The sequence below is a fragment of the Rattus rattus genome, chromosome 3 (genome assembly GCF_011064425.1).
Source record: "Rattus rattus isolate New Zealand chromosome 3, Rrattus_CSIRO_v1, whole genome shotgun sequence".
In the NCBI taxonomy this organism is placed as follows: Eukaryota; Metazoa; Chordata; class Mammalia; order Rodentia; family Muridae; genus Rattus; species Rattus rattus.
The window spans coordinates 162,088,870-162,160,958 of NC_046156.1; the positions used below are offsets into that span (position 1 = coordinate 162,088,870).

The 72,089-nt window shown below is 36.4% G+C and overlaps 1 pseudogene; it reads right to left on the reverse strand.

Annotated features, from left to right (window-relative positions):
- Nucleotides 1–44,054: 44,054 nt before the first annotated feature.
- LOC116895609 lies at nt 44,055–45,268 on the reverse strand (annotated as a pseudogene).
- Between the last annotated feature and the right edge of the window lie 26,821 nt (nt 45,269–72,089).

Consider the following 72,089-nt stretch of genomic DNA (forward strand, 5'->3'; position numbering starts at 1 on the left):
ACAATACCAACCAAAGCCCCAAAGCGTCTACAGACTAAATCACCAACTACAGAGTACACATGGGGGGACCCATGGCTCCAGCTGAATCTGTAGCAGAGGATTGCCTTATCCTACATCACTGGGAGGGGAGCCCCTTGCTTCTGTGGATGTTAGATGATCCAGCATAGAACAATGCTAGGACACTGAAGCATAAGTGGGTGGGCATGTGGAGGAGCACCCTCATTGAAGCAGGGTGTAGGGGTGGGGATAAGGAATTTGTGGAGGGGAAAATGGGAAGGGCTATAATATTTAAAAGGTGAGTAGGTGAATAAACAAAATAACCAGTGAAATATGGAAAAATAAATAAATTAGACTAAAACAATGGATACATATATTAAAATCATATGACATTCCATTAATATTTTCATTGTTAAGTTTGTGTGCATCAATTAACTAGAACAAACTTTGAACTATAAGAGATGACAGGTGAGTGTGACTATCATGCAATGAAGATATTGACTCTTATATTGTTGCTGAGTCGGCCCTGATAAAAAGCACACACATATCCTGTTGAAGTATAAACATCTTAAGGTTCAATTGTGAAGTGATAAGACATTGAGTGCAGAGAAGCTGTCTCTTTTTGTAAGCCATATGCTGCTTCAAGGTGCAATACCCATCACTAGCAAGTTGAACATTATTTTAGACAGTCACTTTTAGGGTTAGCCAATGAAATCTCCTAGCACATTTTTTAAAACCAAATGGGTACCTTAAGAAATAAGTGACTGTATCTCAAATAATCAATTTGATGGCTTTCTGTTTTTCTACGCTTATCTGTGCAAATATGATAGCCTGCAGAAATTGCTTAAGTAAAGAAATGCAGCAGAATCTTAAACTAATGGGTATGGTGTGCTATGTTTTAACTTAATGAGGTGGCACTTCTTGGACTATCCCACTTTATATGTAAATTTCTCTAACCCTTGCAAATGGAAAATTTCATCTATACTATGCAGCATCGTTGTGCAGCATAAAAATTATATCAAAATGGCTTTTCCTGATGACATGCATCCATTAGGAGAAGCCCATGAAATGTTATAAACATACTTGAATCTGCTAGGTGATGATTTTTCCTGACAAGCTAATGTGCTGTGCTGAGTGGAAATGGAGTAATACTGTTCAAAGGAGCAAAATGATCTCGGTGCATTTGTGCCAAGAAGAACTGTCAACAAGCACAGCGAACTGTCTAAGAAATGTAGCCCCTTGAGAATCACTGGGTGCACAAGATCATTCTAACCTGTATTTACGTATGGATGGGAAATATATTGATACATTTAGAATTTTTGAAACATTATATGACTATCTGAAGATGGCGAGTGATTACAAAGTTGACATTATCCTTTGAGCTATTTTTTTATTTTAAGTGATAACAGATTTTGGATTGATATGCCATTATTTTAATATTTAGAATGTCAATATTCAATTATATTTTCCTGTTATTGAAAAAAATGTTCACATATATTCATATACAATACATAAATGTAATTAGTCCTTTTAGATTTTTAAATAAACTGTTTCAATACTTGAAATTTATTAATCACTTCTTAGTTAAATGCTTGACAAAAATCTAGAATTTAAAGCAAATATAAGTTGAAAATATTCTACATCAACAAGTACATGCTCCAGAATTGTGATCGTACCTCATCCATCAGTACTAATGTTTTAATAGGCACAGACTTAAAGTTTTATAAGGGAATAAAATAGAAAGATAATATATGTTTGTAAGTACAGACTCAGAGGAGTTTTAGAACACATTACTTTTGAAATATTATGAAAACTTAGTAAACAGGTTCATATAAATGTATACATATATATTTATATCAACCCTCTAGAAAATTCCAGAGACCTGGGAGGTGAGAGGCTCTCAGGACTTAAGAGGAGAGATTCAGGACTGAGTTTGGAAAAGAGGTCCAGTGACTGACCCAACTTGGGATCCTACTCAAGGGAAGGCCCTAGGCCTGACAATATTACTGATGCTGTGGTGTGCTTACAAATAGGGGCCTATCATGGCTGCTCTCTGAGAGACCCAACAAGCAGCTGAGACAGAAAGAGATACTTTCACACATCCATTGGACTGAAGTTAGTGACACGTGTGGCTGAATTAGGGAAAGGCTGGAAAAAAACTGAGGAAGGCAACCCCATAGGAAGACCAGCTGTTTCAAATAATCCAGATCCCTGAGATCTCTGAGACACTGAGCTACCATCCAGGCAGCATACAAGAGCCTATCCACGGCCAATGACACATATATAGCAGAGGACTACTGGGTCTGGCCTCAATGGAAGAAGACTTGCCTAACTTTTGAGAGACTTTAGGCTCCCAGAGAATGGGGAGACCTGGAAGGGTGGGAGATATCCTCCTGAAGATAGGGAAGATGAGGACGGAGAAGAGGAACTGTGAGAGGGCAGAACAGGAGGGGGTTAATGACTGGACTGTAAGATATAAAAGTAAAAAACAAGAAGTAGTATATGTCTATGTATCATTTATAAAATTGATACACCTGAATATTCATTTACAAACCAGTCTTATTCGCAGATATCAGGGACAAGATAAAAATAGAAGAATGAAGTATGTCTCTAAACTGTTTTCTGAATAGTATTTAAACTACAGCTTTTTAATATTATAAAAAAGTAATCTGAAACCAAATTAATTATTATAAAGATGATTATACACAAAAATATAAAAATATAAATAATTCAAATATATACAAGTCATAAATACAAAACAAAAGGTTTGGATATAAAAATACAAATTTTTAAAATTGCTAATTTTCTACTTCTAAGTGAATAAATACCATGTTGATCTTTCTGAGTCTAGGTTATCTTATTCAGGATGATTTTTTTTTAGTTCCATTCATTGAGCCTACAGATGTAATGTTTTTCACAGCTAAGTAGTCCTCCATTGTCTAAGTTTACTACATCTATTTTTCCATTCTTTGATGGATCTACGGAAGAGGGCACAGACACAGAAACTGCAGTCAGAATGCATCGACAAAAAAAAGAAAGTAAAATTTAAAATGCTAAGTATATATTTTATAATATGAATGAATAATTTATTATTGTAAAAAATGCTCTGTAGACAATTTAAAAATTAAATTTGATGCAGTTAGAAAAATGTGATTGACTCTGTGGGTGAAAATTTATTACAAACTATCAATCAATGTAACACACAAAAATATACAATGTTTAAAAAGGGGAATTGAAGCATACTTTGAAAATTTTGAAGGACTGCAATAGTAGCTTATGTCAGTGTTACATTTCCATATATTTAGATCATTTTCAAAAAAATTCAGAATGAGAAACCAGGAAGAATGAAAACAAAGTGATACTTAAGTTGACAGAGGCCAGTTGAAAGTTTGCCGTCATGGTCCAGCTGAAATTGATCTTTGAGTAAATCAACAAAAATTCATAGGATCATGCACAGAATATAATGTTGAATATACAATAACAAAAGGACTGAGAGAGAAATGAGCGACAAAATACCTTCAATAACTTCCGCCAAATAATATAAAATATCTTGAAGCAATGCTAACCAAGGAAGTGAAAGATGTGTATGATAAATACTTTTCATTAATTTTGGCTGTTGTGAAGGGTGAAAGAAAGATCTGGATGGAGATATTGGGGGGAAAAAGGAAGGATCAGGTATGAGGAGGATGGGGGAAAAGTATACTAATTGGGACAACTGGAATCAGGTGGCATCTCTGGAATGAGTTACAAGCCTAGCACAGTGGAAACTCCCAGGTTTCTATGAGGGTGACACTATTGAAGTCCTGCAACATAGAGGAATACACGGTCCAGACCAATCATCTCCTATTACCAGGCAAGACTCTCAGTAGAGTCATTGGGACACCAATCCAAAGAGAAAACCTTTGACCTACCATTTGTCCTGTTACAAAATGAGCTTGAATAAAGGCAATGCAGAAATTGTGGTAGTGGCCAATCAGCAACTGGTGAACCATATCTAATGATGCTCTGCTATACTCAGAGTTTGGTGTACATTTCAGTTGTCACCAGAGAGGCTCCACCGAGCAATTAACAGAGCAGATGCAGAGAAACACAGCCCAATATTAGAAAGAACTTGGGAATCCCAAGGAAGAGAAGGAAGAAGGATTGTAGGACACAGCATGGTCAAGGGCATCACAAAATAAACAAACAAATGAAAATATAGAATCAGCTAACCTGTGCTCATAGGGGCTCAAAGAGACTGAACTGCGAACAAGGGACCTAGGTCCTCTGCACATATTTTATTGTGGTTTTTCTTATCTTTTTTTGGGGGGGTCTTGGTTTCTTTGTGGGACTCCTAAAGGAGCACGGGCTTTCCCTAACTATGCTGCCTGCTTTGGGGACCCTTTTCTTATACTGAGCTGTTCCCCCCAACCTTTATAGAGCAGTATATGCCTGGTCTTACTGCAACTTAATAGGACAATTGAGGAAGAATGGATGGACATAGAGGCAGAGGAGGGATTGGGAAGAGAGAAGCAGAGGAACCAGAACTGAGGTCAGGAAGCAAAAAAGAGAAAAATAAAACAAAAAACAGAAAACAAAAACTTCCAGTCTTTGAAGAAAGAAACTGAAGATGATATAAATAGATAAAAAGATCTTGCATGTTTATGCATCAACTAAATTAATATAGTAATGGTGGACATCACACAAATAGCAACCTACAGGCTAAATGCAATTCCCATCAAAATTCTAACACAATCCTTCACAGATCTTGAGAGGGCAATGTTCTGCTTCATATGAAAACATGCACATACATAAAACAAACAATACATCTACTTGGGAGCTCTAAGGAATAAAAATAACATGTCTTTGGCACATTTATAGACATGTTAGTCATTGGAATCAAACTGAAATCCACACAAATATGGACATCTTATTTTTCATAAAGAATCATTAAATAGGCAGTGGAAACAAGCCAGCATCTTTTACACATGGCGCTGGTCAATTTGAACAGCTGAAATAAAACAGATGCAAATAGTGTAAGTACCACCCTGCACAAAACCCAACTGCAAATTGGTAAAAAGACCTCAATATAAAACCAGGTAGACTGACGTGGAAGGAAGAAAAGGTGAGAATAGCCTTGAAATCGTTGGCACAAGTAAAGAGTTTCTGAACAGAACAGCATCAGTACAGACACTAATATCAACATTTACTAAAGGGGAACTCATGAAATTGGAAATCTTCTGCATTGCAAAGGACAATGTAGTTTAGACAAAGAACCATCCTACAAAATGATAAAAGATGTTTTACCAAGAACACTACTTTTAAAAAGCTATTTTTCAAAACACATTTTTAAAAAGTCAGATTGAATATTAACAAAAAATAGTACATTTAAAATTACGGTACTCATATTTACAAGGAAATGCTCAACATCTTTTGTCATCACAGAATACAAATCAGAATTATTTCGAGATTCCACCTTATGTCAGTCAGAATGCCTAAGATCAATAAAATAGGCGACAGTTCATGCTGGTGAGAATGTAGAGTGAAAGGAACAATATTCAAATGAGTGTGTGAATTCCAATGTTTACAGCTTCTATGAAAATCAGTATGTCAGTTCATCAGGATGATGAAAATTGATCCATATATATAATTCTCGGGCAAATTCTCAAATGGCATCCATCCTACTGCAGACATAACTTGCACAGCTACAATTGTTGCTGCTGCATTCATATTATGGAAATAACATAGAAATCCTTCAACAGAATAAAGGGGAAAAGTTGTAAATTTTAAATAGTAGAATATTACTAATCCATTAAAAGAAAATCATTAAATTCACAGGTAAATGAAATGAACTACTAATGATCACACTGAGTAAGAATGTCCAGTTCCAGTGATACAAGGGTGGTATGTATTTGTTTATATTTAGGCACTAGCTGTTAAGTCAATGATAACCACTTATCAGAGAATGCATACCATTAATGCTCAGAATACCCGTTACAATTCATAGACCACATGAAGCTCAAGAAGAAGGAAGAGCAAAGTGTGGATGCTTCAGTCCATCTTAGAAGAGGGAACAAAATATAGGAAGAAATACAAAGACAAAGAGTGCAGCAGAGACTGAAGGAAAGGCCATCCAGAGATGGCCCCACCTGGGAATCCAGCCCATATTTAGTCACTGAACACAGTCACTTTTGGGGATGCCATGAAGTGCAAGCTGATAGGAGTTTGATATAGTTTTCTCCTGAGAGACTCTGCCAGAGACTGACAAACACAGAGGCAGATGCTCACAGCCAACATTTGGAATGAGCAAGGGGTCCACAATGGAAGAATTAGAGAAAGGACTGAAGGAGCTAAAGGCCTTTGCAACCCTATAGGAAGAAAAACAATATCAACCAAACAGACACTCCAGAGCTCTGTTGATTCTCTGTATAGTCCTTTTTGTTTCTACTTGGTTGATTTCAGTCCAGAGTTTGATTATTTTCTGGCCTCTACTCCTCTAGGGTGTATTTGCTTCTTTTTGATCTAGAAGCTCTAGATCAAAAAGTGTGATCAAAAAGTGTGACAGTGTGCTGTCAGGCTGCTAATATATGCTCTCTCCTATTTGTTTTTTTTTTGGAGGCACTCAGAGCTATGAATTTTTCCTCTTAGCACTGCTTTCATTGTGTCCCATAAGTTTGGGTATATTTTACCTTCATTTTTATTAAATTGTAAAAAGTCTTTAATTTCTTTCTTTCTTTCTTTCTTTCTTTCTTTCTTTCTTTCTTTCTTTCTTAAACAAGTAAACTTTGAGTAAAGCATTGTTCAACTTCCAAGTATATGTGGGCTTTCTGTCATTATTGTTGTTATTGAAAACCAGCCTTAGTCTGTGGTGACCTGATAGGATGTATAGGATTATGTCTATCTTCCTGTATCTGGTAAGGCCTGCTTTGTGACTGATTATGAAAGAATAAAGATTTTAAACTATCCCCCACTGACCCTGCTGTGAGGACAAGTGCACTTCACAGCAAAGAATAACATAACATGTTTTGGGGATGTAGCCTGGCTATAGCCACCACAAACCATCTGGCCTCAATAAGGCCTGACTCAACAGTTCTGAGAAAAACAAGAACTAGGATCAGCTTGCTCCAGAAGCAGGGTGGCCTAGAGTTGAACTCCAGATCACATGTGCCAAGTTACCAAACAATGAAATTGCTTTGTGTAACTGTTGCCAACTACCTATGTAATTTTCCCTATAAATACCTTCCCCTAATTGGGCTTAGGGTTGACTCCTCTGTCTCCTGTGTAAGATACACATGGTCCCCAGAGCTCTGGTTCCTCAAATACACCTCTTGTTTATTACATCAAGACTGGTTTCTCGTGAGTTCTTGGGGGTTGCGTCATCTCAATATTTGAGTGGGGGGTTTTCCCCACGCTGGTGGTCTTTCAATTACCTGTTCAATTTTGGAGAAGGTGAGATGCTGAGAAGAAGGTGTACACTTTTGTTTTATGATGAGTTGTTCTATAAATATCTCTTAAGTCCACTAGGTTCATAACTTCTGTTAGTTTCTCTATGTCTCTGTTTAATTGGTTTCCATGATCTGTCCATTGATGACAGTGGGGTGTTGAAATCTCCTACTATTATCGTGTGAGGTACAATGTGTGATTTGAGCTTTAGAAAGGTTTCTTTTATGAATGTATGTATCCTTGCATTTGGGTACCCTAGATATTTAGGACCGAGAGTTCATGAAATGTCCTTCCTTTTTCATTGATGTTTGGTTGAAAGTGAATTTTATTTGATATTAGAATGGCTACTCCAGCTTGTTTCTAAAGACCGTTTGCTTAGAAACTTGTTTTCCAGGCTTTTACTCTGAGGTAGTGTCTGTCTTTGTCTCTGGGGTGTGTTTCCTGTAGGCATCAAAATGCTAGGTCCTCTTTATGTATCCAGTCTGTTAGTCTATGTCTTTTTATTGGGGAATTGAGTCCATTGAATTTGAGAGATATTAAGGAATAGTGATTGTTGCTTCTTGTTATTTTTGTTGTGAGAGGCATTACATTTGTGTGTATCTCTTCTTTTGGTTTCGTTGCCAAGAAGATTATTTTCTTGCCTTTTCTGAGGTGTAGTTTCCCTTCTTGTGTTTTTTTCCATCTATTATCATTTACAGGGCTGCATTTGTAGAAAAATATTGTGTAAATTTGGTTTTGTCATGAAATATCTTGGTTTCTTCATCTATGTTTAATTGAGAGCTTTGCTGGATATAGTAGTCTGGGTTGACATTTGCGTTCTCTTAGGGTCTGCCCAGGGTCTTCTGGCTTTCATAGTCTCTGGTGAGAATTCTGGTGTATTTCTTATAGTTCTGTCTTTATATGTTACTTGATATTTTTTCTTACTGCTTTTAATATTCTTTCTCTGTTTTGTGCATTTGGTGTTTTGACTATTATATGACAGGGAGATTTCTTTTCTGGTCCAATCTATTTGGAGTTTTGTATGCTTCTCGTATGTTTATGGGCCTCTCTTTAGGTTAGGGATATTTTCTTCTATAATTTTGTTGGAGATATGTACTGGCCCTTTAAGTTGAGAGTCTTTACTCTTTTCTTTACTTATTATCCTTAGGTTTGATCTTCTCATTGTGTCCTCGATTTCCTGGATGTGTTTGGTCTAGGTGCTTTTTGTGTTTTACATCATCTTTGACGGTTGTGTCAATGTATTCTATGTTATCTTCTTCTCCTGACATTCTCTCTTCTATTTCTTGTATTCTGTTGGTGATGCTTGATCTATGACTGCTGATCTCTTCCCTAGGTTTTGTATCTCCAGGGTTGTCTCATTTTGTGCCCTTTTTATTTTTTTCTATTTCCAAATTTAAATCCTGGATGGTTTTGTTCAATTCCTTAACCTGTTTAGTTGTGTTTTCCTGTTAATCTTTCAGGGACTTTTGTGTTTATTCTTTAAGGGCTTCTATTTGTTTCCTTGTTTTGTCCTGTATTTCTTTAAGGGAGTTATTTATATCTTTCCTAAAGTCCTCCATCATCTTCATAAAATGTGATTTTAAATCTCAATCTTGATGTTTCTGGTGTGTTTGGATATCCAGTATTTACTTGTTGGGAGAACTGGGCTCTGGTGATGACAAGTAGAATTAATTTTTTCTGCTAAGTTTCCTATACTTTCCTCCCACCATGCGGTTGTCTCTGGTGTTAGCTTGTCTTGCTGTTTCTGACAGTGGCCTGATCCTCCTGTAGGCCTGTGTGCCAGCACTCCTGTAGACCTGTTTTCTTTCATCTGCATCTGGGAAGAGAGAGCTCTGCTCTCAGGTGTGTAGGCGCTCCTGGTGACTGACTGGCTTTCAGCTCTTAGTGAAGGCAGTAGCCTGAACAGTCTTGCCCCTGACTGCTCCTAGGTCTCTTGTCCAGGGGGCACATATGGCACAAGGCAATTTTCTCTTGGGTCGGGAATGTGGGCAGAGATTAGTCTCCTTTAGGTTATCAGGAGTGTCCGCACTTCTGAGAGTCCAACTCTCTCCACCATGGGATTTGTGTTCAGGGAGCTGTGTGACAGGTTCAGTTCAGGTTCCTGTTGCTGATTGCTCCTATATTCCTGTATCCAGAGGCACTATGCAGTTTCCTCTTGGGCCAGAGATGGGTGCAGAGATAAGCAAAACTGGCGGTCTGTCCTGCAGTCTCAGGATTGTCAGCACTTCTGGATGTTCAGCTCTTTCCCCTACGGGATTTGGGTGCAGGGAGCTGTGGGATTGGTTCCTTTCAGTTCAGGACACAGTCAGAAACCAGAAGTGCCCTGTCCCAGAAGACTTCTGCCTTTGTGTGTCCTGAGTCCACCAGGAAGGACGCTTGGGGCAGAAAAGTTGGTCTTACCTCTAATCTCATGTGTGTAGGCACTCCTGGTGACTGACTTTCAGCTCTTGGCTCAGGTAGGAGAAAGTCTTTCTAATAGGTTAGATAAGATTCAGTTTTTCATTTGATAGATTCATATCAGTTTGTTGTCTGTTTTGGATAACTCACATGCTCATAATTCAATTCTTACCATTATAAAAATTTAAATACTGTTATTCTGCAATGGGCCTTAAGCCATGAAAAACATGGCTTATATTTCATCTCTTCTGTACACAACATCTTAGTGTAGATATGCAATAATTTCAACACATTGCTTGATGAGGAAATTCAAAATTGGGAGCATGTAGGTAGTAATATATAAGTCAAATATGTTTGATAACAAAATGAATAAAAACCTCTAATTAAATGACATTTTTATTATGGTGTAGAGCTATCCGTTTCAGAGCAATGCACCCATTCTGTTCTGCCTTGAGGCTGAATGACTGAAAGCCTCAGAGTAGTAAGGAGTATATAGAAACCTTTTGAAAAATTGAATTATTAATATAAGTGACTCCATGATATAGAGGAACAAACCTTGCATTTTGAAGTAAAAGGCTGTAATCATAAATTAGGCCTATGATGTTGAAAAAGCACTTCTACCTTCTTTGCCTCAGTACACACATTTACATGATGAAAAGTGTCTACTCTTACTCTGTTTATAAAATCTGTTGCGAAAGGCTTTGCAGCGAATGAATAAATCAGCTTAAAGCAATGTATCTAAGCATTGGTGCTGGGTTCCCTCAATGATAAGGAGGCACAATAATTTCCGTGTAGGGCACTTATGTGTGATTAGAGGAATAAGCTATTATTATTTCTGGTTTCTGCTCAGTAAAATAGATATCTAGAAAAGACAGATCGCTTCCCTTACACCAAGAAAATCTGCAGTGTAAATTCTTTGCATGAACTCATCAGGTCACTTTTCATGGCATAGGAAGGCATGAGGAAACCTGGACCAGCAACTAAATAACTAAATGCCATATAAATCTCAAAGATACCATGGAAGTTTAAAAGATTGCAGATAGGAAATTTCCTCTTTCTACGTTTTTCTTTTCCTACAAAGGCCCATGCTCTGAAAAACAGATTCATGGCTTTCCCTTCATTTGACTGAACTTCAGCCTTCAACAAATATCTGCCCTTGACACCCTCGTTCTGAAGATATTTAATTTATTCAGCCAACAGCATTATTGTTTTGTCTTTTTTTCCAGTTGTAAATCTTTGAAAAATCCATGAACACCCTTGTAAAGGGCCTGGAAGCCAATTATCTGAATTGCAGACATCAAGGGAAATTGGACATGTGTTTTCTATTTCGTTAGGAGTGTACCAGCCTCCACACAGATTTCCTTTGATACACTGATGAGTTATTCTGTTAATGTCTTCAAGTACATCCCCACCAGTTCAACTCAGTGTTTCCAATCCTTCTACCATTCCTTAGGGAAGACACAAAACTCAGATAAGACTAACATCTAATATCTGTGAGGACCAGCAGCACTTCCACCTCCCACTCTGATATCTCTCAGACATTGAACCACCCACCAGGCAGCATACACCAGCTGATATGAGGCCTCTGACACATATACAGTAGAAGCCTACCTGGTCTGACTCAGTCAGAGAAGCTGCAAATAACCCTGGAAGGCCTTGAGTACCCAGGGTGTAGGGAGGTCTGGTGTGAGGGATGGTGGGGACATTCTCATGGAGACAGGGGCGTGTGGTGGAGGGGTGGGGAGGGAGATCAAAGAATAAATTTTAAAGAAGAAGGAAAATGAAAGAAAACAAATTACCTTGCAGTATTGTGAATTCTGAGGTTTGCTTATAGAATAATTGTGTTACAAATAAATATGGAAAAATAATTTATATAACTGAATAAATAAAAATATTGCCTATTAATTACAAATATAGCCTTCAAATTAGCATTATTTTATATTACATGTATATGAATGTTAGGTATAAAACTAAATTGTACACTAATCTGTCATGAATTCATGAATAAAGTACAGATGAGATCTGTCATGTTTCTTAATTAGAAATAAATTCTAGAGTAAATTTTACTGAACATCTCATATTAAACAGTGGTGGGGCAAAGCATCAATAATTATTGTTTAAATTAATGTAAATTCATATAGATAGCAAAAATTCATATAGAGAAGAACTTTTAAATCCAATTATTAATACATAAGAATAGAATATGGATGAAATAAATTTATTACTCTGTATTATGGCAAAATTGGCATGTATATAAATCTATGCAAACAACAATGGGCACTGTATTAATTTAGGTTACTTACTAAGACCACTGAGAATTAACAATCACTCAATTTCCAAATGCAAATACATCCAGAGAAATTTGTTCCTTGTACCTGTTTTTTCTAAATAAAAGAATTATAATTCCTTCTGTTAACAGCTAAGTTAAGTACAGAGATGGAGAATTCAAATTAGCTGGAATCAACAGGGAGTGCAAGAAAGTCAGTAGGTATGCCAAGATTACACAGGCCTCCTGATGGACAAAGCTGGAAAAGATTTAACTGAATAAGTAATATGACTGATTACAATACAAGCAACATAAATATTCATAGCTCTATTTTGACAGAAATAAATGATTTAATACCTCTGTGAATACTGAGGAAGTTACAAACTACTCTTAAAGAACTCTAGATATTAGGGCTAGAAGCAAAAAAAAACAAAAAAAAACAAAAAAAAAACAAAAACAAAAACAAAACAAAACAAAACAAAACAAAAAAAAAACCTTCATAAACCAATCTAAGTAAAATCCATAAAATCCATACATAAATATGGAATGTAAGAGTCATAATTTCCAGAAGAGGAATCACTATAAAGCCTATATTGTGTCTTTCAAAGTATCCACTCTACAGCTCTTAATAACTTTCTATCATCATGACTAGTAAGGTTATTTTATAATGTATAAAAATTTTTCTTGGTAGAATATTATTCATCATATTCATTACCAAATATGTAGCCATGCTTAATCATGAATAGGGAAAAATGAAATGCATAATGAAAAGGAGTATTCCACAAAAATCTTCACCAAAATATTCTAAATTTTAACACTATTAACTGTTGAAAGTGAAGACATGCGAAAACTTTAAGTTGCTAGGGAAACAAGATGTCTGAAGATACTTGGCATCTTTAATTGTAGTCCTCAAATGAATAATTAAATAACTAGAAGACTTATTAGGGAGAAATTTTATAATCTGAGTAAGTTCAGATATTGATTAATATATTATACCTACATTATTATTTAAATTTCACAAATGTGTGATTATTAACTAAGAAATCAACTTAAGGGTAATTTGATACATTAGCATTTGTATAGTATTTGTATTACACTTGAAAGTTAGCTGTTTATTTTATTTTATGTATGTGAGTACACTGTCGCTTTCTTCAGACACACCTGAGGAGGGCATTGGATCCCATTGCAGATGGTTGTGAGCCACTATGTGGTTGCTGAGAATTTGAACTCAACACCTCTGAAAGAGTGGCCAGTGCCTTTAACTGCTGAGCCATAACCAGGAAAGGAGATAACATTTGAAGTGTAAATTAAGAAAGTATCCAATTATAAAAAGAGATTAGAGAAAAGAAAGTTAGCTTTTAACTTATTTTCCAAACAAAAATTAAAATAAATATATTTCATATAAAATGTTAATGAATGTTTATAATGTAGAATTGTAGCAAAAATATCTTAGAAATACCTGAGTTACTACTTTGAAACTATTCTTTTGGTCAAAGGGGTCCCAAGGAAAGGATGTTGGTTGCTCTATATAAATTGACTAAAAGACTCTATTTTTGAAGACAAACAGCTACATTACTTACTGCTAGTAGGTAAGTCAAGGTGGTGCCTCTCTAGAGCCTTTAATTTTACAGAACAATAAGTTCATGGTATTTGAAGTGATCTGCATGTTTCTAATTAAGATTGATAAAAATGAACCCATCCTCGAAGACTTACATTTAAAATAGTAACCTGCCTGTAAGATAATGTGGTTCAATAGTAGCAAAAAAAAAAAATTGGTTGGGAGTAACCAATCAATATCTGATTTTATTGAAGACCTACTGCATGAGATGCAGTGTATACCTCATTCTGCATGATCTCTTAAGAACCTGGGAATAGATAGCTCAAGGACCTAGGGAAAAAGCTATTGCTACAGTTCTAATAAAGGAGTACAGATTTAAAAGGACTCCGAATAACATTCTCCTAAACCCAGAGATCAATTCCTTGCTCAGTCATAATCTTAGAAGCTTCCACCTGCAGCAGATGAGAACAGAAATGCACAACCAGATAATACAGAATTAGAAGACTTAGATTGTCAGTCCTATATTGGAAGTTTTCAACAAATCATTCCCATTGGGGTTCAACGATCTCTGAGAAAAAGGAGGACAAAAAGAGTTCAAATTCAGTGGAGGATAACATTAAGTTAACGTACATATAAGATCACATAAGTGATGGATGCAAACACAAGTTGTACATGGGTCTGGAGTAGATAGCGACCTAGAACAGAAACAAGAAATGAACACATGCCCCTATCTCCAACCTACAAGCGTCTCCAGTTGATAACCTCTGTAAGGGAGTCTTAGTAGGAACTGAACCACTGCTAAGGTTAGGCCTGAAAACTAGTGGTAAGTGGCTAACAAACGAACAACAAAAGGAAAGCGAAACAAAACAAAATACCTCATGCTCTCTGGCATATTTGGACGTTCTTAACCTTATAACATGGTTTATTTTTTGCTCCCCTCCTGGTCTGCCCTCCCAGAGTTCTTCACTCCATCTCTCCTCCTCTTCTCCTCTGAGAGGGTGTTCCCTCTTCCCCTGTCATCCACTTTCCTGGGGCATCAAGTCTTTACAGGATTAAGAGCATCCTCTCCTACTGCACCTAGACATGGCAGTCCTTGGCTACTTATGCCAGGAACCTTAGACCAGCCTATGTAGTATGTTCTTTGACTGTTGGTTTAGTTTCTGTGACACAGTTCTAGGTGTCCAGGTTTCTTTACACTGTTTGTCTTCCTTGGTCCTTGTCATCCCCTCTAGCTCCTTCAATCCTTCCCCTAACACTTCCATAGGAGTCCCTGAGCTCAGTCCAGTGCTTGGCTGTTAAGTCATCTGCATCTGTCTCAGTCAGCTGCTGGTAGGGACTCTCAGAGAACAGCCATGCTAGATTCCTGACTGCAAGCAGAACATAGCATCAGTAGTAGTGTCAGGGTTTGGTCTCTGCCAATGGGATGATTCCCACGTTGATCCAGTCATTGGTCAGCCATACCTTCAACTCTACTCCAAATATGTCCCCAAATTTCTTTTAAACAGTAACAATTAAGGGTCAGAAATTTTGAAGGTACATTTTTGTCCCCATCCCTTGAATGGGGACCCTGTCTTTAGGAGGTAGCCTCTTCAGGTTCCATCTTCTCACGGTTGGGCATTTTGGCTAACACAACCCCTATTGAGTCTTGGGAGCCTCTCACTTCCAAAATCTCTGGAACTTTCAAGAGCTTCCTCAACCTCATATTCCTCACCCCTGGCAGCCATGTAATTCCATTCATTCTCCTGGCTCCCTGGGCTTCTCTACCCTCTAGCCCCATAACTGATCTTGCCTCCTTTTTCACCTCCCCTTTTCCTACCTAGGTCCCTCCCTCCATCTACCTCTTGTGGTTATTTTGTTCCTCCCTATAAGTGGGATTGAAGCATCTTCACTTGGGCCTTCCTTCTTTAACTTCTTAAGGTCTGTGGGTATATCATAGGTAATCTATACATTTTGGGTAATATCAACTTATCAGTGAGTATATACTATGTCTGTTCTTTGGGTTATCAGTTACCTCACTCAGAATGATATTCTCAAGTTGTATCTATTTGCCTGCAAAGTTCATGATGCCCTTGTTTTTAATGTCTGAATAGTATGTCGTTGTGTAAATGTACAACATTGTGTGCATTCTCCAGTTGAGGGACATCTGGGTTGCTTCAAGTTTCTGGCTATTATGAATAAGACTACTATGAAAACAGTGGAGCACATATCCTTGTGGTATAGTGGAGCATCTTTTGGGCATCATTAAAGGATAAAATTCCACCAAGATGTTCTCAATTCTGAACACCTATGCCCGAAATATTAGGGCACCCACACTTGTAAAAGGAACTTTGCTCAAGCTCAAAATACACATTGAACCTCATCCACTAATAGTGGAAGATCTCAAAAACCAACTCTCACAAATGGAAAGGTCACTAAAACTGAAACCAGACACACACACACACACACACACACACACACACACACACACACATTTATCACTCCAAAATAAAAGAGTATACTTTCTTCTCAGCACCTAATGATACCTTCTCCAAACTTCAAAACTGACCATATAATCAGACAGAAAACAGGCCTCAAGAGATACAAAAAGTTTGAAATAACTCCATGCATTTTATCAGAACACCACAGACGAAGGCTGTACTTTTTTCTTTTTTTTTGAGGTTACAGAGATTTTATTTGATATTTAGGTAATAAAAACCATAGAAAAATGAAAATGGTCAATACATGGAATTTTCCTCATGCAATGAAAGAAAGAATCCTGTATCTTTATGACTGGACTTTAATAAAAATAAAACATAAAAAGCCCACATACACATGGAATCTGAAGAACTCTATTCAATGATAATTTGGTCAGGGAAGAAATAGGAAAAGAAATTAATGACCTTCTAGAATTCAATGAAAATGAAAGTACAGTCTACCCATACTTATAGGACACAATGAAAGTGGGGTTAAGAGGCAAATTCATAGCTCTATGTGCTTCATAAAGAAATAGGGGAGAATATTACACTGACAGCTTAACAGCAGAACCAAAAACTCTAGAACAAAAATAAAGAAACACATCCAAGAGGGATAGATGGCAGAAAATAGCCAGACATGGTGCTGAAGTCAACCAATTATAATAACATAAGCAATCAACCAAAAACGTGGAAGTTATCTTTTTAAATGTTATATGTCCTTTGCATATAAATAATGGCTTCTATGTTTTTATGGAACTCGTGCATGCACCCACGTGTGCATGTGTATATCTCTATATCTATATTTTACTATTACGTTAATTTTGGCTATTTTCTTTTTTCTTTATTTTGTCCTATTTTAAGGTTGTTGGTTCTGCTTCTTATCTTATCTTATTATTATTATTATTATTATTATTATTATTTGATAGATGTAGATTTGTGTTTTAAAGAGAAACTGGATGTGGATAGAAGAGAAAATGGGAAAGAACTAGAAGAATTAGAGAGAGAAAATCTCCAACCAATATATATTTTATGAAAAAATACATTTTTAACAGAAGAGGGAAATAACTTTCTGTGGATTGCTTTGCTTTGATTTCTTCACTTATAATTACTATATGTGTTTGTATGTGATGTATGTGTGTCAGTATGCATACCACAGTGAGTTTGTGAGAAGGTGAAGACCAATGTTGTGAATTTGGTTTTCTCTTTATATGGTTATGTGTGTTCTGGGATTAAACCTAATTTTCCAGGTTCATAATCCAAGGCCTTTTTTCAAGTTGCCATCTAACAGACCCCTGAAAAAATGTTGTTTACATACCTTTGGACAATTAACAATGTGCTAGGAGATGAGAGCTAGAAAATGCATGCATGGAATTGTTTCAAGAGTAACTGTTAGAACAGTTTGACTTCATTGATTTTATTAGTATAATGTTCAAAATTAAATGCAGGATCCATGACTTTATTTTACAGACAGTTTCATGTTTTAGATGTAAAAATAAATATACTTTTATCTTATTTGTGAATGCAGAATATTAGAAGTGTTAACTTGTTAATGTTAAAAAAATATAAAAATAAAAGTAAAACATATGAGGTCTATAAGTAAGTCCCGAAAAATCAAACCTATTAAGGTAACTAGATGATATAAAATATATCTTCATTGTTCAACTGTCCATTCCTATAAGATTTGTAATCAGATATGAGGAGAATAAGAGCTGTCTTCAGCCATTCCAAATCATAGTCAAAGGTTTTATTAAGCTTATATTCCATTTATTTCACTTCTTCAATTCTCATAAACATGGCTGTATATAGTAGTTCATTCAGGGTTTTCCACAAGCATTCTTTATGTTTGTAAAAAAAAAAAGAAAGAAACCCATATTTCAGTATACTTTTGACTTAGGTTGGAATTTACTGAACCTTGTAATTGTTAAAAGTTTAAACCTAGATTTATATTATATCACTATAATACATTTAAAGGTCTCAGTAATATTCTTCTAGGCCATGAACTGAGCGGTTCTATCTTAACTCTGCACTGTTAATTTCATTGCAGTGATTAATAAACCTTGTCACTGCACATTTATAAACCTGCTATTTCAGGATTGCATTTATTGCCTGCATTTTTTCAAACTGCCATTTCATATGAGCAGTTTAACAAATGTTAAATTTCAGAGACAGATAATAGATAATTACAAACATTTAAATGATGGATGTTAATTTGATTCTAATAAATGTCAGGTAAATTAAGGTCATGTCTATAGAAGACAGTGATTCTAAAGCAAATTTCATCATTAGATAATAAATATGTCTCTACTCTTACAACCTACCACTATAACAGTTTCCACAGAATTTAATATGGCATTTAAATAAGTGTAAATATACAGACCAAATTACCAACTAACATAGGTTTAAGAACCAAAAGATGACATATTCTACAAAATATTGGCATAATATGTGTTCATTAATAATATTAAATTAATTGAAAAATGTTACAATAGTAGACATATGTGAAGAAATATTGATTGTCCCACTTTACAAAGTAGAATTTGGGTACAAGATCAATAGTATATGGTTCATGTGCAATGACTGATTTACAACTAATTTCAATTTAACGGCTTTATCTCTCTTTAGAATTAGATAAAGTAAACAGAATTTGTACACATCATCATGCATTCAGAAAACTAGGATCTAAACTCTTGACAACCACAAAAAAATTGCAAAAAAGTTTTGAAACTACTTAGTAGAAAATAAATGAAATTTTACACCACTTGTATATTTCATCTTAATTCTTATATAACTAATGCTTTCTTACTGGTTTAAAATTCATCAAATTATGGTTGTCGACAATATTAATGGCACAAGAATGAGAAAATTTTTATATAGATAGAAATTTTGAGAAAATAAGAAAGAATAAAAGCAAAAGCAAAAAATAGAGGGCAGCAAACGCAGATGATACAATATCATGACACTTCCATGGGAATGAAAATGCTATAGCATGATGGTGCTATATTAGATCAAGAAAAAGTTATTAGAAAATATGCACAGGAGTCTCAATTCAGGTTTATCATTTCCTGCAATGTATAAACTTCCATAATTTAATATTTAATTGAGATTATATTTTTAAAGAATACTCAATAAAACATTTTAACATTTTTGGTGTATACATCAAGATACAAATGTAAATAGTGTTTGTGACAAATGTTTTGGCACACAGAAGTACATTATCATGAAAATGTTTAATTTTTATTATGTATTTTGAAGAGTTTGGGTAATGCAACACTTTACTATTGACCATGAAGTTTCACCAAAGAGGAAAAGCTTGTACATGGAAAGTAAAAGTGTGGATGGCTTTAATTTTAATGCAGTTAATTACTGCCTTTTAAATTCATAATCTTTTAACTTTGGCCAATGATTTTCATTTTATTATTAGATTTGGAATAGGATTTAATCAATTATTCCATGTTCTTTCTTCCCTCTTGCTCATCCCTGCTACCCTTCCTTCAAAACTTTCCATAACCTCTTCATTCTTGTGTAGATAATCTGCTTTATTGTTGCTGTTGTATTTGTCTACACAGAAACATACACACATATACAGGGATATATATGTGTGTGTGTGTGTGTGTGTGTGTGTGTGTACGCGAAAATGAAAGAGAAAGAGAGAGAGAGAGAGAGAGAGAGAGAGACCGACCCGTGGATCCCGGCCCGCAGCAGCTCTCTGCTCCCAGACCCCATGGGAGAGAGACCTCACCGCCTGGTCAGGTGGGCACTCCTGAGGCTGCAGAGCGGAAAAGACCACCAACACTGCCCACCCCTGCCCACATCCCTGGCCCAAGAGGAAACTGTATAAGGCCTCTGGGTGCCCGTGGGGGAGGGCCCAGGAGCGGTAGGACCCCTGCCTGAGACACCGCCAGAACCTGAAGGAAACAGACCGGATAAACAGTTCTCTGCACCCAAAACCCGTGGGAGGGAGAGCTAAACCTTCAGAGAGGCAGACACGCCTGCGAAACCAGAAGAGACTGCTCTCTGCACACATTACTGATTCCAGAGGAAAACACCAAACTCCATCTGGAACCCTGGTGCACGGAGGCTCCCGGAAAGGGCAGCGCAGATCTTCCTCGTTGCTGCTGCCGCGGAGAGCCCGTGGGCAGCACCCCGTGAGCAAACTTGAGCCTCGGGACCACAGGTAAGACCAACTTATCTGCTGCAAGTGACCTGCCTGGTGAACTCAAGACACAGGTCCACAGGAACAGCTGAAGACCTGTAGAGAGGAAAAACTACATGCCCGAAAGCAGAACACTCTGTCCCCATAACTGACTGAAAGAGAGGAAAACAGGTCTACAGCACTCCTGACACACAGGCTTATAGGACAGTTTAGCCACTGTCAGAAATAGCAGAACAAAGTAACACTAGAGATAATCTGATGGCGAGAGGCAAGCGCAGGAACCCAAGCAACAGAAACCAAGACTACATGGCACCATCGAGAGAGAGAGAGAGAGAGAGAGAGAGAGAGAGAGAGAGAGAGATTCAGAATTTTTGTTGTTTGTGTTAGTATGGCTTCAGTGCTTACTTCTCTACACTCAACAAACCATATGGGCCTCAGGTATGAGAGATGCTACTTCTCCTCGTCCTATTAGTCATTACATATGTGCACTTCTTATCAAGAGGTAGGACCCATGAAATTTACTCTTTTAATATTATCAAATCCATGGGTATTGCCATTGTTTTTATTTTTTGTGCCAACCATTTCTAGGAGAGAATGTTTAACATCCAAAATTCTGTCACTCTGAATTTTATATTACACCTCTCTTATTCAATGTTCTCTGTGCTATAGATGAAGGAACTGTATCTGTATGATAATCCATTGCTCATTTACATTACATGTGATGGTATTATTTGATTAAAAGAGCTTCTTTAATGTGTGAAAATAGCTATATTTATCTGTGCATGTCATATAAGGATAATGTTTCCAGTGTTCTAAGGAATTACAGTTCTTTAGAAAAGTCACAGTAGTTGATTCTCATCCTAAGTTCATGATCTCATTAGCTTCAGAAATATGGATACATTTGAAGTAGTGGGCATGATTTCCTTTGAGCTGAGTGTACCTTAAGTCAAATTTGAATGATGTTCATTGTCACTGTAACAACATGTTTGTCATTATTGCACTTGTATGCATACCCTGCCTTGCTAGTAATTGTCATGGTTTATAGATGTTGTATCTGTATAGTATATTCTGGAAAAGTGAAAGAGACCACATGAAAGAAGTTTGCAGATTGATGTAGTTTACATAATGAGTCCTGAATGCTAAGTGTGTGGTGTCTTCATAAATACAGTCAAGCCTTCAAATCCATGAGAAAAAACCTAGGGCTACATTGATACTTGGCATTAATTAGGGTGTTATTTTGAATTTTCTGGCTACCCATTTGAAATAGAATTTCTTTAGTCTAGTATTGAAAATGCTCATGGTCTATTGATTCTTAAGGAATAATAGAAAGTCTAATTGGTTTAATTTTCTTCAATATATTCTATATTATTTCAGGTAAATATAAAATAATGATTCCTCAAGGCTTTCTCAAGCAATCTTGAGATTACTAATTGATTGCTCTTTACTTTTATAACTGTATTGTCCTTTTTCTTTCTACCTATCTGTACAATTAACTTTGTTTCTTTTTGTTCCTTATCCTACTTCAGTGATTCTATCCTTCTATTCTCCTCCCCATAACCACCTCCCACACTCTCTGGTGTTTGTGTCTATTACCTTTTATATACTTACACCTGAGTATTTGAAGCTAGGATTACACACAGTTAAAGAGATGTGTCATTTGTCTTTCTGAATCTGAGTTGCCTCATGAAATACAATCATTTTGAGAGTCATCTATTTATCTTATTTTCATGATTTCATTTTATACGGCTGAATATTACACATTGCATATATGGCCTATACTCAACAAAATTAGAAAATATGGATGAAGTGGACAATTTTCTAGACATATACCATGTACCAAATTTAAATCAGCATCAGATAAACCATGAAAATAGTTTGATAACTCCTAAAGAAATAAGAGTAGTTACTGAAGTCTCCCAAACCAAAAAGCCCAGGACCAGATTGGTTTAGGACAGAATTCTATCAGATCATCATAGAAGACATCATACCAATACGGTCCAAACTATTCCACAAAATAGAAACAGAAGAAACACCACCCAATTCTTTCTATGATGCCACATTTATGCTTATACCTAAACCACACAAAGACCCAACAAAAAAAGAGGACTTTAGACCAAATTTCTTTATGAATTATGACACAAAAATACAGAATAAAACTCCTGCAAACTGAAACCAAGAAAACAAAACAAAACAAAACAAAAAAGATCGTCCATTATGGTCAAGTAGGTTTAATCCCAGAGATGCAGAGATGACTCAATATACACAGAAATCCATCAAAGTAATCCATTATGTAAACTAAATCAAAGAAAACAACAGCATGATCATCTCATTAAATGATGAGAAAGAATTTGAAAAAATTCAGCAACCCTTTATGATAAAAGTTGTAGAAAGGTAAGGAATTCAAAGCCCATATCTAAACATAGTAAAAGAAATATACAGCAAACCAGTATCCAACATCAAAATAAATGGAGAAAAACTTGAAGTAATTGCACTAAAATAAGGGACTAGACAAGGCTTCCCACACTCTGCATACCTATTCAATATAGTGCTTGAAGTCCTAGTCAGAACAATCAGACAACAAAAGGAGGTGAAAGGGATATAAATTGCAAAGGACAAAGTTAAAATACCACTATTATCTGATGATATGATAGTGCACTTAAGTGGGTCCAAATATTCCACCAGAGAACTCCTACACCTGATAAACATCAGTAAAGGGAATGGGTATAAAATTAACAAAACAAATCAGTAGTATTCCTCTATTCAAAGGATAAACAGGCTGAAAAAGATGATAGGGAAATGGCACCCTTCACAAGAGTCTCAAATAATATAAAATTCCTCAGTATGACACTAGAAATGCAAGTAAAAGTTCTGTATGGCAAGAACTTCAAGTCCCTGAAGAAAGACATTGAAGAAGATCTCAGAAAATGGAAAGACATCCCAAGCTCATGGATTGGCAGAAATAATATAGGAAAAACAGCCATTTTGACAAAAACAATTTTAAGATTCAATGCAATTCTCATCAAAATTCTTACTCAACTCTTTATAGAGATAGAGCAATTTGCAAATTCATTTGAAATAACAAAAGAACAAAGATAGCAAAAACTATATTCAACAATAAAAGAACTTCTGGGGGAATCACTATCCTTGACCTCAAGCAATATTACAGAGCAATAGTCATAAAAACTGTATGGTATTGGTACAGAGACAGACAGGTAGATTATTGGAATAGAATTGAAAACCCAGAAATGAACCCACACATCTATGGTCACTTAATCTTTGACAAAGTAGCTAAAACCATCCAATGGAAAAAAGATAATAGTTTCAACAAATGGTGCTGATTCAATTGGAGGTCAGAATGTAGAAGAATGCAAATTGATCCATTCTTATTTCCCTATACAAAACTTAAGTCCAAGTGAATCAAGAACCTTCACACCAAACCAGATACACTCAAACTAATAGAAAAAGAAGTTAGGAAGAGTCTCAATCATATGGGCACTGGGGAAAATTTCCTGAACCAATGGCTTATGCTGTAAGATCAAGAATCAGCAAATGGTTCTTCATAAAACTGCACAGCTTCTGTAAAGTAAAGGACACTGACATTAGGACAAAACAGCAACAGACAGATTGGGGAAAGGTTCTTTACAAATCTTACATCTGATAGATGGCTAATATCTAAAATATATAAAAGCTCAAGAAATTAGACTCCAGAGAGTTGACTGATCGTTTTAAAAAATGGGGTACAGAGCCAAATAGAATTCTCTACTGAGTAATATGGAATGGCTGAGAAGTACCTAAAGAAGTACTCAACATGCTTAGTCATGAGGGAAATGCAAATTAAAGAACCCTGTGATTCTACTTCACACCAGTCAGAATGGGTAAGATCAATAACAGTTGACAACAGATGCTGGCAAGGGTTTGGAGAAAGATAAACACTCCTCCATTGTTGGTGGCATTGCAAACTGGTACAACCACTCTGGAAATTAGTCTGTATATTCCTCAGAAAATTGAATATTGCACTCCCTGAGGACCCAGCTGTCTCTCCCCTGGGAATATACCCAAGAGATGATCCAACCAACAACAAAGACACATGTTCCATTATGTTCGTAGCATCCTCATTTATAATAACCAAAAGTTGGAAAGAATCCAGATGCCCTTCAACAGACGAATGAATACAGAAAATGGGATACATGTACACAATGAAATACTACTCAGCTATCAAAAAAAGGACTTAAGAAAATTCATAGACAAATGGATGGAAGTAGACAATGTCATCCTGAGTGAGGTAACCTCATCAGAAAAAGGCTTACATGGTATGTACTCACTGATAAATGGATACTACCTCCAAAGGCTTGGATTACCAAAGATACAATCCACAGACCACATGAAACTCAAGAAAAAGGATGACCTATTTGCTGATGCTTCAGTCCTTCTTAAATGGGGAACAAAAATATTCATAGGAAGAAATATCAAGACAAAATTTGGAGTAGAGACTGAAGGAATGACCATTCAAAGACTGCCCCACTTTACAATTCAGCCCATATATATACAGCCACCAAACCCAGACAATATTACTGATGCCAAGAAGTTCATGCTGACTGGAAACTGATATAGCTGTCTCCTAAGAGGCTCTGTCTGAACCTGACAAATACAGAGGCAAATGCTTAAAACCAACAGTTGAGGTGAGAATGGGGGCCCCATTGGAGGAATTAGAGAAAAGATTGAATGGACTGAAGAGGTTTGAAACACCATAAAAACAACAACATCAGCCAACCAAAGCTCTGAGGAATGAAACCACCATCCAAAGAGTACACAAAGAAAGAACTATGGCTTCAGCTGCACATGTAGTAGAGGATGGACACCAATGGAAGGAGAAGCCTTTGTTCCTGCCAAGGCTGGACACACAGTATAGGGGAATGTCAGGGCGGGGAGGTGGGAAGGGATGGGTGGATGGGTGGGGAACACTCTCATAGAAGAATGCTGGGTTGGGATAGGGGATTCATGGGAGGTAAACCGAAAAGGGGGACAGCATTTGAAAGGTAAATAAAATTATCTAATAAAAACAAGAAGAAGAAGAAAAAGAAGTCAATTCAGTAATTTTCCTTTTCTCTAATTATTAATAGAACAGGGTTGAACCTTGCTAAGCAGGTAACTCTGTGTGTCATGTGCTGGATTTTTTCAGCAGTGAATGATGGTTCTTCTTCTCCACCATCTCACCTGTACTTGTTGTCTTTTTGTTTTACTGCTATTAGACATTCTGAATGGTTGGATATGAAAGCTCATGTTATTTAAGTTTTGAGCCCCTAATTGCTAATGATGATGAACATTTTTTTTATTTTTAACCACTATGTGTTGCAAACTCTGTGTTTAGATTCCTAGACAAATGTTAATTGGGTCGTTTCCTTGGTTCATTTCAAAATTCTGTGTATATTATGGATTTTAACCATTTATAAGGTGTATAGCTTGCAAAAGTTTTTTCCCCATTCTGTTCGTTTATTTTAAGATGACTTGGTTGCTAGGATTTCCTGAAGATTTCAAGTTTTAGGAGATCCTACTAATCAATTGTTTGCCTTTTGCTCTTTTGCATGTGGATTCCTGTTCAGAAAGGGCTTTACTACCTTTTGCTGTGTACAGTGCTAGTATGTTTTCTGCTACCAATTTCAGTGTTCTGGGTTTCAAATTGAGATCTTTAATCCTCTGCTATCTAATTTTTAGGCAGGGTGATAAAATAATTGGGCATATATATGCCATATACTTCTCACCTTTTATTCTACTACATGTACTTCAAGATAAGCATATATCTTTAATTTAGTATTATTTTTCATAGTTATTATGAGACACATGCCTCATGGACAAACTAAAATCTTTGTAAACTTTGTATATAGTTAGAGAGGAAAATTATTCATATGCACACAAACACACATATATCCAAATATTTTGTTATTGTTGTGTATTTATTACACTACACAGCAAGCATTCCATGAGGGAAGTAATATGCAATTACTTAAAGCAATTAATTAACTTAAAAATTTAAATCTAACTTACACTTTAAGACAGTTAAATTACTGATTTCAATTGACCCCCAAAGTATTCAGTATCACAAACTTAGCATAATCCAACAAGATCCATACTCTCCTCCAAACACTTTTTGTGGTATTTATGTAAAGGTTGCATTTGACATTTTTTTTTGTTTTCAGAAAATGATTATTATAAAGCACACACACACACACACACACACACACACACACACACACACACACGTATTACTCTGAGATGGGGCAGGAAAATCCATGACTTAAGATCAAAGCTATCCAGTGGAATATTGGCTGTTAAAGTTGACTTCATTGGAACCACAAAGCTGATAAACTTGGCAGTTATATTCTTATTCCAAAGATAGGTTAAATAAACAGTCTGAATAGACAGCAGAGTATCAGTTCAAGTCTTAAAATTTATATTAATGTATCATATTAACTATGATGATAGGTATGTAAAATGTTCCAGTCTCTGATAAGAGATTTGTTTCATAAAAATATATGCACAATTATAAATGAAGAGGCAGAAACATGCAAATTTCTGATGTACTCTATCAAGCCTAGACTGATTATTATTTCAAGGTCAGTGAGAAACACTGTCTCAGAAGGCGCAGAAGAAAAAGACTGGGGGTGATAGCTGATAAACAGTCCAATAAATTGCATTTCACCTCCAAAAATGTGTGTATATTTATCTGTGTGCACATGCATGAGGGTACTCATGGACACACACACACACACACACACACACACACACACACAAACATTTACAAAGTATTAACTCACAAGTTATATCATTGTTTCCTTCTCCTGTTTTCTTTCCCATTCCAAGATTTTGATAACTTCTGTTCTATTCTGTTCCTATGAATTTGACATTTTTGAATCTTTATGTAACTAAGACTGTATTCTTCCCTCATATTTTTCATTGACTAGCCAACATATAAGATTTAATTGTCATTGTAATATTAAATGTTGTCATTGATAACAGTATTTCATTTCCTAAGGCCGAATAACACTCTATTGTGTATAATACTGTTTACCACTTTTAATTCTGTGAAACATGGAAGAATGGAATAAAATGAGGTCTCATGCAATTGCCAACATTATTCAGAACATCAAACCATTTATACTTTCCAGGTTAAGAAGAAACCCATTAGGAAAGTTTACAAACACAAGGCCCCATGTGGAGGCCAAGCTTCATGGAACAGACAAGACCCATACAGCAAAAGCAAGGTTATTCATAGATGTATACGAACAAATGACAAGAGCCAGTTGTAATGAGTAATCTCATGTAAACCCATTGCTATCCAAGAGGAGCTCAAAAACACAAATAGAAATTGTGTTCTGAGAAAGTAGATAAGAAAATCTGTCTTGATTTCTTGGAACTTCCTCATAAGCACTCAGAACTCACGTCACAAGATTCCATTCATGAAACCTCTTCTGTCATAACAGTAGTATTATATGTGTGTAATGTCCTGTTGGGTGCTTGCCATGTGAACTCACACACTTATGCTGATTCAGCAAATGTTTACCAACTGCGTCATCTCCTGTGCTCCCTTACTTTTTTTTAGAATATCAGGCTTAAGTGGTATAGCAATGAACCTATGTGTTTTATTCTACTAGTCTTAAGATAATAGTGAATGCTTGGGGTGATATAAATACATAATTCCTGATATAAAATCTCCCAGGAAATAGGATCTACTGGAAAAGAGGTTTTTATTATAATTTTCAAAATTATTCATATAGCACAAAATTGGAGAAATTTCACGAATTTAGGAGGCATTTATTATGTACAAGCACTCAGGAATTTAAAACAAATACATAATTTATTACCACATAATATTCATAAATATCCAATTCAGAAAGGAACAAATATGGTGCAATTAAAATAAAGCAGGTAGGATCACCTAGGAGTGAGCTCACTCCTAAGTCCACAGATGAGGCACCTCTTTTGCTCCACAAATTGTCCAAAGAGGGAACATGTACGGTATAGGAATTGCCAAGCAGCCTGAAATAGGCCAATTCTGGTACCCTCCTGTGTCCAGAGCTAAGGCTGTCCCACAGGCCTCCAGACCCAAAGCCTCCTCAGAGAGAACTGGGCTCCCAGGAGTGCTTTCATGCCGCACCCAACCTCGACCAGCAAGGAAGACACGACCACAGGAGATCTTCTTCAAGCAGTTTTACTCAGGAACCTTGGTACAACCTTCTGACTCTCTCTCTCTCTTCTGGCTCTCTCTCCCCGGGGAACGCCCTGCACCATACTTAAATAGCTAACACTGGCCAGTCCTAGCAAGCCACATGGGTCATGTAGATAGGCTGTCACTATGCAGAAGCTAGCGGGCCAGAAAGACATAGCCAAATAAGGACTTGTTTACTGCAAGGAGCACTTGAGGCGCGGCACGTCGCAGCTCTCTACAGTTCCCCCTATTTGTTTAATTAATCAAGCAGGCAAAGGCACCACTGAGCATGGTGACCCCCCGTCTTAGGATCATCCCTTCATTAAACCCGTCGTAGGACACCTCGTCGCCCACAAGGTTCCATGCCTTAGGTAGAAGGGAAGATGTCCGTCGCTGGGCAAGGTCACTCACATATACTCAGGAGCGAGGTGCAATTAGGTCTTCTGAATGACCGTAAGCCAGGCTTGAGGGGACTGTCCTGCTTCAATGGCTGTAAATGTCTGTACCACCATAGCCGCATGCCGCCTCTGAACAAACCTCATTCAACAAAGACACCACAGGCTCACTAGGGAGACCAGCAGCAAGAATCCAGCTAGGGCTCTCATACCCACCTACTCTCTAAGATGATTCATAGCAGCAGCAATCCAAGATGACAATCCCGTAGCCAGTCTAGCATCTGCACATGTGGAGTTCACGGTCACGATGGCTACATGTAGCTGATCCATTAAGAAATCAAATTCTCCAGTCCAATTACCTAAAAAATAACTTGACAACTGTTTAGACAAATTAGAGGAGTGGGCTTAAAGGACATGACATATCGGCATGGGTCTCGGGAACACTGAAAATTGGCAGCAGCCTGTTCATTGGCATATTCAATTAGAAAAGCTTTGCAGTCCAAATACTGTCCCGGACTAAGACAGGCCCGAGCAAGGTTAGTCCATTCACTAGGAGTCATGCAAAATCTGTGTAAGTCCTCAACCTGAGCTATGGTGAATGGGGCCGTAATGCCATATGTCCTGACTGATTCCTTCAGGGACTTGATCATCTTAAAGTCTAAAGGCTCATGATACCTTTGTTGATTAGCATCCACATAAACAGGATAGGCCAGATGTAGTTCTGTGCGGACTGCCTTCCACACTTCTGGGCAGAATGTACTACCTGAAACTCTACTTCCTCCCTCTATAACATTGCAGGGAGGAGCAGCCGAGGGGAACCGCCCAGGAGGTTCCTACACCATTTTAGGCTTTTTCCTTTTCTTCTTCTGTCTATTCCTTAGAGACTGTTTCCGCATTTGATCTATCAACTCTTGTAACTCTTCTTCTGAATCTGTTTCGTCTGTTTCCTCCTCTGTATCTGTCTTTTCTGAGTCTGTCTCCTTCGCGCTTCCCTGCTTTTCTGACCTCTCCTCTTGAAGCCTTTCTAGGGCAGCTTGCCCCTTCTCTATAGCTGCCTGACAACATTTCTGATCCTCAAGGCAACTACGCACTAAGCGCCATACTGTACGGACCCCAGGTCTTAGAGTCCCCTGTTCCCGGGCAAAATCAAGGTCTTTCCCTAACTTGTCCCAGCTCATCACCATGAGATTACCAGAGGCTGCGAACCAGGGTGCAATGACATCGCATTCGCCCAAAAATCTCTCTATGGTGCTTCTTTTTATTTTTAGTTTCTTTCACTCAAACAGCTCTTGAAGAGCCAGAAAAATTGAACGAGACTGTGAGGTCCCCATGACAAAAACTTTCTATGCTGCTACGGCTAAATTCATCGCCCATCTTGCTACTTTTGGTTCCCTGCTACCGCAAACTTACTTTCAGTTCACTGCTACCGCGAACTTTGCTTTCGGTTCGCTGCTCCTGAATAAATTTTTCAGGCGGTCTACCTCTATCAAATCTGATCAGTATGACTCTGTGAGGTTTCCAAAGCCTAATCACACCTTTTAAAAGCAGAAAGACAAAATCATTCTCCCAAAATACTGTGTCCCTTAGTCTGAAACCGGAAAAGCTTGTATCTTGTACTCTCTCCCATAGTAATAATATAACCATAAAACTCAAAGTCACACCCACCATAATATCCGCTTGCTCCTGGAGCAAATCGACCCTTTGATACAGCAGCAAAATTCCCGCTTTTAACTGACTATTAATATTACCCTAAACATCTAAAGCTTCTGCAACACCTGCGGATAGATTACTTACAGCTGCAGATAAATTACTTACAGCTGCAGATAAATTACTTACAGCTACCTCAGTCTGTACTATGGAGGTACGGGATATGGCTGCAGCAATGGCTGTGGCGGCAGAAACTGCTATTAACAGTAACAATGGCTGTAGTAATACAGAAAACTCTCCAGATTTCCGGGTGTAAGCTACGTCCCTCTTAACTTGTCCCAAAACCAGGAAACTTATAGTCTCAATCTGAGAGCTTTGCGACTTGTCCTAAAACCTGGGAACCTTAGTGTCTCAATCCGAGAACTTAACCCTCGTCCCAAAACCTGGGAACTTTATTGTCTCCTTTTGGTTCGCTGTTACCGCGAACTTTACTTTTGGTTCGCTGTTACCTCGAACTTTACTTGCTCACTACCCTGAGACTTTATAGCCGCTTATTTCCCGCGGTCCTTATTGTCCGACCTTACCTTGGGAGCTTTCCAGCGCTGCCCTGACTGCAAGAAGTTCTGATCTCGGAGAGAGTTGAGTCCCTTTACGGTGGATTCGAGGATTCCCCGTACAGGCCACCACTTGCCGCACCCAACCTCGACCAGCAAGGAAGACACGACCACAGGAGATCTTCTTCAAGCAGTTTTACTCAGGAACCTTGATACAATCTTCTGACCTCTATCTCTTCTGACTCTCTCCCCCCGGGGAACGCCCTGCACCACACTTAAATAGCTAGCACTGGCCAGTCCTAGCAAGCCACGTGGGTCATGTAGATAGGCTGTCACTATGCGGAAGCTAGAGGGCCAGGCAGACATAGCCAAATAAGGACTTGTTTACTGCAAGGAGCACTCACCGTTGGGAGGGTGGAAGGCGGAAACCAGGGCCATCTTTGAGGTGCAGTACGTCGCAGCTCTCTACACTTTCACTCCTAAGAACAGATGCTCACAGGCCCACAGGAGGGGCACACTCATGTCAGAGTCTGCAAGAACAACTAACATCAGAGATAACCAAATGGTTAGAAGCAAGAACCTAAGCAACAGAACCCAAGACTATTTGGCTTCATCAGAACCCAGTTCTCCCATCACAGTAAGTTCTAGATAACCCAACACACCATAAAAGCAGTATTTGGCTTTAAAATCACATCTCATCATGATGACACGGGATTTTAAGGAGAACATAAATAATTCCCTTAAAGAAAAACAGGAGAACACAAGAAAACAAGTAGAAGCCCTTAAAAAGGAAACAAAACAATCCCTGAAAGATTTACAGGAAAACACAACTAAAAAGGTGAAGGAACTGAACAAAACACACCAAGATCTAGAAATGGAAATAGAAACAATAAAAAAATCATGAAGAGAGACAAACCTGGAGATAGAAAACCTAGGAAAGAAATCAGGAGTCATAGATGTAAGCATCACCAACAGAATACAAGAGATAGAAGAGACAATCTCAGTGCAAAAGATTCCATAGAATACATTGACACAACATTCAAAGAAAACTCAAAATGCAAAAAGCTCCTGAATTAAAACATACAGGAAATCCAGAACATAATGAGAAGAACAAACCTACAAATAATACAAATACAAATACAAATAGAAGAGAAGAGAGACTCCCAATTAAATGGCCAGTAAATATTTTGAACAAAATTATAGAGGAAAACTTCCCTAAACTAAAGAAATAGATGACCATGAACATAGAAGAAGCCTACAGAACTCCAAATAGACGGACCTAGAAATTCCTTCTCACATAATAGTCAAAACACCAAATGCACAAAACAGAAAAAGACTATTAAAAGCAGTAAGAAAAAAATGTCAAGTAACACAAAAAGGCACACCTATCAGAATTACACCAGACACCGCAACAGAGTCTATGAAATCTAGAAGATCCTGGGCAGGTGCCATACAGACTCTAAGAGAACACAAATGCCAGTTCAGGCTACTATATCCAGCAAAACTCTCAATTACTATAGATGGAAAAACCAGTATAGTCCATGATAAAACCAAATTTACACGATATCTTTCAACAAATCCAACCATACAAAGGATAATAGATAAAAAAAAAACTCCAAGAAAAAGTGGAAAAAATATACCCTAAAAAGAGCAAGAAAGTAATTTTCTTTCAAAAAACACAAACGTAATTCCACCTCTACAACAAAAATAACAGGAAAAAATATCATCGTTCCTTAATATCTCTTAATATCAATGGAGTCAATTCCCCAATAAAAAAACATAGACTGACTCGATACATGTATAAGACCCAGCATTTTGCTGCATATAGGAAATTCACTTCAGTGACAAAGAGAGAATATACCTCAGAGTAAAATGTTGGAAAATATTTTTCTAAGCAAATGGTTCCAGGAAAATAGCAGTTATCAAAAACTATAAGGAAGGACATACTCATCATAGGAAAAAAATCTTTCAAGATGAATTCTAAATTCTGAGTATCTATGTTCCAAATGCAATGGTACCCACATTAATAAAAGTAGCTTACTAAAGATCAGAACCTATATTGCACCACACATAATAATAGTGGGAGACTTCAACACCCCATTCTCATCACTGGACTGGTCATGGAAATAGAAACTAAACAGAGACACAGAGAAATTAACAGAAGTTATGAACTAAATGGATTTAACACATATTTATAGAACATTTAACCCTAAAACAAAGACTATACCTTGTTCTCAGTATCTCATGGTACCTTCTCCACACTGACCATATAATCAGTCACAAAACAGTTCTCACCTGATACAAGAAGACTGAGATAATCCCATGCATCCTATGAGATCACCATGGACTAAGGCTGGTCTTCAATAACAACAAAACAATTGAAAGCCCATGTACACATGGAAACTGAACAATGCTCTACTCAATGATAAAGTGGTCAAGAAAGAAATAGAAAAAGAAATAAAACGCTTTTTAGAATTTAATGAAAATGAAGGCAAAACATAACCAAATATATGGGATACCAACCGAATCCAAGAACACATTCAAATGAGAAGTCTCCTACTTAGGCTTCATCCAAATGATGCAGGGATGGTTCAATATATGGAAATCCATCAACACAATCCACAATCCACTATATAAACAAACTCAAAGGGAAAAATCACATAAACATCTCATTGGATGCTGAGAAGGCATTTGACATCATTTAATATGCTTCATGTTAAAAGACTTGGAAAGATCAGGAATTCAAGGTTCATTTCTGAACATAGTAAAAGCAATTTATAGCAAACCAGTAACCAACATCAAACCAAATGGAGAGAAACTTGAAGCAATCCCACTAAAATCAGGGACTAGACAAGGCTGCCTACTTTTTCTCTACCTATTCAATATAGTACTTGAAGACCTAGTCAAAGCCATCAGACAACCAAAAGAGGTCAAAGTGATACAAATTGGAAAGGAAGAAGTCAAAACATCATTATTATCAGATGATATGATAGTATACTTAAGTGACCCCAAAACTTCCAGCAGAGAACTCCTAACCCTGATAAACACTTTCCGCAAAGTGGCTGGATATATAATTAAGTCAAACAAAATAGTAGTCTTTCTCTTCTCAAAGGATAAACAGGCTGAGAAAGAAATTAGGGAAACAACATCCTTCACAATAAAAATAAAATAATATAAAATACCTTTGACTCTTATCCAAGCAAGTGAAATATCAGTACGACAAGAACTTCAATTCTCTGAAGAAAAAAATTGAAATTCTCAGAAAATGGAAAGATCTCTCATGATCATACACCAGCAGGATTAATACAGTAAAAATTGCCAACTTGCTAACAGCAATCTACAGATTCAGTGCAATCTCCATCAAAATCTAACTCAATTCTTCATAGAGTAAGAATGAGCAATTTGCACATTCATTTGGAATAATAAAAAAACCCAAGATAGAGAAAACTATCCTCAACAATAAAAGAACATCTGGGGAAATCATCATGCCTCACCTCAAGCAGTACCATCCAAAGAGCTATATGGATTCACAAATGAAAGACAGACAGAAAGACAGACAGATACACACAAAGCACACACACACACACAAATAAACATACCAGTTAATTTTTGATGTGTTTTAACTAGATCACAGCCTGCACAGTTTTAATCCTCTGCCCAGCTATCATAATTTCTCTCCTGTATTCCTGGCTCAACACCTTCTAAATTTATGCTTTATCTTTGCTGTCTTATTACCATCTGTGCAGACTCTTGCATGGGGCCACTTTCTCTTTCCTCCTATGTCTTGGATGATTTTTTTCTGCAGCTCTATACCTGATCTACCTTCTTCTGAGACATGGTGATTCTCCTCCTTTCTCTCTCCTATTCCTTAGCCTAGGCAAATCTAAAGGTCCTGCCTCAATTTATCTGCCTAGTAATTGGCTATTGCCTCTTAATTGATCGATCAAACACCAATTTGGGACAAGGATCTTCAGTGTTTGGACTCACAGATTCCCAATTTGAGGAGACGGTGTTGCAGAGTAATTCAAAGTGCCAATCCCCAACAAAGAATAGTCACTGTGATTAATTTTTAACTTGAAAGAATTGTATATGGTATATGGAGCATGATATTAATATTTTACTATTAGATATAAAACTATATATTTTGCTCATTAGGTAAGTGATATACGGATGACAGATGATAGGTAGATTGATATGATATGATATGATATGATATGATATGATATTATAGATCAATATGTAAGAGACAAGAGAGAAAGGTGAAGAGACAAAAGGGACAAAGGTGGAGAAGATTTTACTTAGTTTGAGAAAAAGTTACTATATTCATTATGTACCAAATGAGAAAAAATAATGAGAAATTAGATGGTGTATTTCAACAACTTATTATCTCAGCATCCCAAATACCTGACTATTTCAGGAATTCACTTTTTCCCTCACATTGCTCATATATCTTTAAGTATGGCCCTATTAAAGCAGTGATGACATATATTCAAATAGTTGTTCCTTACAGGTTTAATCGAATCTAATCTCTCCAGATTATAGTCTAGTGTCAACCTTCTCAACAATCATTTGCAATGATCAGTTCTTATTTCCCCTTTTTCAACAATTGCTCAGCAAATGCAATTATAATTTCTATACCAAATCTGATAAATGTCTTTATTTAAGATACATACATTTTCGTAATAAGATATGTCCCCATTTTTCCCCAAATAGATTGTAGAAACTGAGAATTTCAATCTTATTCATGCACTGAAATGCCAAGTTGCTCGATTCCCCAGTAGACTTAGTTTATAATTTTTCAATCTAAAAATTTACCAATATAAGACTATATTTCCTTGTTATTTTAATTAATAATATCATAACTGCTACATTTATAAACATTATGCTTCCATTTAATTTAGCAACTCTTAAATTTTTCTTTGAATTAGCAAACTAACAGCAGTAACTTTCCATCAAAAAGTCTTTTTCATGAAAGAAGACTTTGAAATTATAATTTCTAAGTCATTGTCTTCTACACTATGTCTGTCTCCATGTAGATTCAAAATTCATAATGTCCAGTACATTGTACTCATTTCAGTATGATGCAATCATCTGATGAGGATACAAAATCATTAAGTGGTCTTGTTGCATTTCAGGCAATAAAATGGAAATAGAAAAGAAAATTGCTCTGAAAACTGCAAACAAATCTTCTTCAGAGTTAATAAGCACAAACACTTTCTGTTGCAGATTATGTTAGCTAGAACATGCGTGTGTATTTCTACGTGTAACCCCTGTGTTAGTGAAACCCCTGCCACCATATCTACTAAGACTGTAAAAACAGCGCTTACCTCACATATTACCTTGGCCCTCCTATGTGTATGCTCCTCTATTGGCTCGTGTGGTCAGGTGAAACTTTACAGAGCTGTATCTACATCAAGCATTTAATATATGGATATTTAGAGTGCAGCAACAAGGAAAATATGCATTTATTCATTTGAACTATTTAATCTAAAATGTATATTGGTGAACAGAAGGTTATTTGGAAGAGTTTCCATGATTAAAATGTGTAGAAGAAAAACTACTGGACTGAACAAGGGGACCCGAATGGAGAAGTTAGAGAAAGGACTGAAGAAGCTGAAGGGAGTTACAACCCATAAAACGAAAAATAATATCAACCAACCAGAACCTACCAGACCTCTCAGGGACGAAACCACCAAAAATGAGTACACATGGAGGGACCCATGACTCCAGGTGCATATGTAGCAGAGGATGGAATCGCCAAGCATCAGAAGGAGGAAAAGCCCTTGGTCCTGTGAAGATTTGTTCCCCCAATGTAGGTGAGTGACAGGGCATTGAGGTGGAAGTGGGAGCATCCTCATAGAAGCAGGGGGAGGGGGCAGGGGTTATGGGAGAGGGGGTAAATAAGATGACATTTGAAATGTAAATATATAAAATGCCCAAGAATAATAAAATTTTAAAAAAATTGATGAAAAATTTCCAAGTTGAAAAAATAGTATCATAGAACATAAGCATTAACATTTATATAAATGAATATTTATAATATTAATATATATATTTGCATCTTGTTAAAAATGGTATCCAAATACCAACATGAAAAATATATACATATTGCATAACATTGATGTAAAATATATAGAACATACACTTCATCACTTCATCTTTCAATAATCTAGACTATTAAAAATGCTTCGAAATGGGCAATATTCTTGCCAGTGCCGATGTAAACATTGCATTCTTGATAATTAAGTTAAAACTGCTCTTTTCTACAATATTCAAACCTTTTGAATTAAAGTTAAAGCCTTGGCATATTAAGTAATATCCACTGTTAGTTTCCAAGGCTTTTGCTGCTGTGTCCCTTAGTGTCTTTATTCCTCTGTGTTTCTACCTCCCATTCTGGCCCTCTCTCCTTTACTTCCTCTCATTCTTTTTCTCTATGTTATGAGCTAATGTTATCAACAATATAAGTCCTTTTAAAGGATTCCATTATTTTCTTATTTTCCAATACTGTGAAATTAAAAAACAGTTATTTCCTTTGGGCATAAATTAAAAAAAAATGCCATTCTAGAAATAAGTATATTCAGTTTTTTAATCGGATATTTTATGTATTTACATTTCAAATGTTATCCTCTTTCCTGGTTTCCCCTCCTCAAATACCCTAACCCATCCCCCTCCCTATGCTTCTATATGGGTTTCCCCCACACACACCCATCCACTCCTACCTCACTCCCCTACACTGGGACCTCTAGCCTTCACAGGACCAAGGGCTTCTCTTCCCATTGATGCCAAATAATGCTATCCTCTTCTACATATGCAGCTGAAGCCAAGCAAACCCTTTCAACTGCTTCAGGCCTTTCCCTCCCTCCTCCACTAGGGTCCCTGTGCTCAGTCCAAAAGTTGCCTGCCATGATCTGCATCTGTTTTTGCCATGCTTTAGCAGAGATTCTCAGGGGACAACTACATCAGGCTCCTGTCAGCAAGCACTTCTTGGCATCTGCAATAGTGTCTGAATTTGGTGTCTGTATATGGGATGAGTCCCAGGTGGGGCAGTCTCTGTGTGGCCTTTCATTCAGTCTTTTCTCCACATTTTGTCTCAGTATTTCTTTAGGAAGGAATAATTCTGGGTTAAAGATTTGGAGATGGGTGTATGATTATTTAATCATAAAGATTAAATAATATCTTTATGAGAAGACTTAGTGAAATACCACAGGAAATAATTATGTGTGAAATATTTGTGTGTCATGTATATACTTATATGTATATATGTGCATGTGGGCCTAATATATGGACCTAAGAAATGACCTATATGGATCAAATATGTTTTAAAGAAGTAAGAAATAGATAACAAAATGCATGGAAAATGAAAAAAGAAAGGGTACTACTGTGTTAGAAAGATGTGTGAGAAGAAAGATATTTGCAGAGAAGAGTCAGAGAAAAGAAAATGACAAGCAAAGCAAATCATGCATGAAAATGCAGTTATGATATTACTTTATTTGAATTAATAATTATTTAAAAAGGAATAATAATAGAGACAGTATATTATTACAAATTATTTGGAAATAAAGTTCTTTAAAGTCAGTTGTAATTTCAAAAATGTACTTTATATTTATTAAATATTTTAAGCAAATTTTCTTCATGAGATTTCAGTACATGACTTGTATAATTTTCTATCTCCGTCAAGAATATTTTCCATTCAGATATGCCAGTGGGGGGAAAAATCCCCTAAGGTTAATGCGATTGTCAGTAAATATATTCAATTCTCCTTCACTTGTATACAATCTTTTTACATATAGAACTGTTAAGACTGTGTTGTGATTTATTTTGTCTATCAACACATAACATAATTCAGGCCCTTCATTGAATTCAAATTTTCTGAAGAGTGATCTGTGCAATACTTGTGTTGGTTTCACTTCAGGCTAAGAAGCAACCTACTCTTCTTTTTCTCTTACGATTTTTATGGTTCATCTGTATTTTATTTCACATTTAATATCTCTCTGTGTGTTTCTGTCCCATTCTCTGTGTCTTTGTCTGTCTCTGTCTAATCTCTGTCTCTCTGTCTCTGTCTCTGTCTCTGTCTCTCTCTCTCATATTAAACCAATTCCCAAACTGTGTGGGTATTGGTTTGTGTGTGTGTGTGTGTGTGTGTGTGTGTGTGTGTGTGTGTGTGTGTGTGTGTGTATGTGCGCGTTTGTGTGTGTGTGTGTGTGTTTATGTATGTATGTTTCCGTTTGAGTAAAATAGAAATATTTAATGTCATGATACATACTCGTTATTTGTTTACATGGTCCATAAGTTTCACCTAATCTTGTGTACATCGTTTTTTCCTTAAGTACATGATAGGTAACACACAAATAGGACAGTAAATGCTCAGTAAAGGTTTTAAATTTATACTTTTGAGCTGTTTTAAAATAACAATTTTGACAAAAGAAAATGATTACTAGTCCAATATCACCTGCAGTTCTAAAACATGCTAAATGCTCCTTCATTTGCAATCTAAATCATATGAAAACATAGAGTTGCTAAATAATTTGATTGCTTCAGAGATCTTTATTCTGGGCAATCATTTATATTAGTCAATGGAGAATAAAAGATGTGAGATAAGCAAAGGCTTTAAAGTTTAACCAGGAAGGAGCTTGGATAGTTTCCCCATTGTGACATACAATTGAAAATTTTAACTTCAGAACATTGCATAGTGGAACAGGCATATAATGTACACATTCCAGAATCCTAGAGGGGAATCTAGGTAACCTGTGCAGAGCAGTATGCTCAGAGAGACCTTCTCTTAAAAGAGAGGAGGGGGGGGGAGGGTTAGGAGGAGGAGAGGAGGAAGGAGGAGGAGGAGGAGGAGGAGGAGGAGGAGGAGGAGGAGGAGGAGGAGGAGGAGGAGGAGAGGAGGAAAAAGGGAGAAGGAACAGGAGAAGGTGAAGAGGGAGAAAAAGGAGGAGAAGGAGGAGAAGGATCGGGAGGAGGAAGAGGGGGAGGAGCAGAAGCAGGAGGAAGAGGTGGAAGAAAAGGGAAATGGAATAACTACAAGGAGGAAAAGAAAATTTGAGTATTGACTAGTGGCTTAATATCAATTGTGAAATATCTAGAAATAACCTGAAAACACTATGCCATTTAACAACTAATCCCAAAAGTGATTAGTCAGGCAGAGGAATAGATTATCTGAAAGTACTAAAATATTAAGGAAAATTTTGTTTGTGAAATGTGTGGAGTTTTACAGTGACTCAAATGTACAATTCAACATAAAATTGTATCTGTGGTTTCATAATTAAAAGCAATGGGTTCTATGAATGAAGCAGTAGTTTTTATCCTTGTGTTTGGGTTTGCTTTAACTTTTGTCCCACATCTCCTTTCATATTCTTCCTTTTTATAAAAATTTGTGTCTCATATCTTATTGGAAGTATATAATGTTCTTTCAGTTTTAAAGTGCCTCATTATTAAAATTTACATCAAGTTGCAGAAGGTATTTTGCATATGAATTTCAGAGCATTGTTGAGAAGGGGGGGGCTCTAGGAAATAACCAGATACAGCTGCATTAAAAAATGCAATTTAGCTTGTCCAGTTCCAGGTGTTTAATGTTCTGGTTTAAAGTAAATCATTTAAATATCTAATTGAGAAGTGGTATATTATAATGACTTTTGATTGAGTCACCTAGGACTTTAGGAGATCCAGTCTCTTGTAGTGTCTTCGGGGAATTTCCAGACATATTAACTGAGGTCGATATTTCTTAACTAAATTTGAAATAAAGAGGTAAGGGGGAGAAAAGCACTCTATGCTTCTTGGTCTCCATGATAGGAGCTGCTCGGCCATGTCCTCATACCACAGTGGACTGAATGCCTGGAACTGTAAGCCACATTAAGTATACTCTCTTTTAAATTGTTTCTCTATGGTGGTTTTTTTAAAGATGAAAAGGTTCAGAACACCAATCAATTCATATTGTGCTGCTATAATAAACTTGACTCCATCCCATAAAGAGCTGACATGGAACTGAGTCTAAAGGGCATAAGCTGTCTAATATAGCACAGCAAATCTCAATGCTGCCAAGAATCAGTCAGTAGCACAAATCTGTCTGCTTTTAAGAAAGTGTATAATAATAATAATAATAATAATAATAATAATAATAACAACAACAACTACTACTACTACTACTGAGCAAAATGCAGGGATAAAGGATTTGGTATATTCAGTTAGTTCCAAAATAATTCTGTGTTTTATTTGGATTCAAATAATTTGTAATTGATGAAATGTGCATATTTAAAACAAAGAAGGTAAAGTAAGAAAGATCCTTGAATGGTGTCTCAGGAATTTATTACTCATCAGGTGCATACAATTCCTAAGGAATTTTGAGAATTTGAAAGATGCTTTTGTTTCTGATTAAAGTTCTGAATTCCACAAAATGATACAAATGATACAAAATGAGGAAGTGTTTCTTTGCATTCATTCATATAGCAACATACAGGTCTCAAGAGTCCTGTTTTAGGATTTGAATAGAGTTGAATATGGTCACAAGTCTTGGCATCGATGCAACCTTATAGTAAGAATAACAATGTCAACCAACCAGACGTGCCCCCCCCACCAGGTCCCAGGGACTAAACTATTATCCAAAGAGTACACATGAAGGGAACCATGGCTTCAGCTGCATATGTAGCTGAGGATGGCCTCATCGGGGGCATCAATAGAAGGAGATGCCCCTGGTAAAGGCTTGTTTCCCCTGTGTAGAGGAATGTCAGGGCTTTGATGTGGGAGTAAATGGGAGGGAGGGAGAGCAGCCACATGGTAGTAGGGGGATGGAGGATGGTAAAGGGGGTTCCAGGAAAGGGGATAACATTTGAAATGTAAATACATAAAAAAATCCAATATAAAGAAAAGAAAAATGTTATGCTGGATTAGCAGGGTTACATACTGCAAGAATTACAGGGTTATGGGATGGTACATGCAAATTTCAAGGAAAGAGCTAATCATCCAAGCAATGATGGGGAATAGGTCAGGACTCTTGTAAACTCTTTAAAGGAGTAACATAACAGAAGCTGGACAAGGGAAATTGAAGGTCAATGCTACCTAAGAATTGGAGATGAAATGTGAAATATGTGCCAGGGAAAGCTATAGAAAGTCACAGACAGCACACAACGTAGCTAGGTGGGTTGGAAGCATCTCATTTACTAGAGTAGGGTTGATAATGACCTTTTGGGTATAAATCATAACTCCATATGTCCTGGAGAACAGACATAAAACTACAAGATTTATTGCTTGTATTACTGAGTTTTAGTCTTGTATTAGCTGAATTCCTACCTCCTTTCTAGCCTATCATCTTTCCAGTTTGTCAGACAGTTGCTTACTTTGAACATTGTGGTTTGGAATGCAGTCATCTGTGTTGTATATTATAGGGGCACCCAGTTAGAAGTCTAAACTTAAGAAAATACATTAGATTTAAACATTTGAAATATGTTGAGAAATTAAGGATATCAAATTTTTCACATGGACTGATTATTGCTTTTTAATGAACCAAATGTACACAGAATGTTATGATTTGTATATAAAATTTCTTTCAGTGTTGATGTATTTGGTGCTTAGCTGCTAGCAAATGGGCTTTGAGGAAGAAACTTGGTACTAAAGAATTAGACATAACCAATAGAATTATATTTTATCAGATTTATAATGCAATGACATTATAGGAGCTTGTTTAAAGCAGGTCTCAGGGCCTTTTTTGAAGGAAGTAAGTCACTTCCAGTGCGCCTTTGAAGGATATCATGTCCTTTGCCACTGAATTGTATTCTCCCTGTCATGAGATGAAAAATTGCATTCCTCCACATTCTACTTTCATAACTCAGTGAAACCTGTGGGACTGTCAACCAGAATAAATCCTCCCGTATGTTACATCCTGAAGTGTTTAGCTACAGCATTAGTTACTTGACTAATACAGAAATTCATCTGCCACGTCCTTGCGTGGCTTCAGGGACCTAACCTAATTGGAGTAATAAAAGAATAAAAGAATTAAGACAAACAGCAGGGCACACAGAAAAGCTTGACTTAGGTAGACTAGGCTCTTTGACAGAAAAGCCAAAGCACATACCCACCCCTCTGGAGGATCAGCAGGTTGATTGTATACAGTTGAATTTAGGAGTGAGGTTACTAAGTACAATGGAGTAGCTGGGGTTTATGGCTTATCGGTGAATAAAGAAGAACGATTGAGCCAATCTCATTAGGAGCAGCCTCTGTAGGATGGACATCTTCAGGCGTTAGCTATCTTCTAGAAGAAAGCTACCATTAGCCAACTCTTCCACACACTACTGACATTGTACACAGCCTAGGGAAGGCTTTTGAATTTTTCTGAGTCTCACATAGGGAAAAATTCTGTTTTTCCATAGGTCAAAGTCTATGGTCTTTATCATCCTTGCCTCATGTAAACAGCAAAAATCCTCCAGGGCCTTCTGACAGTTAGGGTTACCTCCGTTCCACATACCCAAGTGAACTTCAAGCGCCATTCATGCTCATCTCCTCCTGGTAGTAATGTGCAGTCAAGTCCTGATGACAAAAAACTCTGGTGCAATTTTTGGCCTATTTCTATGAGTGGTCTTCATTATCATGGCATGTTTGATCTGCTGCCCAGCCTTGGCCTCTGAAGGTCAGTCTGAGTGAAAAATCAAACTAAGACTTTTAGCAAACTAGGACTTTTTAGCAAACAATCTTGTTTTTCCAATTTACCAACTGGATCACTGCTGTCTAATCAAATTTGTAACAATTATTTTCAATTCACTGAGCTCTGTCACTTTGTTTGTGGGTTATACATAATGAGATGCTTTTGGTTATTTTTGTATTTAGTCTTCTTTTGTGTATCGGAGGTTGTCAGATTTGTTCTGTTTTATTCTGAAGTCATTATACCCTACTGGAGTAACATGAATAGAGTTAGTGTTACAATTTTTTTTTAAACAACAACAACAACAACAACAACAACAAAACACATTTTTTTTTCATTTTAAAAAGTTTTAGGTCACATAAAACAAGACAACATTTACTCCTTCTTCTCGTCTTCTGGCACAGGGTCTGTGAGCAGCTCCCCCACCATTGCGCTGTTGCTCTCTGAGCCAGGGTTACTGTCACTGGTCCCTTCCACCTCCATGCCGTCAACCCCCTCCTGCAGACGTGCCTTATTCACCATTCTTCTGGTTCTCTGCAGTGTCTTCAAGGTGGGTCTCCTCTGTCTCCATCAGGATGTTCTCCTCATCCTTCTTCTCCTCAGCTTTGTTCACCACTTGCTCTTCCTCGGGGGATGATGCTGCCTTGACTATGCTCAGCTTGCTCGGCTGCCTCCTTCTCCCTCTCCTCCTGCCTTTTGCGGACCTGTTCCTCCACCTGTGCCGTCTCAGCTGCAATCTTCTCCATGTCTACTTCCACCTTCAGACCACGCAAACTTTTAAGTTCATTCTTAAAGGAGTCTGTAATTTCCAGGAATTTCCTCTTCTTTTCATGGTGTCGTTCGTCTGTCTGAAGAAGCTCGACTTCTAGTTTCTGCTGATGAACCATTAAAGACTGGACCTGTCGCTTGAGGATCAGCATTCTAGCTGTTGTCACAACTGACCTCACATCAGGAACCACACTCTCACTGAGGATCTCACTGATGAGGCGGTGGTTTCTCTGGAAACGGGCAGTGGCTGTATGCTTCACTGAGAAGCCATCATCATAATCGCCTGGGTCCTCAGCAGGCTGAATGCTCACGTAAGGTTCTCCTTTCTCCACGCAAGACTATCTCTGTCAGCTTTCTTCCTCTAATGCAGCTTCCACATGACTTTTTGCATTAATATTTGCAAGGTATGAAGGGGAATTATGATAGGCCTTCATAGATTCATCGTTCTCTATCTTTTCTGCTTCATATTCGTTTAAATATCCTTGTTTCTCTTCATCAGTGAGATCTCGCCACATGCCACCAATTATCTTGCCAATCTCCCACAAGTTTAGGTCAGGGTTGGAAGCCTTTATTTGGTCCCAGACCTTTCTGTTGTACCTCATGTAGGGCATCAGCGGCTTATCTGGTGGCTTTGGAGGCTTTGGAATTGGAATGCCAGAGGACGCCATGACCCGGCTGTTGGTGCCCAGGTTCCCTCCCAGCCTGTAGTTGTTGTAGGCAAGATGACTGTATGGATTGTATCCCACAAACCCTGGTGTGCTGGGCATCTGTGTTGCAGGAGCTGGAGTGGGAGGTGGGCCATAAGGTGTTCTTTTTGACATTTTGGAAGACTAAGTTCTCAGTTCCCTAAGAATAAATCTGAGACACCGCGGGCCGAGAAGGACTAATGTTACAATTTTTAAAATGAATAGAATAATGTATTTTACAAATGTTATTTGATGAAGTATTGAAACAAAAAAACTCAAATATATATATATGTATATATATATATATATTTAACACTATTAGCAACAGATTTATTCAAATGTAGAATGTTCTTTTTGGAGTATTAGGCAAAATATTTAAAAACAATTTAGATGCCAAGAAGACCAACAATTTTGTATTTAAACATCATCAGAGGGAATTTATCAATGAGATTGGTTTTAATGGACAAATTATACATATTGTTTTATATTGAAGTTCTTTGTAAACATCAGTATATAAGATATAATCTTTTTATACATATGTGTACTTATGTGAAAATACATTTTATAAAGAAAGTCTGAAATAAAAGGAAATTTGAACAAATAAAAGATATTTGTGAGAGCAGAGGTTAGATGTCTAAATTGATCTGGTACTTCCTGCCCAAGAATAAGAAACTAAGTTTTGATTGGAAGCATGCACAGAACAGTGGTAGATACTTTAGTCCTAGCAGGATGAGGTGATGAGGTGACATTGTAGTATTCCTGGAGCTTACTAGAGAGATAATTTAGTCAAATCTGTGTGCTATTGTCGAGGACCTGATGTCTGAACCATGCAAAGCTAGAGCCCTGCCTTGAGCAGATTCCTGAGAAGGGCTTGACCTTTTCAAAGAACATGTCCCCGGAAGACTGTTGCCTCATTGTCTAAGGAGAATATCTTGCAGTTTAATGATTCATCTTATGTCCTTGGGCACTTCCCTATACCCCCCCCACCCTAAGCTTCAGTTCCTGCTTCAATTCCTGCTTCAGAGCTTTAAATGCTGTAAATTCCTCTCAATAAACAGACCTTGACAAAGACACTGTCTTGGTCTCGCTCCTCTTTCTCGCCCATTCCTCCTCAGGTTTGGATCCCCCTCGGTTCCAGTAAATTATGAAGCTCCTGCGGGCAGGCACATGCTATGAATTCAGTGAAAGACTTCTTTCAAATATAAGATGGAGATTGAACAATAAATACACTTAACGTTGACTCTGATGTTTCTATGCAAGCTTGCACATTGCACACACACATACACATGCACACACACACAAACTTGTGTATACAAAACAGAACTAGTCATGAGAAAATTTTAGCAAGTATTATTTCTAAAAAGTAAGAAGACATTTTATTTTATGATGTAAAAAATGTGGACTTCAAATGCTTAAATAAAAACCTCTTAGTCTGAGAGGCAATTACAGCTAAAAGTTACTTGTATTGTTGACTATGTGTCTTGGGATCTGTGTACAAGATATTCAATGAAAATTTAACCTTAGAAGATAAAAATTGGGGTTCTGAAACCAAGGAAAAGAAAAAATTATATAAACATTTAAGCACATTTTAAAACAGTTTAAAGCAATGAAAATAATTCCCTTTTATTTAGTCATATGAATTGTCTTATACAATAAAGCAAATAAGTAACGTTTTAAAATATTTCAATTATAGCTGCTTCAATGAGTAAAACTATGAATTTGAGCCTTTAAAATCTAGAATGAAAGAAATACAATTATGGCTATTTTCAAATAATATAACAATTTGTAAGACAATTAAACATTCTGCTAAAAATATTGTGAAATATTTTTATTAGTTCACTAATAAAAAAGTGTTCCATATTTGTGCCCTCAACTCCTTTCTCCTACATCAACTTCTCTTTCAATCTAGGGCAATGCTGCCTTGTCTGACCCCTCTGGGAGTAGATGTGGTTAGACCTGTAGAGACTTGCTTTGTTCTTCGGAGAAAGAGGATGCTTAGGGGAGGGGAGAATTCGCCCTCTCAGGGCACATGGGATGGGGAAATATATAGGTAGGGACCAGAAAGGGACACAACATTCAGGATATAAAGAAATAAAATAATTAATTAAAATTAAAATAAATGTCAGGTCTAATTTATCATTTCAATTATGTGTGCTTTTGTAGCTATAGTGTCGTAAAAAGTATCTGCCCTTTCACATGTATACACTGATTTAAAGAAATTACAAAAGAATATTAAATTTTCTATGTACATATTGAAGATAGTTGAAATTCAAAGTTAATTTTGATATGTGAGAACAATGCAATAGCTATCTTTGGTTGTCAACTAGGCAAAATCAAAATTCAATTGTAGAGATTCTCAATGAAGGATTGCTTGCATTGGGTTCCCCTGTGGGCATGTCTGAGGAGAATTGTCTTCATTAAGATGATGTTGCATGACTCATCCCATTCTTGGTAGCACTACTTCCTATCCAGAGGAACCTGAACTCTTTAACAGTGAAAAAAACTAACTGAATGCAAGCAAGTCTGAATAAATGCATTCGTTTCTTTCTGCTCTTGACAGCAGAGATGATGCAATGTGATTAGCTGTTGAACTTGCTGCTCTGACCTTCACAAAATGATGGGCTGTAACCTACAATATTCAGCTGAAATAAAACCCTTTGTTCCATAGGATTTAGAACTCCTTTTCTCAGTAACAGAAAGGAACCTATGATACCAATATATTTATTTGATATTTTTGTAGTAAGTCAAAGCAAATTAATAGGAATTCTCTTTGCACAATGATAAAAGCATAGTACTCGAATATAGGAAAGTATTTATTAAACGTATGGTATCTTACAGATAGATATAACAAATTTAATTTTATTAAAATCATGAGGAGAGACGGGTAGACTGATAAAATGCAGTAATGAGCAAAACAAAGGACACATAAGGAACGGACATTGCAGAGAGATGAATCACACATTTAGAGGGATATCACTGGTGATTAGGAAAACATGCATGAAATCCATAACAAGGAAGCATTTTAGTTTCATTTGACAGTAGACATTAGTAAATCTGAAAATGCCAGATGTTCAAGTGAGTACTGGCAGGAGCACAAATGCTCATAGATACAGGCAGACTAGTCTTTTCTACTGATATGTTCGCAAAAGCTTATTACTGTATTTTACAAAGATGAATAGCAAGGCACCAAAGTACAGATGAATAGCACTGCACCTAAGTACCTGAATATATCGCATCTCCATATTTATAAAAGAAAAATTCCTACCAGTTTTTTCAGAGAATCATAGAAGTATATACCTATTAATGCCTTACATAATATTTAAATTTATATTCAATGTACATTAAAATCTAAAGACTACATAGGTGCAGTTAATCTCAAACTCATATAATATAAATATATACCTTTCTCTAGTAAACTATTAGAGTCAATACCGTGAATAAAATGTAAGCAATCAGAAAAAAAATGCAAGATAACATTTATGGACAGCTGTAAGAGAACACAGCGGGAGTGGGGTTGCTCCTTACTACAATCAGGCTTGGAACTACTCAACTCCACAGAGACAAAGGCAGCATCATAATAAAGCCAATTAAATTTTGTTTCCCAGACAACTGGTTTCTCAAAAATGAAGTGACTGGCAGTCTGCTAATCTAGATTATATGCTTGGAAGGTCCCTACACCCACTGCAACAATTCTGCCCTTGTCCTTTTTCTCTCCTGCCCTCCAATTTGAGCTTTATAATCTAGACCTCTTCATCTTCAATAATCAAACTGCCCCCCCCAAAAAAATTAGTGAGAGAATCTATGTACACATGTATAAAAATTCATAGTGAAATTTTTTGTAGGAATCAGGTATTTTAAAGTCAGATAAAAAATATATTTTCCCAAAATGGGGCAAAATATGTGGTATGCAATAATGAGAGACACATTTTTAAGTTTATATCCATGTTAATCATGTGAGATTTTTCCTGGGATGGCAATTAGTATTAGTGAATGGGCATGTATAAAATAATACATATACAGACAATGTATGAGAATATAATAGATTGGCATTTAAAATTCATAGACTAACAATTTCTTATTATATTTTGACTGGCTTTTAGAACCAGAGCTTACTTGAAACTTACTGAAATTTAAATTATCTTCTAATCCTTTTCCTTTTCACATTATAAACATTCAAAGAATTGCCTTAGACATATATAAATGCTCTACTCACTGGCACTGTAATTACTTTGACATTCTTGTTCATTCATTCACACATTTTCTAGGTATTAAAAATTGATATAAACCTCATTGTAAACATGGCGTTTCATCTTACAGATGCACTCAGCACCAGCACGTTACTTTTGCAGCTTCTTGTATTCTGCAGTTTTCTCATAACTGCATATGGAAGTAAGAGACTCATTGCAATAATTTTACTCCAATATGTAAACTGACTATGATTTATAGGAACTGCTTCTTCTAAAAGGACATTTAGGTTTTTTGTATGTTTATGGTATTTCAAAGCAATATTGTATACATTAATCATTCCTCATGGGTGAGAGTTTATCACTAATGTAAATGCAGTCCCTTCCAGTACAAGAGTTATGTGCATGTCTAAGTTGAGTAGATATTATCAATCTTCTTCCTCACGGGTTGTACAAGATTGTCTTTCCACCAGCAACAAATGGCCTCGGCTACTTACAGTGTTTGATCAGTAGAACACTCATGTTTAATAATCATCCTGCAATTTGATGGTCAGTTCAGAAAACTCAAGACATCTAAGTAATTCTTTCTGAAAATATTTGAGTTAAGTATGTTTTGTGTATTTGTATTTTAAATGATAATGCTATGTGTGTGAATGTTCTTGAAAAAAAGACATTCAAATCATCCATTCATCTGGAAGTTTTTATGATTTTATATTAATTCTACGGTTTGAGAAAAGTTTTGATCAATTGTGTAATGCTTATAAAATAATGTGCTTCAGTGCTGTCAAACTCACTTCTACCTCATGTTAAAAGCTGGGAATTACTAAGGTTTCTTTTCAGTTTGGTAATTTTAATAATTGTCATACATTTGTAATCTTTATGAATATTTTTAAGAACATTCATTTAGATTACAATTTTTAACCTATCCTGATTTCTAGTTTATTGTTTTTCAATAATTATTAGTACATTCATTTATGTAGCATTATATTATCTTTATCTCAATTGTTTAAATGTTGCAAAATCAATTTTAATTTTATTCCATTATTGCTTAGTAAATACTGGAGTGAAACTTTTACTTAACACAGTATTTTTTTCTTAATCTTAATTACATACATGGGATTTACTTTTATTTTCTCTTTTGTCATAGAGTAACAAGTAATAATTTTCTCATAAAGTATAGGAAAGTTATTTTTAAATTACACATTGGAACCATTTCAACTGTAGACAAAAGTCCCTGCTGGTCCTGTGTTATACTCAGAAACTCAACTCCAACTGTGGTGAAAACAGTGAGAATCAAACAAGTCTGACAAACCTCCAGAAAGAATACTGAGAGAGAAATAGTGACTACTAAGCATTTGGAATGTTTTTGCTTCATTGTGAGTGCAAGACTCTGGGCTCCTTAATGGTGATTTATAAAGAATTTGGAGGAGAATCTGAGACCCTGACTCAATGTAGACAAGATGCCCTGCTGAAGAAATAAGGAACAGAAACTCTAGAATTGACATAAGAATGGAAATATTAGAGGTTGAGACATTTGTCTTTAAAAATAAAAATGTAAAAAGCTATAGAGGGGAGACTCAATGTTAGGCTTTGCCCTCCGCACACCAATGAAAATACACATACACTGACACACACATAAACAGAGATGCATATGGCACTCACCAATAAATAAAATTAACAAATAAAACAGCATGCAAGACTGTACAAAGCACCATGAACTTTAAAACAGTAACAATGAAGTGACATAAATGGAACTGAAGGCTAGCCTTGTGAAAAGTTAAAACTCAAGTATCCAGTTACTTAGATATGAGAAATAAAAACACAAAAATTGTCTGTGTCTAAAATGAAAGAAGAGGAGGAAGATGTTTCTGTCGGCTTTTTAATAGTAAAACATACATGGACAAATACTTTGGAGGTTTTATAACATCAGCCCAAAAATATTTCCATGTTCAGATATAAATAGTTAAAACATTAAAAATTTGATAAAATTTGGTTAAATAATTTATTTGTAAAAATTCTCAACAAAATTTATTTTGATGAGAATAGCCATTGAATGATTTCTCAAAACCCTGTAGTAGATATTAAAATCAATATAAGAAAAATTAATAATTTTCTAAGCTCAAGATCATGGTGAGTATGTTTAGCTTGCTCAATGATTTTCACTCTTACCCAAAGGTGTTTTTTTCCTATTTTCCAGGGCAGGTCCTTAAGCTAAGAAGATATGTCGTAAAAAGAAATGGCATGACAGATTTTATGTAAACATAAAACAAGAACATGTACAACATTATTGACACTTTAACAATACCATGCTTTATAACATTAATATAGGAACAATTGCGAATATTTCTAATATTCGCAACTAAATACGATAGGACTCCATTCTGTTCCTCTGCTTTGTTTCTTCTAGGTCCTCCTATGTCCCAATTACCTTGTGTCCCAGAAATAACAGGACAGATTCAAATTTATCATAAGTACTGAAGTGCCTCAAAGCTACTGTAAGTTTCCAGGACAAATCACCCACAATAGATATCTCAAAGAGAAATTACTGGTGAGGGAGTCTGCCTTTCTAGCAAGTAATTTTCTACTAGGATCTAGAGAGTTCGCTACCTGTTACTTCCCTAGAAAATCTTGTATAGCTCAAATAGTCGTCAATCAGGCACTAGCTATACTATTTCCTAAATTAATATAATGATCAATTAGGCAACAGCTAGACCTCCTTTACAGTTATTCATGTTCCACTTCCTTTCCTTGATTTTTTTTGTACAATCCCCAAAGCTCCTGTTAGTACCTTGAGGACAGGCTTAAAGCTCTTTATCTGTTCTTCTCAATTTGGCCATATTCACACATTCACCCTTCTCTGCCTTTTATGCCTTCTCCAGTTGAAGGGTCCATTGGGCTATTACCAAATCACCCATTAAGGTTGTCCTAGTTTCTTCTGTAACACACTCTCCTTTTTACTATGCTCAGTGAATCCACAGATAAGAAATAAAAAAAACAAACAAACATGTAGACATTGTCTTTTTAAGACTGGGCTACTTATCTTAATATGATGACCCCTGTTTCCATATATTTTTCTGCAAATAACTTTTTTATTTATTTTCATTTCTGAATAAAACATTTTTCTATGTTTCACATTTACTTCATCCATGTTATATTTTCTCTACTTTGTAAAAATAAATGTAAAGAGGCTCAAATTCTTAAAAGAACTGAAATTTCCAAAACATTAAGAGAAACAGTTCAAAATCAAGACATATTTCATAAGTTTCTGGCATCATGACAATAACACAGACAATAAAATTAAGAAAGGGCAAATAGGGCTCCATTAAGTTAAAAATCTACAGCACAACCAAGCAACATTCAAAGGAATGAAGAAACAGCCAGTAGAATGGATAGAAATCCTTGCCAGGTATTCATCAGTAAATTTTGATTCTGTCATAAAGGGTATTATACCAGACATAACTGTCATAATTTGTTTAAGCCCTTGAAAGAGTAGCAGGGCCTTTATTCAGATATGATTTCAATCTGGACCAAAAGATGCAAGCAGTCATGCTGTGAAGAACCTGTGTGGATGGGCAACTTACAGGAGTGAAGGCTTCTAGCCAGTAAGGCTAGTTAAGGAACCATGCCCAGATGCTCTGTAGCTAATTGCATAGATAGGAGTGATCTGGAAGGAAAAGTATCTCATTATGGGACCTTACTTACATCTATTTATAATGGAGTAAAGTAGATCCACCATCCAAGTGAAGGTCCCTTCTTTTTGAGGGTTGATACCTTAGCCAATCAATCCTGAGATACCACCTGACACCAGTAAGAATGGCTAAGATCAAAAATTCAGGTGACAGGTGATACAGGCAAGGATGTGAAGAAATAGGAACACTTCGCCATTCTTGGTGGGATTTCAGACTGGTACAACCACTCTGGAAATCAGTCTGGCAGTTCCTCAGAAAATTGGACATAGTACTACCTGAGGACCCAGCTGTAGTACTCCTGGGAATACAACCAAAAGATGCTCCAACATATAACAAGGACACATGCTGGACTATGTTAATAGCAGCCCTGTTTATAATAGCCAGAAGCTGGAAAGTATCCAGATGTCCTTCAACAGAGAAATGGATACAGAAAATGTCATACATTTACACAATGGAGTACTACTCAGCTATTAAAAAATGACTACATGATATTCTTATGCAAATAGGTGGAACTAGAAATTATCATCCTGGTTGAGGGAACCCAGTCACAAAAAAACAAAAATGTTATGCACTTACTGATAAGTGGATATTAGCCCAAATCTTGGAATACCTAAGAAAAAAATTACAGGTCATATGAAGCCCAAGAAGAAGGAAGACCAAAATGGGGATGCTTCATTTCTTCTTAGAAAGGAGAACAAAATACTCACAGGAGAAAATACAAGAACAAAGATTGGAGCGGGGATTGAAGAACAGGCCCTCCAGAGACTGTCCCATCTGGGGATCCATCCCATATGCTGCCACCAAATCCAATCACTATTGCTGATGCCGCGTAGTGTTTGCTGACAGGAGCCAAATATGGGTGTCTCCTGAGAGTCTCTGCCACAGCCCTACTGATACAGATGAGGATGGTTGCAGCTAACCATGGATTGAACAAGGGGACCCCAATGGAGGAGTTATTGATAGAATAAAGGAGCAGAAGGGGATTGCAACATCATAGGGAGAACAGCAATATCAACCACCCCACCACAGCTCCCAAAGCCTAAACCACTAAAGAATGAATACACATGAAGGGACCCATGACTCCAGGTATATATGTAGCAGAGGATGTCATTGTCCAGCATCAATAGGAGGAAAAGCCCTTGGTCCTGTGATGTTTCATTTCCTCAATTTAGGGGAATGTCAGGATTTTGAGGTGGGAGTGGGTGGGTGGGAATACAAGCATCCTTAGAGAAGCAAGGGGAGGGGGCTGTTGGAGAGGGGGGAAAGGGATAACTTTACACAAAATATCCAAGAAAAATAAAATTAATAAAATTACCCTATGAGGAAATGGAGTCTCCAAACAACACAGAACTTCCTATTCTCTTGGAAAGAAGAAATCATTTCCCTTAATGGTCCTTTACTACTATTGTAAAAAGAGGTCCTGAGAAACTGAATTAGTCCAGAGTGTTCTTGAAAGCACATCCATGTAATACATTTTGGCTTTGAGTAGATTTTTTTCTATGTAATGATCAGTAATACGATACTTAAAATTAGTACCAATTGCAATGTCATTTAGAAAATTTAAGTTTCTGAATTTCACTTACATTGAATCACAAATATTTCTAAATTTATGATAACAAGACACATTTACTTAGGAAAATATCAATGCCATCAACACTCTTTGGTCTTTTGAAGGTATCGTGTGAGCTTCAGAGGATAGATCAGAAAGTAGAGCCTGAGAACAAATCCTGGTTGTATTTAGCTTGCTTTCTACTGGAAAGAAAGAGAAAAAAAGACAGTAAAATGTTATTTAAGTATAGATATAGATATAGTACATGAATGGATTTTAAGTAGTAAAGCATGGGGTAGTTTTAATAAATTGACTTCCACCATTCATGAATCTTCTGTGTTCACAGCAATTGGAAGCAGGAGCTAATGCAGAGGTGAGGAAGGAATGCTGATTATATTGGCTCATTCCATGGGGTTTGCTCAGCCCCCTTTCTATCTATCTATCTATCTATCTATCTATCTATCTATCTATCTATCTATTTATCTACCTATCTATCTTATTTCTTCCTTTCCATTTTATAAATGCATTCCTCTCTCAAGCATAACATCCCAATTGCAGTTTCTCCTCCTTCCGTTCATCTGCTCCTCCTCCCTACCCTTCAGAAATGGGCAGGCCTCTAAGGATATCAACCAAATATGGCATATCAAACTGCAATAAGACTACTGGGTAAAGCCACCCAGGAGGAGAAAAAGTATCTCAAAAGGATGTAAAAGTGTAAGGGATGGTTCCTACTACCATGTCTATTGGATCACACAAGAAGACCAAGTACATAATCATAACATTATGCAAAGAGAGTTCGTAAGACCCCTGTAAACTCCCTGGTTGATGATTCAGTTTTTGTGAGCCCCTGTGAACCCAGGTGTCTTGGGTAGGGTTTTACTGCTGTGAATAGATACCATGACTGAGGCAACTCTTATGAGGATACAATTTAATTGGGGCTGGGTTACAGGTTCAGAGGATCAGTTCATTATCCTCAAGGAGAGAGCCCAGCCGCAGCCAGACATGCATGGTGTAGGAGGAGTTGTGAGTTCTACCTCTTCATCTCAAGGATGCTGGAAGGACCCCACACAGGTAGTTAAGAGGACAGTCTTACTGCCCACCACCACAGTGGCAAACTTCATCCAACAAGGTCACATATAATCTAAGAAGATGGCATATCCTAAAATGCCACTTAATATGCTTAATATGCTTAATAGCATACTTACTAATAATAGGCCAGTGTAGTCAAATCAGCACACCAGGGTAATTGGATCTGTGGGTTTTCTTGTGGTGTCCTTAACCCCTCTGGCTCCTTCTTCCTTGCACAGGATTCACCTAGCTGCACCTACTTTTGGCTGTGGTTCTCTGTATGTTTCCAAAGTATCTCAATTCACAAATGATTGCTGTAGTTTGTGTTTTACTGCTGTGAACAGATGCCATGATCAAGGCAACTCTTATAAGGATGACATTTAATTCAGGCTGCCTTACAGGTTCAGAGATTTAGACTCTAAGCATTAGGCCAGGAGCACGGCAGCTTCCAGGCAGGTAATATGCAGTAGGAGCTGAGAGTTCTACATTTTCATCTAAAAGCCAACAGGAAAAGGCTAGCTTCCAGGCAGCTAGGAAGAGGGTCTTAAAGATGACACCCACAGTGACACACCTACTCCAAGGCTATACCTCCAAACTGTGCAACTCCCTAAGCCAAATATATTCAAACCACTACAATATAATAGTACATATAACCTATACCCAAATTTTACCAGAGAAGTCCTACACCTTCAGGAAAATGGATGGATACAAGATTAGCTTAAAAAATAATGGCACCTCTATATGCAAATTATGAATGGACTAAGAAATTAGAAAAACAACATACTTTACAATAGCTACAAATAATATAAAGTGTCTTGAGGTAACTCTACCCAAGCAAGTGAAAGACCTGTATAACAAGAACTTCAAGTCTTTAAAGAAAGAAATTGAAGAACATGTCAAAAAAACTGGAAAGATCTCTCATGCTCATAGATCACTAGGATTAACATAATAAAAATCATCTTACCAAAAGGAATTCACAGATTCAATGGAATCACTATCCAAATTCCAACACAATTTTTACAGACCTTGAAAATAACAATATTCAAACATATATATATATTTTTTTTTCTCAACTATACTATTCGTGTCAATATTGACTAACTTCTAACCACTGCCCTGGTGCTTTTTAAGGGAGTTAAGGGGCAAAGGAGACATGTGCTTTCCTATTGTTGTTTATGCTTGTATAATTACCTCTGCCACTAAAATTTCTTAGGCATTAAAAATAAAGACACGAAGGAAGAGGAAAAGGAGAAATATAAAGGAAGGAGGAAAGAAGGAAGGAGAGAATGAAGGAAGAAAGAAGGAGAGAAGGAAGGAAGGAAGGAAGGAAGGAAGGAAGGAAGGAAGGAAGGAAGGAAGGAAGGAAGGAGGGAGGTGAGGAAAGTGTGGAGATAGGGAGTGCGCAAGCCGAAAGTACAAAAACTGATCAAAACATATTTTACTTTGGATACATGAAAAATAAGGTGATTACTATTTACCAACCTCATTCTTCTGAGAAGCATGTAAAAACTTTTCAAGTAAAAACTTTTGATACTATATTAGTTTTATTTTTCACTGCCAAAGAAAATGTGAAATGAACAACTTAAAGTCAGAGTAATTTGTCTCAGCTAATGTTTTTTGCCATTTCTATTCGTCATGACATAGAAGGAAGGAAATGGATCTTCTCACATCATGACATCTGGGAATCAGAATGAAGGCAAGTCTCTGCACTAGATTCATTTGTTAATTGATTAATCTTCTAGGCTTCACGCCTGAGAAATTATGCTATCCATGGTCATGACAGATTTCGGGTCTTACTTAATCCTTCCTGTACAGACATATTCACCTTACAGACATATGTAAGCTTTTGTGTTTTCTTAGATCACTCTCAGGTGAGTCAAGTTGATCATCTCTATTAACCACTACAGATACCATTTTATCTGGTAAATGAAATTTTACAGCTTGAAATTAATGACCTAAAATAATGTTAAATATTAAACAATGTTAAATGTACCCCCATCATAACTCTTACTTTTTGTTTATAATTTTTAATATACCTTACTATGTCTTCTTTTAATCCATTTGTTTACTCATATACAAATCTTTCTTAATTTACCTAAAATTCATATATTGTATAATCAGAATGAACATGTAGAATGCAAAATATATGTTAATATATAAAACAATTTTTGCTCAAAAATTAAAAATATTGTCCTGTTGTTCAGCCAATTAAGTATTAATCACATTGAATTGTGATCAGCGTAATTTGCACATGCAATATATCTGTTCTTGCATGACAGAAAAATATAATGTTTAGAAATGTCTCAGAATGGAAGAACTACTTCAGCAGTTAATAGTATATAATGTTCCATGTTAGCTATAATTCCAGCTCCATGGAACCCAATCTCATCTTCTAGCTTATGTGATCACTTGCTTTTATAGCACAAACAGACACACATACAAACACATAATTTAAAATGTAATCAATATTTTCATAATAAATTGTATATATTGTTATGACTTTATAAACTATAATTATCTATCAAAGTGACTATCGTAATAATTTTTTAAATAGCAGTGTCAACATACAGCTTGCTAACAGATATATGACATTTACACGTCTGAACAATTTCATTATATTTTGAATTGCTGGGAATTATGCATGTACATCATACAAAGCATACAAATTCTATACTGGGCAAATCACTAATGCCTTTGACACCATTATCCAAAGAATTCACTGACAATAATATGTGAACAGTGAATAAATAAAGTAACAAAGACTATTTCCAGGGAATTATACGTAGGGTTCACATTTATCAACTCTTATTGCTCAGAGCAGTAAAAAAAACAAAAAAACAAAAAAAAAAACAAGTATTATGAGCCTTGTAAATTAGTGATAAAAAAAGGCAAAAGAAACTAATGGATCCAAAGACTATCATAGATCATGGCATGTTATTTCCAGACTGTTAAACATGACCATGATGAACAATTGCAGGTGCTTAAAATCACCATGACTTCATAAAGCATTAATTAGACAATGAATGTCAGCAGAAAATCATGAATATAGCTTCTCAAATGTAAGGTTCATGATCACCTGTATCAGAAATCTTTCCCCAAGGAGGAGCGGTAAAAATGTAAATATATGTCAATTACAAGAAACTTATGAATTAGACTACTAAATACAGATGTCTTGAATTCTAACTATATAAGTAATAAGCAAATTATTCTGTTCACATTGCTATTTTAGTGCATTAAATTAAAAGAGAGACTATGGGAATAAAATTACTTTAATCAATTGTGACAGGCAATTTGAATATCATCTTCACTGCTAAGCTATGATCATATCCAGCTACATAAGCAAATACTCCCTTAGTATTTCCTTGAGTCTTTTTTGAATGGAATGATTTTGTAAATCAGTGTATGTTGAACAAAGGTGATTGCCTTTATGTGAATAGACCTCAGTAGTAAGCAAAGGCTTGAATGCGACTTCTGCAAAACCTTAGCCTTGTGACTTAAATATCAAGATTGCTTTTCCATGGTATTTACTGTAGCAGCACCTGCTGAAAATCTGAGAATTCCTATGTTCTGCAACCTTGGCAGCAATTCTTAAAATGGTTTAGTTTTTTGAACAAAACCTACAAGATGAAGTGAGTAAAGTAAGTTTATAGTGGTAGCTTAAGGGAGCTGGTTGCTTCCCATACACCATCAAGATCAGAGAGAAATGAGTAAGTGCAGCACATATGCTTGTTTACTTCTATTCAACTCAATTTTTTCACTGTAATACAGTTTAAGGGCGCCTGTCTAGGGATAAATGGCATTCACACAGGAATGTGACCTCTCACATTGAATAACTTAAGTAGAAAAATTCCCTCAGGTCAACACAAATATTATTATTATTATTATTATTATTATTATTATTATTATTATTATTAATGTAATGCCCAATTGAGACTCTTAACAGCTGGTTTTTAGTTGTCCCAATTTACTATTAATGCTAACCATCACAATGCCCTTTTGTTTTGTAGCACACTGAATTTATCTGTATCTTTCAATGCGGTCCAGAAACTATCTACTGACATACAGTCAACTCAGTGTAGGTCCTATGAAAGCTCAGTGTATGTACCCAGAGCTTCTGTGAAGTAATAATTGTAATGGTTTGGCTATTCCCAAAGGATAAAATTTTCATATCTTCTCCCTATATTTCATCTAGCATACTCTTTCTACCTTCTCTTCTGATATATTCCCTGAGCTGAGAGAGGTTCACATGAATATCCAGTTAAGGGCTCACCAGTTGACCTATGCTTATTCTCAGCATTAAAAAAATTTGTGTCATTCATTGAATTGAAAGGCATCTCTGATTAAAGAATTTGCCAGTAGTACATAATCAGTATATATCAATAACAATATAATTTCACCACTAGAGTCTTAATATTAAGACATGATTTTGACTGTTTTTAGGTTTCAGTAGAAAACATACTGTGTTATGGACTCTAAATTTTAAGAGTGGTTAGTTTCCTCCCCTAAGAGACATGGTAATGTTGCTTCAACTGATATATCTTGTTTATCAACCAGAAGAACTTTTATTTGAAATGTTTCTGATGAAGCTTGGAATTAGTCTCAAATTTTCCACTTGGAAGTCACCCATCTTTTTCCCCCTTAGTCTTATCAATGCAAAGAATACAATCCTCATGAAATAGTTTGATTTTGAGAGAGATGTGAGAAATCAGGACTCAGGATGCATGTTTCAGGATATGATTTTGAGAGAGATGTGAGAAATCAGGACTCACATGCATGTTTCAAAATACCAGGTTCAATTATGGTAATAGCTTCATGAAGTTTTATATTGAGAGAACAGACAAATCATAAGTCAAGATTTAAAAAAAAACTACATCTAGGTAAATATTGGTAAACAGGGTACAGCAAAGTGGCAGAGCATGTAAGTCACAGTCTAAGATGATCCATAACTAGACTTACAATATAATGAGTTCTACAGGATTGTTAAAGGTTTTATTAATCATCCTTGAGGACAGTTCATTTTAAGGTGCATAATCTTTTTTGAAAACTATGTTCATGAAAGGACTAGTTTGCTTGTCTTCTTCATGCTTAGAGCCTAAAAATCGAAGTTTTACCAAATTCATGTCCCTCAGACTGTTGAAGAGAGTCAACTGTGTTGGAATATTAATAAATGCCCTAATGGTTTGTGCCTAACTTGTAGCTAGGTAATTCTATTTGTCACTTTTTCATTCTCAACTCTTATTGATAATACTCTGCAATTATAGAATTAATTTTACTAAACAAGTATAAATGATAAAACTTTCCTGGGAGTAATGAGAGATTAAAGAAATTTTTGTGCAATTTTGGTTACTTCTTCCATATAATCAGTGGAATTCTTGTCCTTTATAATATATGGCTACGGAAAATGGAACCTTCTTGGCTTAAGTTCAATTAACCCTAATTCAGTAGTCTCACAGTACCTTCTTTGCTTCTATTCAAAAATCTTAAGAAAATTTATTTTCTGTAAATGTCAATTTTCACTAAATCCAACCTCAAGAGCACATTCAGGTTCTTCCCTGACATTTTAGATACTTCAAACCCATTCTGAACATATCAAGCCACACAGATATCTTTAAAAGTATTTTTATACTGAAAAAACCTTGCATATTGCAAAAGAATAATATATGAGACCTTGTCTAGGCAAAAAAGAAAATTGATCAACTCAATAGACTAGGGGTTTTCAGAATATGATTCTGTTGGATTTTTTTTTTTTTTTAGAACAGCATCTTAGGGCTCACAACTTAAACCTCAACCAATACCATCACCTGTGGATCATTATTCAATGCCTGAGACTATGGGGAATTTCTTGTTCAAACCCTCCCATTAGACTTCATTGTAGAAGAGGACCATAGACACCTTGTTTTCCTCAAGATTCCAAAAATATTTTTGAAGTCATTGTTAGAGAGGCGATTATCACTGGATTCAGAGAATGAGAAAAACCAATACGAATTGAAGTTACCTTGAGACACACCCATTTCTAATGATCAGGGAGAAAAAAAATTCAATGAACATCTATAACATTAAAAATAGCAAAATAAGAGTTCTTTGGTAGAAGTTTTGGAGACACTTATGTATACTATCATATCATCTGTGGATAGCAATATTTTGATTCCTTCCTTTTAATTATATCATCATGTTGATCATCTTTAGTTTTCTCATTGCAGTAGCTAAAACTTCAAGTACTATGTACAAGAGATAGAAAGAAAGTGGACAGCGTTACTTTGTCCCTGATTTTAGGGAATTTGTTTTAAGTTTCTCTTCACTTAATTTGATGTTAGTTATTAGCTTCCTGTATATTGCCTTTATTATGCCTTGTATATGTTATCCCTCCAAGGCTTTTAACATGAAGGGGTGTTGGATTTTGTCAAAGGCTTTTTCAGTGCCTAAAGATATGATCATATTTTTTCTTTCAGTTTGTTTATATGAAGGATTACCTTGATGTATTTTCTTATATTGAACCATCACCACATCCATAGGATACCCACACTATACTCCACAAACCCAAAGAAGTTAAATGACAAGAAGGGAGAAGGGTCCAAGCATGGATGTTTGAGTCTCACTCAGAAGAGGAAATAAAATAATCATAAGAGGCAAATGGAGAAAGGGAACTGGATAGGAGGAAGAGAGATCAGGTATTGGGAGAGCCAGGGAAAGAGTGCCTGGAAAGGGGATGGAAATTGACAGCTTGAATAGATGTGGGGAGGAGCATATCTAGTATGTGCTAGAGACCTGGGATGGAGGAGGCTCCCAGCAGTCTATAGGGGTGACTCTAGCTGAGACTTCTAGCAATGGGGATGTGTATCAAGAAGTGGCTATCTCCTGTACCTAAGCAGGACTCCTCAGAGAGGGATGAGGACACCACCCCACCCACAAAATTTTTGATCCAAGATTTGTCCTGCATACAAGAAATGGACAAAGACGGAGCAGAGACTGAGGTTCACCAACTTTCCCAACTTGAGACCCATCCCACGGACATGGACCAATCCCTAAAACTACTAATGATACTCTATTATGTGTGCCAATGGAAGTTTAGCATAACTCTTCTCTAGCATAACTCCACCAAGCAGCTGACTGAAACAGATGCAGTGCCCAACATTCAATGGGATGGAGCTAGGAATCTCATGTGGAAGAGTTGGGGTAAAGACTGAGGGACCCAAGGGGATAGAAACTCCTCAAGAAGATCTACAGAGTCAACTAACCTCACCATTGATGGATTGCAGAGACTAAACCACCAAGCAAAGAGCATTCATAGACCGCAGCTAGCCCTACCTCCTGCAATATGTAGCAGATGTGCATCTCGGTTTTGATGTGGTCTCCCAACATCTGGAGTAGGGGCTGTTCCTGAATCTGTTGCCTGCTTGTCGATCCTGTTCCATTAACTGGGCTGCCTTGTGAGTGGATGTGAGGGATACTGTAATGACACCATGTGCCAGTTTGGGTTGGTGGGTAGGAGGCATGAAACTCCCCTTCTGGGAGGAAAAAGTGAGGAAGGAGGTGGAGGGGCTGCTCAAGTGAGGTACTGGGCGGAAAGGGGCAGCTGCAATTGAGATGTGATTTGAATAAAGTAATTGAGAAAAATGAAAAAAAAATGCCCCAGTGCAGAAGCAAAAAGCATCCAAGCTGCTTGATTACCAGCAGACCACATTAAACTCCTGAATTCCTTCCCTTATCATACACTGTGACTTAGAGTACTTTCTATATGTCTGCCAGAAGTGGTACTGAAAACTTAACCAGTAATTCTCAGAGCTTTTTTTGGAAGGACGTTGTAAAGTTCCTTATTCTGCCACTGCATTTTGTCATATTTTGTTAGTTATGAACAGTAAATCCATAATGCTATTTTAGAGGTTAATCTAAAATTGAATTTGATTTATTTACCTAAAGCCTAAAGTAAATATCGGAATTTTCCACATCGTTAAAAGCCTTGTTTTCATGACTCTGACATTTAACACGCTTGCCGCTGACTCACACTTAAAAAGGAATATTCCATTGCCTGGCACCAGCATTTCAGCACTGTGTGTGTGTCCGTGTGCGTGTGCGTGTGCATGTGTGTGTGTGTGTGTGTGTGTGTGTGTGTGTGTGTGTGCGGGTGTGCGTGTGTGTGTGTGTGTGTTCATGTATATGTTTGCATGTGTATTTTTTAGCAAGCTTATAGAATACTATGTTTCCTTATGGCTTTGCCACACATCTTTCCCATTATTTATCTCACCTTTATGCCTTTCCAACCACCCAGCTAGGAATGTCCTCATTTTTCTCCTTTCCTCACCATAGCCTGTGTCTTAAAGTTTTTAACGACATTAAAATTATATGATACAAACATAACATGTTTTCAAGTCATCCAGTATAGAAATTGTTCACATTAATTCAAAGAAACAAACAGGAATTAGATTTTGAGTAATTGTGGCCATTGTTTTATGAATAATTATACACATTGATAAATGATACAGTAACATCTCTGTTACTATAATTTAATGATAACTATTAGGTGGAAGGAACTAAACTGTGTAATTTCCAAATAAACAAGAGAAAAACATTAATTGAGTCAGACAAATAACAAACTTTAGATAATAGAGCTCTATATTACCAGTGATCATATTTCAAGCCAAATTGGAGACTTTCAACAGATAATAGCAAAACAGAAAAAAATCTACATATTTGAATGATAGTTGAATTCTGCAAGTAAGGACACATCAGCACATTATTGCACATAGTATTCTTTATAAACAGGGAAATTCACTTCACATGGTTGTAGCATCAGAAGTTGGGTCATTAGCATATTCTAGCACTGGTTATTGATCAGACTAAGGTTATAAATTTCTTTCCCCCTTTTGTGTTCACCTGGTAGAGGTTTTGTTCTAATCATATCTTTAAGCAAAATCCCACTAGTACACCTTTATTAACTCGTTATTCCCAATGGTTTTCAAATATATCTAGAATTCGACTTTAATGCATGAGGGGTTTTAGGGGCACATATATTTATCACATTGCATTTTACAATTAATGCTTCATAATTAATTCTCTTTTTATACTCAAAATGCATGAAATGTATCCCACAGTACTGAAATCTTAATACCTTTCAATATCAACATTAAATAAAACTATGCATTTTTAAAATATAAGTTTTGGAGGAAAATCTCCTTTCTATGAAATCAAGCAAGTTATTTATCTAACCAGAATAAAATGGTAAAGTTGGTATAGGATAAATGCTTCTATTCCAAATAGGAAAATCAAAAAAATAAGGAAGTATGACAGATCTGTCGGTCACTTCTATGTCAGTTATATATATATCATGAGAAAAGAACCTAAAAAAGAATGTTTTTTTTTTAATTATGTCACTGGACTATTCCTTCTGAGTTTTTGTAGTGAGGCACTGCAGGAAGGAGAAAAATCATGGACAAAAGAGAGCTGATCCTCTCTAGGTAGCTAGGCAGGAATGGAGAAGGAGAAGAGGGGAGGGAAAGAGGGGAGAGGAGGGGGAATCCTTCCCATTAGTGATCTTCTCCATGGATCATCTTTAATTTTCTTCTATATATTTATCAATCTACTCATTTATTTATGATTTTACTTACTTATATTTCAAATGTTATTCCCTCTTCCAGGTCTCCCTTCCATGGACTCCTCCAACTAATCTTTCCCCCTTTTGCCTATAAGAGGGTGGTCCTCCAGGCACCCATCCACCCACTCCAGCCTCTCCCCTTTAGCATTCCCTTCTCTGGGTGTCAAGCCTCTACAGGACCACAGCCTCTCCCCTTTTAGCATTCCCCTTCTCTGGGTATCAAGCCTCCAAGGACCAAGCACCTCCCTTCCCATTTATGCTAGTACCTCTGAATAGTATTACCAAAATGAACCATTGAATGAATTAATATATTGATTATGCTGGCATATTTATAATTGATTTAATTCCTAAAAACACCAACTTGGAAGCCTTTGGACCTTTTTTAAAATTTAATGTGTATTTTACTGCAATAGTTCATGGGTTATGTATTCCTCAGTTAACAATTTTTGTAGATTCTCAAAACCAAGTGAAATATAGTTGAAGAAACTAAAGAATTGGGCCAAGTCTTTAATGACATTCTGCCCTTTTTTTCTCTTTGTGTGTGTGTCCTGTCTTAACGAAACTTATCCTCTCATCAATATGAGACTCTGCCCAAGATCATACACCAAGAAACCATGACCTGAATCTGAAAACATGATCCATAATAAATCCTGGCACTCTTCAGTTCCATCAGTTGTTTGGTCACAGCTCCCAAATGATAACACACAGTGCCTTTTCATATCAAGCCACAGTGAGATTCCTGATATTTCTAATATAATAAGTTATATCTGAACAGTAATCTTTGTTCAGGTATTAGCTTTTTATATTACTAGAGTGGAGATATTATTTTCCGTACAGTTTAGATGAAATAAAAACCATTTCAGAGCTTTGTTGTTAGAGTCAGCATCTCTAATAAGGAAGTACTTAGTTTAATACTGAAATGTCAAAATGTACTTTCCTGTCCATAATTCTAACACACACACACACACACACACACATACACGACAAATTAAAAATCAGCTAAGAAATAAAATACAAAGCACACAACAACTCATTTCACATTTATCAACATTTTATAGTAAATCACAAGAAGAGGTCAATTCTATGGTTAAAAATAATTGAATGTCAGCAGGTACATGAACTAGTAAAACCACTGATTTTAGTGAAATCTGGTAAAAAGGACTTTGAATTTATAGATAACTAAATATATAAAATTTTTGAAATACATATTATGTTTAATATATAAATACACTAAGGAAAAAGTATAAATACTTACTTTCTCAGAGAAAATCAATAAAAGTCCACAGTCTAAGAATAACGCTTGATGAACAATTCCTTTTGGAAATTTAAAAAAAATGCTCTAGAAAAAAAAGGCAGAGGGCCTTTTTCCTTAAGTGTGTTTTTATCCTTGGATTATTCGTGGACATGATTTCATGTCTCCTGTCACAAACATTTGCATTCAATTTATAAGACATATTTATACTTATTAATTGAGGGAACATAGCTATAGAACCCAATCTGATGAAAAGATATGCTGAGTGCTATTGTCAGAATGCCCTATATCTGGATATGGCCTTCTGCCTTATCCTTTTAGGGTTCCCAGAAAAAAGATCGACAATACATGTGGACAGTATTCTATAAATTGGTCTGTCCTTGGACACCTCTGGGAAAGGGCTGCTCTATTATTATTTAGTATGTACTTGCTGGTCTTTATTTATATATTTTTTCATTCATGCCAAATAACCTTCCTTGCATCGTTGCTCTCTTTGTTCCTTTCATATATAGAAGTACAATGAAACTGAAGCAAATTTCTCTGCACCATCAGACTACAGTCTGCCTCATTCATGTAGGTCTTTTAAAATCCTGGGTCATGTAGACAAATCTGCATTGTTCAGCAAAAGCCAACCTTATATATCAAATCAAATCAAATGCAGACACCAGTAAGGAGAGAGTTTAGTTCTCCTAAAATATCAAAGAAGAATAACATGATGATGTGAGATGCTGATGAGTACCACACATTTAAGAAGTGTGTTTTTTTTTGGAAAGAATCAGTGGTAATAGGTTAATCATATGAGTTAATTCATGTGAGTTGTCAATATCACATGTTTATACATCTACTTCTGTATGTAATCAATATTCTTAGAATGCGTTGATATGAATATTGTCAACCTAGTGTCCACTAAATAAGAAGCCAGTGGCTCGAAGGCCTAGTTACCAGGGAAAGATGTCAGACCACAGATCTTTGACTAACCCAGGAATAGCCAATGTACATCAGGAATAGTCTGTGTAACCTGGAGGCCAGGCAGTGTCTTCACAAGTTACTAAGTAATAACTTATTTGATGGGTTTATTTCAGACTCCACCACCAAACAAACTGGGGCAAGTCTCAGAGTGGGTTTTGAAACTTCAACCACAGGACATCATATCAACCATAAGGCTTCATGTCCACTTCAGAAGTAAACTGAGGATTGCCTTGTATGGCAAGTAGTAGATAGAAAGGTAGAAATAATTGTTCAATGTGACAAGAGGTGATGTGTCTATAGTGCACTGATTGAAATTATCTTATAAAAGCAAGCCTAATGTATTCCTTCTCACTATACATGAATAGCCTGTCTTACTCAAACTGCACTTGATACTTAGCACTGGATTTTGGCAATTAGTTCATGTAAGAGAAAGATGTTTTATTTCATTTCTCGCAATTCATCTGGTAGATCACATATATGGTAAAGTCTAGAAATGCTCACAGCTAAACAAACTTCTTTTGTTTATTTATATTATTAATATTACAAGGGAAACAAGTATTGCATAGTTCAATGGTGATGGCATTTATACCATGAGTATAATATCTAACATGGAAATAATATGTTCGATTACATTTTAATCTTTGCCTGTGAATAATTTTTTCAATCTTATTTTCACCACCCGGATTCATAAACGTAGTTTCAGTATGTTGAGGAAATGAACATATAAGAAGTATTATCTACGCAAGTTCACAAATTTAAACAAGTTTTATGTCTAAATTTGATTTTAAATGGAAAAATATGAAAAAATTTAAAAAATATGTATGTCAATATGTTTCTTACCGATAATGACCAAATAAATTCTGATCATTTTTAAATATCACAGAGAACAATGCAAGGTATTTTACTATGATTTACCCATACTAAAATCACGTATTTTATTTAGAAAGTGGCCGACCAGAACAAGGAAGATGTAGTTACTGAGAATGCAAAATACTTCTGACTGCTTTCTCAATGTTGATTGCTCCTCTCCCACCATCTTCTGGTGGCTTTTGAGAATGCAGCTCAGTTCAGCAAAAGTTTTTATTGTTTTGTTTTTTGTTTCTCAAAGGATGCTAACAATCTTACTGACAAAAGTTTTACTTCCTTGTTATTTTTTTATCTATTTGATGAACAACTCTATCATATATGTGTATATAGTATCTTCCATCAGTTAATATATGTTTTGAAAATTGCATGTACACTGCACTGTTATTTGTTTTGTTTTCTTTATTTTATTTTATTTTTGGAAATTGTATTAATTTACCATAAAAAGGTAATGAAGACTGAATAACTTAACTGTGGACATCAAGGGTTTCTTCAGACATCTCCATCCTGTATTTCCGGGGTCAAGGTCCTTCTAGGATCTTGCTACTGAAGCCTGTTTCCTGGACTGCACTTGACAGTCCTCCAGGCATAAATGAAGCAAAAAGAAAAGTAAAGTGTTTCTTATTCTACCAATGTTTTTCGCTTTTGTCTGTTTTGTCTGAGGACCACACTGAAACAACTTCAACAGTCACTCATTACCACTATAAAGATATACCTTTACACAGCCTTATAGGAAGATCATAAATCTACAAATATATACTGAAGTGTCACAATTCAATTCATTACCTTAGGTAATGATGCAAACTTTAATTCTCAGTGACAGAAGACTTACCTAACCCTTGAGGAAGTAGGGAGGCCAGGTATGTTTGCGTGGGGATGTGTGAGAGAATGAGGACATCTTCTTGGAGACAAGGGGCAGGAGGGGATGAGGGGTTGAGGAGAAATAGGATGAGGGACTGTGGCAAGGCCAAATGGGAGGGAGATAACTAATTGACTGTAATAAAATATATTATATTATATTATATATGCATACATATATACATATATTATTATACACACACACACACACACACACACACATATATATATATATATATATATATATATATATATATAATTGTAAACCCTTTACTGCTTTATGCACTCATTTGCTTCCCAATGCTTACTAGTCAGTATGGAGCAGTGTATATAATTTGCTTATAAATATGTACAGACCACAAATTATATTTCTTTTTTGTTTATTGGATATTTTCTTTATTTTTATTGGATTTTTAAAAATTTACATTTCCAATATTATCACCTTTCCTGTTTTCCTGTCCATAAGCCCCCATCCCATTCCCTCCCCCTGCTTCTATGAGGGTGTTCCCCCCACCCACCAATCTACCCCTTCCCACCTCCCCACGTGTTGACATTCCCCTACACTGGGGCACTGAGCCTTGGTAGACCACGGGCTTCTCCTCCCATTGGTGCCCAACAAGGCCATCCTCTGCTACATATGCAGCTGGAGCCATGGGTCTGTCTATGTGTACCCTTTAGATGGTGGTTTAGTCCTGGGAGCTCTGGTTTAGTTTGTATTGTTGTTCTTATGGGGTTGCAAACCCCTTCACTTCCTTCAATCGTTTCTCAAACTCCTCCAATGGGGACCCTGTTCTCAGTTCAATGGTTGGCTGACTCTGTATTTGTCATGCTCTGGCAGAGCCTCTCAGGAGACAGATATACCAGGCTCCTGTCAGCCTGCACTTTTTGGCATCAGCAATACTGTCTGGGTTTGATGGTTGTATGTATATGGGCTGGATCCCCGTGTGTCCCAGGCTCTGGATGACATTTTCTAGTCTCTGCTCCAAACTTTGCTTCCGTATTTCTTCTTGTGAATATTTTTGTTCACCCTTCTAAAAAGGACTGAAGCATCCATACTTGGGTTGTCCTTCTTGAGCTTCATGTGGTCTGTGAATATTTTATTTATTTACATTTCAAATGTTATCCCCTTTCCTGGTTTCCCTCCAGAAACCCCCTATCCCACCCATCCTCCCAGTGATCATATGAGGGTCCTTCCCCACCCACCCAGCCACTCCCTCCCACCACCCTGCCCTGGCATTCCCCTACATTGGGGCATTGAGCCTTCACAGGGCCAAGGGCTTCTCCTCCCACTGATGCCTATCAAGGCCATCCTCTGCTATATATGCAGCTGGAACCAGGGGTCCCTCCATGTGTAGTCTTTGGTTGGTGGTTTAGTCTCTGGGAGCTCTAGGAGGTCTGCGTGATTAATATTGTTGTTCTTCCTATGACCGAGGTAACCCAATCACAAAAGAAGCTTGTTCACTTCCCTCCTTGTAGTTCTTAGTCATCTTTTATTTTGAGAATCTTAAAAAGATTTCAGTGAAATTTGATTATACAATATCAAATATGTGATTTAATATTTTAAGTGATTTTGATAACAGCAACATTAAAGTATAGCTGTCTAAAGCCCATTATTCTGTTAATCACTACAGAGTAAGACTGCAGATAATTTTGCTATTAATATTTTTTTCTGTTCAAAATAAAATATTTATTATTTTCAAAATCTAAAACCTATCTTCCAAATATATGGCATTTGCATTTTCTATTTGGTATAGACCAACGCCTCTCTTACATATTCAAATGCTGATTCTCTACCATTTGTTTAGTTGAATTTGAGATGGTGGTCAGAAAGGGATTAATTTAAAATTGACATCTAATATAAGGGTCTGTTTTAACAGTGCTTATTTAAGAGAAGGTTAAGAGCATAAGAAATATCCCTCTCTGGCATGTGAAAAAGGTGAAGAAAATCTGTAATCCAGAAAGAATACATTCACTCCACAATCTTATCATGTGAACAGGATAATACTGGATTTATGGACTCAGTGTTGAGAGGAAAAAATGTATTTCTTTTGTGTAATGAAGCCAGCCTCTGGCAACTTGTTGCAGCAGCCTGTGCTAATCAATATAGCCTTATAAATTTGAAAGCACACACACAGGCACACACACACACACACACACACACACACAAACACACACACACACACACACAAATACACCCACATACTTGCACATACACAAAAACACATGAATAACATTAAACTATTAGTATTCAAGAAAAATTTCACTTGCAAAAATGTATAATTTCCTAAGGTTCTCAGACACAGAAAACCTAAAAATATCACTGAATGCCTTATACTTTTCTGAAAAATTCCAATGATAATTTATGGTAATTTCACTGCTTTATCAGAACTTGACACAAAAGGTCAGGCTTCAGAGACCGTGTCACATTTGCCTGACATGCTTCTAGAAATAATTGTCTCCTAAAGGATGTGAGCTCCATTTCTGAGGCTGACAGGTTCTGGGTCTGATATCAGATCAACCTAATTTTGACCCTGAGAATAGAGACAAATCACTATGGACTTGGCTCTGCATTTTTCCTCTCATCCACTCTCTCTGTGGTGAGCCCTTTTCTTAGTTATACAGTTTTACATCGATTTGGCAAGATGGATATGTTCTGAAACATTATGATTTCCTCTATTCTTCCCTCAATCACAATGGCTTATTATTTAGTTAAAAATTCATTGTTTCTACAATGTGTATTATCCTTTTTATCTCTATTCTATGTATATCAACTAACCAGTTAAACCAAATATTTTCCTTGAGGTACTTTATACATGGTTCACAATGGTTAGATTCGAATGTATAAACCCATTCAGCTTCAATCAACATTATGGATACATAGCTCTAACCACAGCCTTGTAACCAAATCATAGTCCTGAAATATCTTGTAAAATG